We start from the raw sequence: 71,284 nt of genomic DNA, 5'->3' as shown, positions 1-71,284 counted from the left end.
TCTTCAGCCTCTCTAACCCAATCTCTCTCCCTTCCAACCCCTCCCTCTCTCCATCGCTCCAGCCTCTCTAACCCAATCTCTCCCCTTCCAACCCCTCCCTCTCTCCATCGCTCCAGCCTCTCTAACCCAATCTCTCTCCCTTCCAACCCCTCCCTCTCTCCATCGCTCCAGCCTCTCTAACCCAATCTCTCTCCCTTCCAACCCCTCCCTCTCTCCATCTCTTCAGCCTCTCTAACCCAATCTCTCTCCCTTCCAACCCCTCCCCCTCTCCATCGCTCCAGCCTCTCTAACCCAATCTCTCTCCCTTCCAACCCCTCCCTCTCTCCATCGCTCCAGCCTCTCTAACCCAATCTCTCTCCCTTCCAACCCCTCCCTCTCTCCATCTCTTCAGCCTCTCTAACCCAATCTCTCTCCCTTCCAACCCCTCCCTCTCTCCATCTCTTCAGCCTCTCTAGGAAGTGACAGGTAGTTTATTCCCTCCTGTTCTGACAGATGTCAGCTTTGACAACCCTGCCTCATCCTCCACAAGGATTACTCTCCTTCCAAGAGATATGGCTCTGTGTATCGCATCCTCTAACTCATTACAACACACACACACACACACACACACTAGTGTACTGTCGAATTCAAATCTCGACCTGGAAGCAAGTTCCCCTGCTTTTTCATTCTTCCTAATCAGGGACTGATTTCAACCTGCGACACCAGGTGGCTGCAATAATTATCAGGTAGAGCGGAAACCCAGTAGGGTCCGGACCTCGTAGGGTCAGAGTTCAATACCCCTGCTCTAGAGGTTGATGCCTTATTTGAGGAATATGTAACATTCTGTCTCTCATGTCCCAGAGGAGAGTAGGCATATACATTGACTGGACAAAACATTATGAACACCTGCTGAAAGCTAGAGGACAATAGGAATATACACTGACTGGACAAAAGATTATGAACACCTGCAGAAAGCTAGAGGACAGTAGGCATATACACTGACTTGACAAAACATTATGAACGCCTGCTGAAAGCTAGAGGAGAGTAGGAATATTCACTGACTGGACAAAACATTATGAACACCTGCTGAAAGCTAGAGGACAGTAGGAATATACACTGACTGGACAAAACATTATGAACACCTGCACAAGCTAGGAATCTCTTATTGATGTCAGTTGTTAAATCCACTTCAAATCAGTGTAGATGAAGGGGAGGAGACAGGTTAAATAAGGATTTTTAAGCCTTGAGACATGGATAGTGTATGTGTGCCATTCAGAGGGTGAATGGGCAAGACAAAAGGTTTAAGTGTCTTTGAACAGCGTATGGTAGTAGGTGGCAGTCAGACCAGTTTGAGTGTGTCTAGAACTGCAACACTGCTGGATTTTTCATGCTCTACAGTTTCCCATGTGTGTCAAGAATGGTCCACCACCTAAAGGACATCCAGACAACTTGACACAACATTGGGAAGCATTTGAGCCAACATGAGACAGCATCCCTGTGGAACGCTTTCAACACCTTGTAGAGTCCAAGTCCCGACGAATTGAGGGTGTTCTGAGGTTATTAATGCTAACACTTGCCAGGCACAATGCTCCCTTAATAATAAATCATCCAAATGTACCCTGTTGCTCCCTTAATGATAAATCATCCAAATGGACCCTGTTGCTCCCTTAATAATAAATCATCCAAATGTACCCTGTTGCTCCCTTAGTGATAAATCATCCAAATGTACCCTGTTGCTCCCTTAATAATAAATCATCCAAATGTACCCTGTTGCTCCCTTAGTGATAAATCATCCAAATGTACCCTGTTGCTCCCTTAGTGATAAATCATCCAAATGTACCCTGTTGCTCCCTTAATAATAAATCATTCAAATGTACCCTGTTGCTCCCTTAGTGATAAATCATCCAAATGTACCCTGTTGCTCCCTTAGTGATAAATCATCCAAATGTACCCTGTTGCTCCCTTAGTGATAAATCATCCAAATGTACCCTGTTGCTCCCTTAGTGATAAATCATCCAAATGTACCCTGTTGCTCCCTTAGTGATAAATCATCCAAATGTACCATGTTGCTCCCTTAATGATAAATCATCCAAATGTACCCTGTTGCCAAATACAAACCCCCCCATGGTTTCAGACCTAACCCCCACTCTCCCTTACACTATTACTCCTCACCAGTCTGACACACACACACACATCATCCTGTGTGAGGATAATAAGGCTAACCTGTCCAAACACATCTCTTGGCAACTTAGCAGTCAGGCTTGCATTTACAGCCAGATGTCCCAACTGTGTGTGTGTGTGTGTGTGTGTGTGTGTGTGTGTGTGTGTGTGTGTGTGTGTGTGTGTGTGTGTGTGTGTGTGTGTGTGTGTGTGTGTGTGTGTGTGTGTGTGTGTGTGTGTGTGTGTGTGTGTGTGTGTGTGTGTGTGTGTGTGTGTGTGTGTGTGTGTGTAAGCCGTAATGAACATGAGGTCAGTGGTATAATGTTAAGACAGTATGGAGAGTGGGCCGTCTGCATCTTGTCTGACAGAACCATGTCAGGTCAAATGGCTGCTGAGGAACACCCTGATTAGACATGAAGCATTCTTGGCCTATCGTGTCAAGCCTCTAAGGGCTTGTATTAAAAACACACACACAGCAAATTTAAAACACACACACACACAAACACACACACACACACAGCAAATAGCAGATAAAAGCATCCATATGGGTCCTGTCCAACTGGAGAGCCGTAAATAGCTTGGCTTGCATTTTGGGTAACAGGAAATGAATGCCGCTCGCAGTCTAAGGCGGATTGTTTTTCTATTAAAACTGAATTCTAAATGTTTTATCCATGTGAGGATTTCATATGGACACATAATCATTCATACATGTTTATGCAAACTAGTCTTATTAAATAATGTATGAGTCTACTACTCTACTATTGCTGTTCCAATTGGATATTTCTATTTGGACAGTGGAACCACTTTCAGACTACAGTACAAAGTAGCTATACAGTCCTGGGTCAAACAATGTGCAAAAACCTAATTTGTGATGTGTATGCCACAGGTGGCTGGTGGCACCTTAATTGGGGAGGATGGGCTCATTGGGGAGGAATGGAATCTATGGAATGATATCAAACGCATGGATTCCATATGTTTGAAAACACTCCATTCCAGCCATTATTATAAGCCGTCCTCCCCTCACCAGCCTCCTGTGTGCTTTACTTAGATGTGTGCATAACTTACTATAAGCATTAGTGGAGGCTGATGAGGGCAGGATGGCTCATAGTAATGGCTGGAATGTAGTGTAATGGAATGATAACATGTGTTTGGTACCATTCCATAGATCCTGTTCCAGACATTACTATGAGCCCGTCTTCCAATTTAAAGTGCCACCAGCCACCACTGGTATGCATTGATGTCAATAGATGTGTATAGAAACCTTGAGTTACGTGCAAGAACCTAAAGTTAGGATTTTGGCCCAAGTGTCTACAAAGTGTCCTTGTAAGGGTCTTTCTGAGCGTACTGCTAAATCAATGTGACAGATTATGACAACTAAGAAAGGACAGAGTGAAAGACAGAGAGAGAAAGAAAGAAAGAAAAAAGGCAGACATACAGACAGAGAGACATACAGACAGAGAGACATACAGACAGAGAGACAGAGAGACATACAGACAGAGACATACAGACAGAGAGACAGAGAGACATACAGACAGAGAGACATACAGACAGAGAGAGAGACAGAAAGAAAGAAAAAAGGCAGACATACAGACAGAGAGACATACAGACAGAGAGACATACAGACAGAGAGACATACAGACAGAGAGACATACAGACATACAGACAGAAAGACATACAGACAGAGAGAGAGAAAGAAAGAAAAAAGGCAGACACAGAGACATACAGACAGAGAGACATACAGACATAGAGACATACAGACAGAGAGACATACAGACCTACAGACAGAAAGACATACAGACCTACAAACAGGGAGAGAGAGAGAAAGAAAAAAGGCAGACACATACAGACAGAGAGACATACAAACAGAGAGAGACATACAGACAGAGAGAGACACATACAGACAGAGAGAGAGACACAAAGTAGGAATAGACACAGATACATACAGACAGAGAGAGAGAGAAAGAAAGAAAAAAGGCAGACACAGAGACATACAGACAGAGAGAGACACAAAGTAGGAATAGACACAGAGACATACAGACAGAGAGACATACAGACAGAGAGAGAGAAAGAAAAAAGGCAGATACAGAGACATACTGACAGAGAGATATACAGACAGTGAAATACAAACAGAGAGAGAGACATACAGACAGAGAGAGACACATACAGACAGAGAGAGATGAACAGACAGAGAGACACAGAGAGATCTGTCAGTGTCCACCTGTCTGCCAGGTCAGATTAGGGCTAGCCAAGTCAACACACACACGCACACACACAAACCAAAATAACCCCCAGCGGAGGAGGAGAAAGCAAGATGCTAAGCCAAGCCATGGAAACGCCTGGTATCAATTTACACCATGTTATCCACTTCTTGGACCGATCACTGTTTTATTTCATTAATTAAGTCCTTAGCCTCAGTCCCAAATGACACCCTAGTCCCTACATACTGCACTCCATTAGACTACATGCCAGGGGGAACTAGCTGCAAGGCTGGCAGGGTGAGACGGGACAACAACCACTCAGAACAACTTCACACCCCATTAAGGGCTTGATGGATAGGCCAAAACTACTGGAAGATACATCCTAAATGGCACCCTATTCCCTATTGGGCCCTGTTCAAAAGTAGTGCACTATGTAGGAAATAGGGTGCCATTTGGTTTCTGCTTGGCACCTTGTACAATATAATATGAAGAGCTGGTATTTTCCTGAAGAGGCAGAGAGCAACTCGCCAAGCCAGAAGGCTTGTACAGACACATGAGCGAGGGAAGGTGTGTGTGTGTGTTTGTGTTACTTTTCCCTCTGAAACTATGCTGGAGCCCTGATGGTTTCTTGGAGTAAATGGTGGCCTCTGGCAGCTCGCTCCCTCGTCCAAGATGGCAGTGTGTATTTGTGTGTGTGTGCTCCCCAGTGTTCCACAACATATGCGTGCCAAGAACTCCTGAATCTCTGTCTCAGAGAGTGACTCACCCACACAGTAGAAATAGACCTAGCAGAATGTATGTAGACATAGACCTAGCAGAATGTATGTAGAAATAGACCTAGCAGAATGTACATATAAAAACAAAACCAGCAGAATTGACATAGAAATAAGATCTAGCAGAATTAACATAGAAATAAGACCTAGCAGAATGGGCATAGAAAGAGACCTAGCAGAATGGGCATAGAAAGAGACCTAGCAGAATGGGCATAGAAAGAGACCTAGCAGAATGGGCATAGAAAGAGACCTAGCAGAATGGGCATAGAAAGAGACCTAGCAGAATGGGCATAGAAAGAGACCTAGCAGAATGGGCATAGAAAGAGACCTAGCAGAATGGGCATAGAAAGAGACCTAGCAGAATGGGCATAGAAAGAGACCTAGCAGAATGGGCATAGAAAGAGACCTAGCAGAATGGGCATAGAAAGAGACCTAGCAGAATGGGCATAGAAAGAGACCTAGCAGAATGGGCATAGAAAGAGACCTAGCAGAATGGGCATAGAAAGAGACCTAGCAGAATGGGCATAGAAAGAGACCTAGCAGAATGGGCATAGAAAGAGACCTAGCAGAATGGGCATAGAAAGAGACCTAGCAGAATGGGCATAGAAAGAGACCTAGCAGAATGGGCATAGAAAGAGACCTAGCAGAATGGGCATAGAAAGAGACCTAGCAGAATGGGCATAGAAAGAGACCTAGCAGAATGGGCATAGAAAGAGACCTAGCAGAATGGGCATAGAAAGAGACCTAGCAGAATGGGCATAGAAAGAGACCTAGCAGAATGGGCATAGAAAGAGACCTAGCAGAATGGGCATAGAAAGAGACCTAGCAGAATGGGCATAGAAAGAGACCTAGCAGAATGGGCATAGAAAGAGACCTAGCAGAATGGGCATAGAAAGAGACCTAGCAGAATGGGCATAGAAAGAGACCTAGCAGAATGGGCATAGAAAGAGACCTAGCAGAATGGGCATAGAAAGAGACCTAGCAGAATGGGCATAGAAAGAGACCTAGCAGAATGGGCATAGAAAGAGACCTAGCAGAATGGGCATAGAAAGAGACCTAGCAGAATGGGCATAGAAAGAGACCTAGCAGAATGGGCATAGAAAGAGACCTAGCAGAATGGGCATAGAAAGAGACCTAGCAGAATGGGCATAGAAAGAGACCTAGCAGAATGGGCATAGAAAGAGACCTAGCAGAAGGGACATAGAAAGAGACCTAGCAGAAGGGGACATAGAAAGAGACCTAGCAGAAGGGACATAAAAAGAGACCTAGCAGAAGGGGCATAGAAAGAGACCTAGCAGAAGGGACATAAAAAGAGACCTAGCAGAAGGGACATAAAAAGAGACCTAGCAGAAGGAACATAGAAATACACCTAGCGGAATTAACATAGAAATGGACTTGACAGACTGTACATATTTTTAAAAACGTGCAGAATGAACCTTGCAGACCTAGCAGAATAAACATTGAAATATACCCGGCATAGAAACAGAAATAGACCTAGCAGATTGAACACAGCTCAGAAAAAAACACAGCCGAGCTGCTAACAAGTTGGGAGGGAGGGATGTAACAAAACGGAATAGCACGCAAGTTGAAATGCACGAGCCTGAAATTCACTGGATTTGTCATGGTCCACTTCATAACATTGCAAGCACACGCACGCACTCACATTGCTGCATGCAAACAGCATTTAGAAAGGCAATGAGAGTCTGAGGGATGAGGATATGATATGAGTCAATGCACTGAGTGTTCTGATTGCTGCAGCCAATATGAGCCACAACAACATGAATGGAATGTCCTTTCTCGTCATTCTATATCTATACTAAGAAAACCACAGAACAAGCTCAAATAGATGGAGTGATACTAGTAGCTGTTAGAGTAATAATTCAACTGTAGGTCCCTCTCTCTACATCTCTCTGTATAGCTCTCCTCAATCTCTTTCTAGATCCCTCTCCACCTCTACTTTCTCTCTCTATATACTTCCCTCTCCAAACATCTCATCCACTCTTCCTCTGTATCCTTCTCTCTCCCTCCTCCCCTCATCGTAATATGTAGTCTATGTGTGTATCCACCACCACACCTACAGTATGTGTACATCCACCACCATACAGACATATGATAAACTGTAGTGCCTATTTTATACACTTCATGAGAAATGGGGTTGTCTGTGTTATTCTGGTCATTCTACAGATGCCTTCGAGAGTGACCCTGGTAAGAGGGTATCACACACACACCTGCCCCTTGGGCGATGTATGCACAGTAATATTTGCAAGTCAAAAGAAGGCAAGGAAAGGTTGCACTCACCTTCTGTATTCCTGACTTCTTCTCACGACTCTCTTCTCCTCTCCTATCTCCTCTTCATCCGTCCTTTCTCCTTCTCTCCTCTCATCGTCTGTCCTCTCATCATCTGTCCTTTCTTCTCTTCTCCTTTCATCTCCTCTCTTGTCCTCCTTTTCTCTTCTCCATTCTCCTTTCCTCTCCTTTTTCTCTCCTCTCCTTGGTTATGGGTGGTGTGGAAACCTAGAGTACATTCTGAATATACCAATTAGTTAGTGAACCTCTGGCTGTCAGTCAAACCCAGGTATCTGTTTCTCTGAGATGCTTTGACATTCCCAGGACTGATTCCATGGTTCCAATGGGTGTTCCTTCAATCCCTGTTCTGTGGCTCTAATGTGGACCTCTGTTGCTTCCAAACATCCCTCCCTCCCTCTCTGTCTCTCTCTCGTTCTCTCATGCAGGGATCTTGTCAATTATGGCCTTGAAATCCGGTCATGGTCATTCCTTTCCTGAGATTTGATATCATCATCATCGTCATCTCTGCTAGCTATGCATCTTTTACAAGAGAGACTGAAAGGAGGAGGGGAAGTACAGGGTTAACTTTTCCCCTTTCTTAAATCTGACACACACACACACACACACAGAAACATGCACACTGCGTATTCCCTAACCACTAAGCCCTCTAAAGACTTCAATTACAGCAGGAAATCCATTCACTTATTGAACAGCTCTGTCATATTCTGAGCAAGTCTTCTGTAGCTCAGTTCGTAGAGCATGGCGCTTGTAACGCCAGGGTAGTGGGTTTGATCCCGGGACCACCCATACGTAGAATGTATGCACACATGACTGTAAGTCGCTTTGGATAAAAGCGTCTGCTAAATGGCATATATTATTATTATTATTATATATCTTATATTCATCATCAATATGCCCTTACAGCCTCAGTCAAACCTTAACTGTCACGTGCTCATCACTCATTCCACATACATATCCTGATAATGAAGGAACCTGTTGGGTACATAGGCTAGTATAAACTAAACTAACGCTGCTCTTACCTCACCAATACTGACTGAGTTCGATATCATCACCGATTAGCTATAGGTTCGTATATGGGCGCATCAATCTGAAAAACACCCAACTATTATCAGCAATACAACTTGAATATATGGACATGTTGAAAATGACGGAATGTTGTTGGAAGAATATAACAAACACATACCTGATGACTGTGCACTTGATGCACCCAGGGCAGCGAAACCGGGCGCGCACGTTATGAGAAGCGAGCGCAAGATACAGTGGCACATGCGAACGGAGCGCTTGAAAATACACAACATAGGCTACCCTTGCTGCACAGTATCATATTATACAACATCATACACAAACCAGCCCTATAAATAGAATTTGTGGTTTTAACAATGCTACCACTTGCACGAGTTGTGCTTGCCTGCCGGGTGAAACGTGTTGGTACATGATACGGTTGTTAACGCACAGATACCGTACCATTGTTGCTGTCATGCACGGTCAAAGTCTATAAGGATGGCATTGTGTAAATTGCATTAATTACATGTAGGGATACATGTATATTTTGTAGCCCGATTTATTTTGACACTGATCAATGGCACTGGGAGGAGATGAGCTGGAACTAACCGCAAAAAGGCGCACCTTGAAAACAAACACCTCTGGTCCTTACAGCCACAGCTGGCACTGGCCGCTCCTTTCAGCAGCATGTACAGTCCACAGCGACCCAAAGCAGTCTGTTGTATTCCTATTAGCAGGCTAGACTACCGATACACCGGTAGCTTTGGCGTTGACACTAGAGTAAGAGCCGAGCGAAGAGAAAAAGAGAGGCGCGCAGCGAGCTGGAGTTGTTTTTAAATCCCCAAAAGGTTTAGTAGTTAGTTTATAAACTCCACGGAGATCGAGAGACGCACCAACCTGTAGAATAAACCAACCGTTTTCTAGTCGACTCCTTCGGGAAGTGCGGTCTTGGTGAGGACACACAGGAGATGTGACAGGGACAATTAGGTGATGTGTCAGGTCTGCTATAGCGGAGAGAAGAGGCACTCTGATATTTATACACGCATCTCCTCTCCGCTCCGCGCGAGCCTGGCGCTTCTGAACACGCTGTTTACACCAGCAGAGGCAGGAGGACACGCCCACCGCACACTCATTGGTCCGGTCCATTTCTAAGCCATTTCTATCATTCCATTGTCGGAGGCCTATTGTAGATACAATCTATAAAGACTACTTTAGCGCTATTCTAGGAGGACTGAAAAATGTATAAAATAATTTGATAATTGGAGGCAAATGTGTAGGCCTACGTTGTAAGTGCATTTTGATGCAGGGCCAGTAACCTGAAATCTATTTAAAATATGGATTAATTAGACTATGGAAACATAAAAGTGGGATTTCCGCAGAGAAGTATATTGTAGCCTACACTACTGGTGATGTGACTTGGTGCTCGGGAACATGAGCTGCCAGTAGAAATACTGTGTGAGTGTTTGGTGCACTGGAATTTCTTCTGTCTGCCTTGCCACCTATATCCTTGTCACCTATATCCTTGCCACCTATATCCGCATGACCTACACCTTTATCCCTTCTCTTCTTTCCTCTACTCCCCTCCCAATCCCCTCTGCACACACTCACCCCTCTTTCTCACTACCCACTCACCCCTCTTTCTCACTACCCACTCACCCCTCTTTCCCACTACCCACCCACCCCTCTTTCTCACTACCCACCCACCCTTCTTTCTCACTACCCGCCCACCCCTCTTTCTCACTACCCGCCCACCCCTCTTTCTCATTACCCACTCACCCCTCTTTCTCACTACCCACTCACCCCTCTTTCCCACTACCCACCCACCCACCCCTCTTTCTCACTACCCACCCACCCCTTTTTCTCACTACCCACTCACCCGTCTTTGTCACTACCCACTCACCCCTCTATTTCCCACTACCCACCCACCCCTCTTTCTCATTACCCACTCACCCCTCTTTCTCACTACCCATTCACCCCTCTCTCCCACGACCCACCCACCCCTCTTTCTCACTACCCACTCACCCCTCTTTCTCACTACCCGCCCACCCATCTTTCTCACTACCCACTCACCCCTCTTTCTACTACCCGCCCACCCCTCTTTCTCACTACCCGCCCACCCCTCTTTCTCACTACCCACTCACCCCTCTTTCCCACGACCCACCCACCCCTCTTTCTCACTACCCGCCCACCCCTCTTTCTCACTACCCGCCCACCCCTCTTTCTCACTACCCGCCCACCCCTCTTTCTCACTACCCGCTCACCCCTCTTTCTCACTACCCGCCCACCCCTCTTTCTCACTACCCGCCCACCCCTCTTTCTCACTACCCGCCTACCCCTCTTTCTCACTACCCGCCCACCCCTCTTTCTCACTACCCACTCACCCCTCTTTCTCACTACCCACCCACCCCTCTTTCTCACTACCCACCCACCCCTCTTTCTCACTACCCACTCACCCCTCTTTCCCACTACCCACTCACCCCTCTTTCTCACCACCCGCCCACCCCTCTTTCTCACTACCCGCCCACCCATCTTTCTCACTACCCACTCACCCCTCTTTCCCACTACCCACCCACCCCTCTTTCTCACTACCCGCCCACCCCTCTTTCTCACTACCCACCCACCCCTCTTTCTCACTCCCCACTCACCCCTATTTCTCACTACCCACCCACCCCTCTTTCTCACTCCCCACTCACCCCTCTTTATCACTACCCGCCCACCCCTCTTTCTCACTACCCACCCACCCATCTCTCTCTCTGTCTCTCTCTCTCTCTGGTCTTTATCCTATCCCTGTCCCTCACCATCGCTTTCTCTATGCCTTCCTTTCCATTCTTATTTCTCTACGCGTTCCTATCCATTCTTATTTCTCTATGCGTTCCTCTCCATTCTTATTTCTCTATGCCTTCCTTTCCATTCTTATTTCTCTACGCGTTCCTCTCCATTCTTATTTCTCTATGCCTTCCTTTCCATTCGTATTTCTCTACGCGTTCCTATCCATTCTTATTTCTCTATGCGTTCCTCTCCATTCTTATTTCTCTATGCCTTCCTTTCCATTCTTATTTCTCTACGCGTTCCTCTCCATTCTTATTTCTCTATGCGTTCCTCTCCATTCTTATTTCTCTATGCCTTCCTTTCCATTCTTATTTCTCTACGCGTTCCTCTCCATTCTTATTTCTCTATGCCTTCCTTTCCATTCTTATTTCTCTACGCGTTCCTCTCCATTCTTATTTCTCTATGCGTTCCTCTCCATTCTTATTTCTCTATGCCTTCCTTTCCATTCTTATTTCTCTATGCCTTCCTTTCCATTCTTATTTCTCTATGCCTTCCTTTCCATTCTTATTTCTCTATGCGTTCCTCTCCATGCTTATTTCTCTATGCCTTCCTTTCCATTCTTATTTCTCTATGCGTTCCTCTCCATTCTTATTTCTCTATGCCTTCCTTTCCATTCTTATTTCTCTACGCGTTCCTCTCCATTCTTATTTCTCTATGCGTTCCTCTCCATGCTTATTTCTCTATGCCTTCCTTTCCATTCTTATTTCTCTACGCGTTCCTCTCCATTCTTATTTCTCTACGCGTTCCTCTCCATTCTTATTTCTTTACACGTTCCTCTCCATTCTTATTTCTCTACGCGTTCCTCTCCATTCTTATTTCTCTATGCGTTCCTCTCCATTCTTATTTCTCTATGCGTTCCTCTCCATTCTTATTTCTCTATGCGTTCCTCTCCATTCTTATTTCTCTATGCGTTCCTCTCCATTCTTATTTCTCTATGCGTTCCTCTCCATTCTTATTTCTCTATGCGTTCCTCTCCATTCTTATTTCTCTATGCGTTCCTCTCCATTCTTATTTCTCTCCATACATCTCTTGTTCCTGTCTGTACATTAGCTTACAGGTCAAACATGGGAGTTTCGTAACGGTCCTGCTATGGTTGAGGAGGTTGAAACCATGAAATGTAGCTTTGAAACTCAAAAGTCTCTTGTCTAATAGTCTATATTGTTTACACTCTTAGAAAGAAGGTTCTGTATAGAACCAACAAGGGTTCTGCTTGCTTCATATATGGCACCTTTTGCAACCAGCTCTCAGAGCATTTCCTATTATTCTGCATGTCAATCCCAGATGCTCCATTTAGTCAAATATGTAAGATTTCGTATGGTATGTACTAATTTCTAGTTGTCCATCTCCCATTTTGTATGATATGTTGCAAAATACAATTCCTATGATATAAAAAACATACAATATGTTACGAATTTGCAAAATATACAATTTCTTACAAATGTGCGAAACTTAGATATGTTACAAATTCCCATTTGTTGTGGCTAGCATTTTATAGGTGGCAAATGCTAACATTAGCTAGGCTAAGGGTTAGGGTTAAGGTTAGGGTTAAGATTAGGAGTTAGGTTAAGGTAAGGTTAGGTGAAGGGTTAGCTAAAAGGGTTGAGGTTAAGATTAGGAGTTAGGTTAAGGTAAGGTGAGGGGAAGGGTTAGCTAAAAGGGTGAAGGTTAGGGGAAGGGTTAGCTAAAAGGGTTAAGGTTAGGGGAAGGGTTAGCTAAAAGGGTTAAGGTTAGGGGAAGGGTTAGCTAAAAGGGTTATGGTTAGTTGAAGGGTTAGCTAAAAGGGTTAAGGTTAGGGGAAGGGTTAGCTAAAAGGGTTAAGGTTAGGGGAAGGGTTAGCTAAAAGGGTTAAGGTTAGGGGAAGGGTTAGCTAAAGGGGTTAAGGTTAGGTGAAGGGTTAGCTAAAAGGGTTAAGGTTAGGTGAAGGGTTAGCTAAAAGGGTTAAGGTTAGGGGAAGGGTTAGCTAAAAGGGTTAAGGTTAGGTGAAGGGTTAGCTAAAAGGGTTAAGGTTAGGTGAAGGGTTAGCTAAAAGGGTTAAGGTTAGGTGAAGGGTTAGCTAAAAGGGTTAAGGTTATGGGAAGGGTTAGCTAAAAGGGTTAAGGTTAGGGGAAGGGTTAGCTAAAAGGGTAAAGGTTAGGTGAAGGGTTAGCTAAAAGGGTTAAGGTTAGGTGAAGGGTTAGCTAAAAGGGTTAGGGTTAGGGGAAGGGTTAGCTAAAAGGGTTAAGGTTAGGTGAAGGGTTAGCTAAAAGGGTTAAGGTTAGGGGAAGGGTTAGCTAAAAGGGTTAAGGTTATGGGAAGGGTTAGCTAAAAGGGTTAAGGTTAGGGGAAGGGTTAGCTAAAAGGGTTAAGGTTAGGGGAAGGGTTAGCTAAAAGGGTTAAGGTTAGGTGAAGGGTTAGCTAAAAGGGTTAAGGTTAGGGGAAGGGTTAGCTAAAAGGGTTAAGGTTGGGGAAGGGTTAGCTAAAAGGGTTAAGGTTGGGGAAGGGTTAGCTAAAGGGATAAGGTTAGGGGAAGGGTTAGCTACAAGGGTTAAGGTTAGGTGAATGGTTAGCTAAAAGGATTAAGGTTAGGGGAAGGGTTAGCTAAAAGGGTTAAGGTTGGGGAAGGGTTAGCTAAAGGGATAAGGTTAGGGGAAGGGTTAGCTAAAAGGGTTAAGGTTGGGGAAGGGTTAGCTAAAAGGGTTAAGGTTAGGGGAAGGGTTAGCTAAAAGGGTGAAGGTTAGGGGAAGGGTTAGCTAAAACGGTTAATGTTAGGGGAAGGGTTAGCTAAAAGGGTTAAGGTTAGGTGAAGGGTTAGCTAAAGGGTTAAGGTTAGGGGAAGGGTTAGCTAAAAGGGTTAAGGTTGGGGAAGGGTTAGCTAAAGGGATAAGGTTAGGGGAAGGGTTAGCTAAAAGGGTTAAGGTTAGGGGAAGGGTTAGCTAAAAGGATTAAGGTGAGGTGAAGGTTAGCTAAAGGGTTAAGGTTAGGGGAAGGATTAGCTAAAGGGTTAAAGTTAGGGGAAGGGTTAGCTAAAAGGGTTAAGGTTAGGGTAAGGGTTAGCTAAAAGGGTTAAGGTTAGGTGAAGGGTTAGCTAAAAGGGTTAAGGTTAGGTGAAGGGTTAGCTAAAAGGGTTAAGGTTAGGTGAAGGGTTAGCTAAAAGGGTTAAGGTTATGGGAAGGGTTAGCTAAAAGGGTTAAGGTTAGGGGAAGGGTTAGCTAAAAGGGTAAAGGTTAGGTGAAGGGTTAGCTAAAAGGGTTAAGGTTAGGTGAAGGGTTAGCTAAAAGGGTTAGGGTTAGGTGAAGGGTTAGCTAAAAGGGTTAAGGTTAGGGGAAGGGTTAGCTAAAAGGGTTAAGGTTATGGGAAGGGTTAGCTAAAAGGGTTAAGGTTAGGGGAAGGGTTAGCTAAAAGGGTTAAGGTTAGGGGAAGGGTTAGCTAAAAGGGTTAAGGTTAGGTGAAGGGTTAGCTAAAGGGTTAAGGTTAGGGGAAGGGTTAGCTAAAAGGGTTAAGGTTGGGGAAGGGTTAGCTAAAAGGGTTAAGGTTGGGGAAGGGTTAGCTAAAGGGATAAGGTTAGGGGAAGGGTTAGCTACAAGGGTTAAGGTTAGGTGAATGGTTAGCTAAAAGGATTAAGGTTAGGGGAAGGGTTAGCTAAAAGGGTTAAGGTTGGGGAAGGGTTAGCTAAAGGGATAAGGTTAGGGGAAGGGTTAGCTAAAAGGGTTAAGGTTGGGGAAGGGTTAGCTAAAAGGGTTAAGGTTAGGGGAAGGCTTAGCTAAAAGGGTGAAGGTTAGGGGAAGGGTTAGCTAAAAGGGTTAAGGTTAGGGGAAGGGTTAGCTAAAAGGGTTAAGGTTAGGTGAAGGGTTAGCTAAAGGGTTAAGGTTAGGGGAAGGGTTAGCTAAAAGGGTTAAGGTTGGGGAAGGGTTAGCTAAAGGGATAAGGTTAGGGGAAGGGTTAGCTAAAAGGGTTAAGGTTGGGGAAGGGTTAGCTAAAGGGTTAAGGTTAGGTGAAGGGTTAGCTAAAAGGGTTAAGGTTTGGGGAAGGGTTAGCTAAAGGGTTAAGGATCTGGGAAGGGTTAGCTAAAAGGGTTAAGGTTGGGGAAGGGTTAGCTAAAGGGATAAGGTTAGGGGAAGGGTTAGCTACAAGGGTTAAGGTTAGGTGAATGGTTAGCTAAAAGGATTAAGGTTAGGGGAAGGGTTAGCTAAAAGGGTTAAGGTTGGGGAAGGGTTAGCTAAAGGGATAAGGTTAGGGGAAGGGTTAGCTAAAAGGGTTAAGGTTGGGGAAGGGTTAGCTAAAAGGGTTAAGGTTAGGGGAAGGGTTAGCTAAAAGGGTGAAGGTTAGGGGAAGGGTTAGCTAAAAGGGTTAAGGTTAGGGGAAGGGTTAGCTAAAAGGGTTAAGGTTAGGTGAAGGGTTAGCTAAAGGGTTAAGGTTAGGGGAAGGGTTAGCTAAAAGGGTTAAGGTTGGGGAAGGGTTAGCTAAAGGGATAAGGTTAGGGGAAGGGTTAGCTAAAAGGGTTAAGGTTGGGGAAGGGTTAGCTAAAGGGTTAAGGTTAGGTGAAGGGTTAGCTAAAAGGGTCAAGGTTTGGGGAAGGGTTAGCTAAAGGGTTAAGGATCTGGGAAGGGTTAGCTAAAAGGATTAAGGTTTGGGGAAGGGTTAGCTAAAAGGGTTAAAGTTAGGGGAAGGGTTAGCTAAAGGGTTAAGGTTAGGGGAAGGGTTAGCTAAAAGGGTTAAGGTTGGGGAAGGGTTAGCTAAAGGGATAAGGTTAGGGGAAGGGTTAGCTAAAAGGGTTAAGGTTTGGGGAAGGGTTAGCTAAAAGGGTGAAGGTGAGGTGAAGGGTTAGCTAAAAGGGTTAAGGTTAGGGGAAGGGTTAGCTAAAAGGGTTAAGGTTAGGGGAAGGGTTAGCTAAAAGGATTAAGGTGAGGTGAAGGTTAGCTAAAGGGTTAAGGTTAGGGGAAGGATTAGCTAAAGGGTTAAAGTTAGGGGAAGGGTTAGCTAAAAGGGTTAAGGTTAGGGTAAGGGTTAGCTAAAAGGGTTAAGGTTAGGTGAAGGGTTAGCTAAAAGGGTTAAGGTTAGGTGAAGGGTTAGCTAAAAGGGTTAAGGTTAGGTGAAGGGTTAGCTAAAAGGGTTAAGGTTATGGGAAGGGTTAGCTAAAAGGGTTAAGGTTAGGGGAAGGGTTAGCTAAAAGGGTAAAGGTTAGGTGAAGGGTTAGCTAAAAGGGTTAAGGTTAGGTGAAGGGTTAGCTAAAAGGGTTAGGGTTAGGTGAAGGGTTAGCTAAAAGGGTTAAGGTTAGGGGAAGGGTTAGCTAAAAGGGTTAAGGTTATGGGAAGGGTTAGCTAAAAGGATTAAGGTTAGGGGAAGGGTTAGCTAAAAGGGTTAAGGTTGGGGAAGGGTTAGCTAAAGGGATAAGGTTAGGGGAAGGGTTAGCTAAAAGGGTTAAGGTTGGGGAAGGGTTAGCTAAAAGGGTTAAGGTTATGGGAAGGGTTAGCTAAAAGGGTTAAGGTTAGGGGAAGGGTTAGCTAAAAGGGTAAAGGTTAGGTTAAGGGTTAGCTAAAAGGGTTAAGGTTAGGTGAAGGGTTAGCTAAAAGGGTTAGGGTTAGGTGAAGGGTTAGCTAAAAGGGTTAAGGTTAGGGAAGGGTTAGCTAAAAGGGTTAAGGTTATGGGAAGGGTTAGCTAAAAGGATTAAGGTTAGGGAAGGGTTAGCTAAAAGGGTTAAGGTTAGGGAAGGGTTAGCTAAAAGGGTGAAGGTTAGGGAAGGGTTAGCTAAAAGGGTGAAGGTTAGGGAAGGGTTAGCTAAAAGGGTTCAGGTTAGGGGAAGGGTTAGCTAAAAGGGTTAAGGTTAGGTGAAGGGTTAGCTAAAGGGTTAAGGTTAGGGAAGGGTTAGCTAAAAGGGTTAAGGTTGGGGAAGGGTTAGCTAAAGGGATAAGGTTAGGGAAGGGTTAGCTAAAAGGGTTAAGGTTGGGGAAGGGGGTTAAGCTTAAAGGGTTAGCTAAAAGGGTTAAGGTTTGGGGAAGGGTTAGCTAAAGGGTTAAGTGAAGGGTTAGCTAAAAGGGTTAAGGTTTGGGAAGGGTTAGCTAAAGGGTTAAGGATCTGGGAAGGGTTAGCTAAAAGGATTAAGGTTTGGGGAAGGGTTAGCTAAAAGGGTTAAAGTTAGGGGAAGGGTTAGCTAAAGGGTTAAGGTTAGGGAAGGGTTAGCTAAAAGGGTTAAGGTTGGGGAAGGGTTAGCTAAAGGGATAAGGTTAGGGAAGGGTTAGCTAAAAGGGTTAAGGTTTGGGGAAGGGTTAGCTAAAAGGGTGAAGGTGAGGTGAAGGGTTAGCTAAAAGGGTTAAGGTTAGGGAAGGGTTAGCTAAAAGGGTTAAGGTTAGGGGAAGGGTTAGCTAAAAGGATTAAGGTGAGGTGAAGGTTAGCTAAAGGGTTAAGGTTAGGGGAAGGATTAGCTAAAGGGTTAAAGTTAGGGGAAGGGTTAGCTAAAAGGGTTAAGGTTAGGGTAAGGGTTAGCTAAAAGGGTTAAGGTTAGGTGAAGGGTTAGCTAAAAGGGTTAAGGTTAGGTGAAGGGTTAGCTAAAAGGGTTAAGGTTAGGTGAAGGGTTAGCTAAAAGGGTTAAGGTTATGGGAAGGGTTAGCTAAAAGGGTTAAGGTTAGGGGAAGGGTTAGCTAAAAGGGTTAAGGTTAGGTGAAGGGTTAGCTAAAAGGGTTAAGGTTAGGGGAAGGGTTAGCTAAAAGGGTTAGGGTTAGGTGAAGGGTTAGCTAAAAGGGTTAAGGTTAGGGAAGGGTTAGCTAAAAGGGTTAAGGTTATGGGAAGGGTTAGCTAAAAGGGTTAAGGTTAGGGGAAGGGTTAGCTAAAGGGTTAAGCTTAAAAGGGTTAAGGTTAGGTGAAGGGTTAGCTAAAAGGGTTAAGGTTAGGTGAAGGGTTAGCTAAAAGGGTTAGGGTTAGGTGAAGGGTTAGCTAAAAGGGTTAAGGTTAGGGGAAGGGTTAGCTAAAAGGGTTAAGGTTATGGGAAGGGTTAGCTAAAAGGATTAAGGTTAGGGGAAGGGTTAGCTAAAAGGGTTAAGGTTGGGGAAGGGTTAGCTAAAGGGATAAGGTTAGGGGAAGGGTTAGCTAAAAGGGTTAAGGTTGGGGAAGGGTTAGCTAAAAGGGTTAAGGTTATGGGAAGGGTTAGCTAAAAGGGTTAAGGTTAGGGGAAGGGTTAGCTAAAAGGGTAAAGGTTAGGTTAAGGGTTAGCTAAAAGGGTTAAGGTTAGGTGAAGGGTTAGCTAAAAGGGTTAGGGTTAGGTGAAGGGTTAGCTAAAAGGGTTAAGGTTAGGGGAAGGGTTAGCTAAAAGGGTTAAGGTTATGGGAAGGGTTAGCTAAAAGGATTAAGGTTAGGGAAGGGTTAGCTAAAAGGGTTAAGGTTAGGGAAGGGTTAGCTAAAAGGGTTAAGGTTAGGGAAGGGTTAGCTAAAAGGGTGAAGGTTAGGGGAAGGGTTAGCTAAAAGGGTTCAGGTTAGGGGAAGGGTTAGCTAAAAGGGTTAAGGTTAGGTGAAGGGTTAGCTAAAGGGTTAAGGTTAGGGGAAGGGTTAGCTAAAAGGGTTAAGGTTGGGGAAGGGTTAGCTAAAGGGATAAGGTTAGGGGAAGGGTTAGCTAAAAGGGTTAAGGTTGGGGAAGGGTTAGCTAAAGGGTTAAGGTTAGGTGAAGGGTTAGCTAAAAGGGTTAAGGTTTGGGGAAGGGTTAGCTAAAGGGTTAAGGATCTGGGAAGGGTTAGCTAAAAGGGTTAAGGTTGGGGAAGGGTTAGCTAAAGGGATAAGGTTAGGGGAAGGGTTAGCTACAAGGGTTAAGGTTAGGTGAATGGTTAGCTAAAAGGATTAAGGTTAGGGGAAGGGTTAGCTAAAAGGGTTAAGGTTGGGGAAGGGTTAGCTAAAAGGGTTAAGGTTAGGGGAAGGGTTAGCTAAAAGGGTGAAGGTTAGGGAAGGGTTAGCTAAAAGGGTTAAGGTTAGGGAAGGGTTAGCTAAAAGGGTTAAGGTTAGGTGAAGGGTTAGCTAAAGGGTTAAAAGGTTAGGGAAGGGTTAGCTAAAAGGGTTAGGTTGGGGAAGGGTTAGCTAAAGGGATAAGGTTAGGGGAAGGGTTAGCTAAAAGGGTTAAGGTTGGGGAAGGGTTAGCTAAAGGGTTAAGGTTAGGTGAAGGGTTAGCTAAAAGGGTCAAGGTTTGGGGAAGGGTTAGCTAAAGGGTTAAGGATCTGGGAAGGGTTAGCTAAAAGGATTAAGGTTTGGGGAAGGGTTAGCTAAAAGGGTTAAAGTTAGGGGAAGGGTTAGCTAAAGGGTTAAGGTTAGGGGAAGGGTTAGCTAAAAGGGTTAAGGTTGGGGAAGGGTTAGCTAAAGGGATAAGGTTAGGGGAAGGGTTAGCTAAAAGGGTTAAGGTTTGGGGAAGGGTTAGCTAAAAGGGTGAAGGTGAGGTGAAGGGTTAGCTAAAAGGGTTAAGGTTAGGGGAAGGGTTAGCTAAAAGGGTTAAGGTTAGGGGAAGGGTTAGCTAAAAGGATTAAGGTGAGGTGAAGGTTAGCTAAAGGGTTAAGGTTAGGGGAAGGATTAGCTAAAGGGTTAAAGTTAGGGGAAGGGTTAGCTAAAAGGGTTAAGGTTAGGGTAAGGGTTAGCTAAAAGGGTTAAGGTTAGGTGAAGGGTTAGCTAAAAGGGTTAAGGTTAGGTGAAGGGTTAGCTAAAAGGGTTAAGGTTAGGTGAAGGGTTAGCTAAAAGGGTTAAGGTTATGGGAAGGGTTAGCTAAAAGGGTTAAGGTTAGGGGAAGGGTTAGCTAAAAGGGTAAAGGTTAGGTGAAGGGTTAGCTAAAAGGGTTAAGGTTAGGTGAAGGGTTAGCTAAAAGGGTTAGGGTTAGGTGAAGGGTTAGCTAAAAGGGTTAAGGTTAGGGGAAGGGTTAGCTAAAAGGGTTAAGGTTATGGGAAGGGTTAGCTAAAAGGATTAAGGTTAGGGGAAGGGTTAGCTAAAAGGGTTAAGGTTGGGGAAGGGTTAGCTAAAGGGATAAGGTTAGGGGAAGGGTTAGCTAAAAGGGTTAAGGTTGGGGAAGGGTTAGCTAAAAGGGTTAAGGTTATGGGAAGGGTTAGCTAAAAGGGTTAAGGTTAGGGGAAGGGTTAGCTAAAAGGGTAAAGGTTAGGTTAAGGGTTAGCTAAAAGGGTTAAGGTTAGGTGAAGGGTTAGCTAAAAGGGTTAGGGTTAGGTGAAGGGTTAGCTAAAAGGGTTAAGGTTAGGGGAAGGGTTAGCTAAAAGGGTTAAGGTTATGGGAAGGGTTAGCTAAAAGGATTAAGGTTAGGGGAAGGGTTAGCTAAAAGGGTTAAGGTTAGGGGAAGGGTTAGCTAAAAGGGTGAAGGTTAGGGGAAGGGTTAGCTAAAAGGGTGAAGGTTAGGGGAAGGGTTAGCTAAAAGGGTTCAGGTTAGGGGAAGGGTTAGCTAAAAGGGTTAAGGTTAGGTGAAGGGTTAGCTAAAGGGTTAAGGTTAGGGGAAGGGTTAGCTAAAAGGGTTAAGGTTGGGGAAGGGTTAGCTAAAGGGATAAGGTTAGGGGAAGGGTTAGCTAAAAGGGTTAAGGTTGGGGAAGGGTTAGCTAAAGGGTTAAGGTTAGGTGAAGGGTTAGCTAAAAGGGTTAAGGTTTGGGGAAGGGTTAGCTAAAGGGTTAAGGATCTGGGAAGGGTTAGCTAAAAGGATTAAGGTTTGGGGAAGGGTTAGCTAAAAGGGTTAAAGTTAGGGGAAGGGTTAGCTAAAGGGTTAAGGTTAGGGGAAGGGTTAGCTAAAAGGGTTAAGGTTGGGGAAGGGTTAGCTAAAGGGATAAGGTTAGGGGAAGGGTTAGCTAAAAGGGTTAAGGTTTGGGGAAGGGTTAGCTAAAAGGGTGAAGGTGAGGTGAAGGGTTAGCTAAAAGGGTTAAGGTTAGGGGAAGAGTTAGCTAAAAGGGTTAAGGTTAGGGGAAGGGTTAGCTAAAAGGATTAAGGTGAGGTGAAGGTTAGCTAAAGGGTTAAGGTTAGGGGAAGGATTAGCTAAAGGGTTAAAGTTAGGGGAAGGGTTAGCTAAAAGGGTTAAGGTTAGGGTAAGGGTTAGCTAAAAGGGTGAAGGTTAGGGGAAGGGTTAGCTAAAAGGGTGAAGGTTTGGGGAAGGGTTAGCTAAAGGGTTAAGGTTAGGTGAAGGGTTAGCTAAAAGGGTTAAGGTTTGGGGAAGGGTTAGCTAAAGGGTTAAGGATTGGGGAAGGGTTAGCTAAAATAATTAAGGTTTGGGGAAGGGTTAGCTAAAAGGGTTAAGGTTAGGGGAAGGGTTAGCTAAAAGGGTGAAGGTTAGGGGAAGGTTTAGCTAAAAGGGTGAAGGTTAGGGGAAGGGTTAGCTAAAGGGTTAAGGTTAGGGGAAGGGTTAGCTAAAAGGGTTAAGGTTGGGGAAGGGTTAGCTAAAGGGATAAGGTTAGGGGAAGGGTTAGCTAAAGGGTTAAGATTAGGGGAAGGGTTAGCTAAAAGGGTGAAGGTTAGGGGAAGGGTTAGCTAAAGGGTTAAGGTTAGGGGAAGGGTTAGCTAAAAGGGTTAAGGTTGGGGAAGGGTTAGCTAAAGGGATAAGGTTAGGAGAAGGGTTAGCTAAAAGGGTGAAGGTGAGGTGAAGGGTTAGCTAAAAGGGTTAAGGTTAGGGGAAGGGTTAGCTAAAAGGGTTAAGGTTAGGTGAAGGGTTAGCTAAAAGGATTAAGGTTGGGGAAGGGTTAGCTAAAGGGATAAGGTTAGGGGAAGGGTTAGCTAAAAGGGTTAAGGTTTGGGGAAGGGTTAGCTAAAAGGGTGAAGGTGAGGTGAAGGGTTAGCTAAAAGGGTTAAGGTTTGGGGAAGGGTTAGCTAAAGGGTTAAAGATTGGGGAAGGGTTAGCTAAAATAATTAAGGTTTGGGGAAGGGTTAGCTAAAAGGGTTAAAGTTAGGGGAAGGGTTAGCTAAAAGGGTTAAGGTTAGCTAAAAGGGTTAGCTAAAAGGGTGAAGGTTAGGGGAAGGGTTAGCTAAAAGGGTGAAGGTTAGGGGAAGGGTTAGCTAAAGGGTTAAGGTTAGGGGAAGGGTTAGCTAAAAGTGTTAAGGTTGGGGAAGGGTTAGCTAAAGGGATAAGGTTAAGGGAAGGGTTAGCTAAAAGGGTTAAGGTTTGGGGAAGGGTTAGCTAAAAGGGTGAAGGTGAGGTGAAGGGTTAGCTAAAAGGGTTAAGGTTAGGGGAAGGGTTAGCTAAAAGGGTTAAGGTTAGGGGAAGGGTTAGCTAAAAGGATTAAGGTGAGGTGAAGGGTTAGCTAAAGGGTTAAGGTTAGGGGAAGGGTTAGCTAAAGGGTTAAGGTTAGGGGAAGGGTTGGCTAAAGTGTTAAGGTGAGGGGAAGGGTTAGCTAAAAGGGTTAAGGTTAGGGGAAGGGTTAGCTAACATGCTAAGTAGTTGCAACGTAGCTAAAAAGTAGTAAGTCATTGAAAAGTTGCTAAATAGCTAACATTCAAAAGTTTTCTGTGATGAGATTCGAGCACACAACCTTTTTGGGGGTTGCTAAACGTTTGCGAAAGTCTAGCAACCCAAAGGTTGTGAGTTCAAATCTCATCACGGAAAACTTTAACATTTTAGCTAATTAGCAACTTTTCAACTACTCACTACTTTTTAGCTACATTGCAACTATACTGAACAAAAATATAAACGCAACATGCAACAATTTCAACGATTTTATAGAGTTACAATTCATATAAGGAAATCATCCATTTAAATAAATGAATTGGGTCCTAATCTATGGATTTCACATGACTGGGAATACAGATACTCATGTGATAGTCACAGATAACTTAAAGAAAAGGGTGTGGATCAGAAAACCAGTCAGTGTGACCATTTGCTTCATGCAGCCCGGCACATATCCTTCGCAAAAAGTTGATAAGGCTGTTGATTGTGGCCTGTGGAATGTTGTCCCACTCCTCTTCAATGGCTGTGTGAAGTTGCTGGATATTGGCGAGAAATGGTACACGCTGTCGATCCAGAGCACCAAACACATGCTCAATGGGTGACATGTCTGGTGAGTATGCAGGCTATGGAAGAACTGGGATATTTTCAGCTTCCTTACAATTATCATGCTGAAACATGAGGTGATGTTGGCAGATTAATGTCACGACAATGGGCCTCGGGATCTCGTCACAGTATCTCTTCAAATTGCCATTGATAAAATGCCATTGTCTTCATTGTCCATAGTTTATGCCTACCCAAACCATAACCCCAACGCGGGTCACTCTGTTCACAACTTTGACAGGAGCAAACTGCTCACCCACACATTTTACATTTACATTTGAGTAATTTAGCAGAGACTCTCATCCAGAGCGACTTACAGCAGTGAGTGCATACATTTTCATACTTTTTTCCCATACTGGTCCCACATGGGAATCGAACCAACAACCCTGGCATTGCAAGCGCCATTGCTCGAGCAACTGAGCCACACGGGTCTGCAGTTGTGAGGCCAGTAGGACATACTGGCAAATTCTCTAAAATAACATTGGAGGTGGATTATGGTTGAGAAATGAACATTCAATTATCTGGCAAAAGCTCTGGTGGACATTCCCGTAGTCAGCATACCAATTTCATGCTCCCTCAAATCTTGAGACATCTGTGGCATTGGGTTGTGTGACAAAACTGCACATTTTATAGTGGCCTTTTATTGTCCCCAGCACAAGGTGCAACTGTGTAATGATGCTGTTTAACCAGCTTCTTGATATGCCACACCTGTCAGGTGGATGGACTGTCTTGGCAAAGGATACATGCTCACTAACAGGGATGTAAACCAATTTTTGTGCACAAAATTTGAGAGAAATAAGCTTTTTGTAGCATCTGAAACATTTCTGGGATCTTTCACTTCAGCTCAGGAAACATGGGACCAACACTTAACGTTTTGTGTTTATATAGTTGTTCAGTATACTTAGCATGTTAGCTAACCCTACCCCTAACTTTAACCCTTTTAGCTAAACCTAACCCTAACCACCCTCCTTTTCCCTAAGATACCTTCTGTTTCATGTAACCATACCAAAAGTAACATATCATTCTAATTTGAGTTTTCAGGATTTACATTTACTGTTTTGTCTACCCTATGAACCCATGGACTCTATATAGAACCAATTTTGGTTCAGTGAAAAATTAAACCTGGGGTTCTGATCAAGGAACCCTACAAAAAGGTTCCGTATAAAACCTTTAGGGATGTCATATATGAAGCAAGCAATAACAATTTGGGGGGGGTTCTATAGACCAGTTATTCCCAAACTGGACAATACCATTGGTGGTACACCAAATAAAAATGTGATTCACCTTTTTTATTTATTAAAAAACAGTCCATTTATATTTTCAAATGGGGCTATATATTTGAGTGAGTTTTTTGTCTCGCCTGATTAGCCTTGTTTCACTGCCGAAAATACAATTAAACCATCTAGTGTTTTGGCCACTACAGTGAAACTGGTTAACTTTGTCAAAGCAAGGCCCCTGAACTCTCGTGTATTTTCTGCACTATGCAATGATATGAGCAGCGACCATGTAACGCTTTTCCAACATATGCTGGTTATCAAGGGGCAAAGCATTGACACGTTTTTTAAAATGGAGAGACGAGTTTAAAGTTCTTTACTGACCATCATTTTAACTTGTCTGACCGCTTGAATGATGACGAGTTTCTCATAGACTGGGTGATGTTTTTTCTCGCCTGAATGATCTGAATCTAGGATTACAGGGACTTTCCACAAATAAATTCAATGTGCGGGACACACTTGAGGCTATGATTAAGAGGTTGGAGCTCTTCTCTGTCTGCGTTAACAAGGACAACACACAGGTCTTTCTATCATTGTAGGATTTTTGTGTGCAAATTAACTCAAGTTTACGGACAATGTTAAATGTGATATAGCGAAGCACCCGAGTGAGTTGGGTGAGCAATAACGCAGGTTCTTTCCTGAAACAGAAGACACAAACAACTGGATTTGTTATCCCTTTCATGCCCTGCCTCCAGTCCACTTACCGATATCTGAACATGGGAGCCTCGTCGAAATTGCAACAAACGGTTCTGTGAAAATGTAATTTAATCAGAAGCTACTGCCAGATTTCTGGATTGGGCTGTTCTCAGAGTATCCTGCCTTGGCAAAACGTGCTGTTAAAACACTGATGCCCTTTGCAACCACGTACCTACAGTATGTGAGAGTGGATTCTCGGCCCACACGAGCATGAAAAAGAAATACAGACACAGACTGTGTGGAAAATGATTTAAGTCTGAGACTCTCCAATACAACCCAACATTGCAGAGTTATGTGCATCCTTTCAAGCACAACCTTTTCATTAACCTGTGGTGAGTTATTCACAATTTTCAATGAACAAATAAGGTTTTATATGTAAGATGGTTAAATAAAGAGCAGCGGGTTTGTGACAAAACGTCACACTCATTCTGATGTTTAATAAATGTATGGTATAGTGTGTGTGTGGCAGGCTTACAATGATGGCACCAACAAACAAAAACATTTAAGAGTGTACTGACCCTGCTGCTAGAGGGGGTACACGGCTGGAGGTTGGACGTTTGAATGGGGTACACGGCTGGAGGTTGGACGTTTGAAGGGGTACACGGCTGGAGGTTGGACGTTTGAAGGGGTACACAGCTGGAGGTTGGACGTTTGAATGGGGTACACAGCTGGAGGTTGGACGTTTGAAGGGGTACACAGCTGGAGGTTGGACGTTTGAATGGGGTACACAGCTGGAGGTTGGACGTTTGAAGGGGTACGCAGCTGGAGGTTGGACGTTTGAAGGGGTACGCAGCTGGAGGTTGGACGTTTGAAGGGGTACGCAGCTGGAGGTTGGACGTTTGAAGGGGTACGCAGCTGGAGGTTGGACGTTTGAAGGGGTACGCAGCTGGAGGTTGGACGTTTGAAGGGGTACGCAGCTGGAGGTTGGACGTTTGAAGGGGTACGCAGCTGGAGGTTGGACGTTTGAAGGGGTACGCAGCTGGAGGTTGGACGTTTGAAGGGGTACGCAGCTGGAGGTTGGACGTTTGAAGGGGTACGCAGCTGGAGGTTGGACGTTTGAAGGGGTACGGGACTATAAAACGTTTGGGAACCACTGCTACAGACAATACCAACGTTAACATACTTCTTTCTGGTTAGACACGGTTTAAGTCAAACCCACCTGTCAACCAAAAGCTTAGTGTGGATCAGGTCTGCATAGCCGACCAGTCCGCCTTCAGGAATCCCCGCTGAGTACTGCCATAGCCTTAGGCAACATAAAGACCACCTCATTGGAACTGTCTCATCCCTGTAGGCAGCTGCTATCAGGATGAATCGGGATACTGGGAAATACTGTCAAATATGTCCCAATATTCATCCGTAGGGGCCGCTGTTAAATGGGATTTGAGCAATGAAACTGAATACAGGCTGTGTATATATATTTCGAGACAGGACGGCTGAGGTGAAGTCTCCGTAGATGAGTCGGCTAAACACGGTTCAATGAATAGACTATGAACTATATAATTACTTTTAATCAGTTGATTATGAAACGTTGCCTGATCAATACCGATTGATAACTGAATAAAGTGAGACCCGCCAGAGCTAAAGAGCGCTGCGTCTGTCAGACGTTAACACTCTAACTTCAGAGCAGGAACAAGGGACAGTGCTGGGGAAATTATCACCGGCGTTTGGCAGCCGGGCCCGTCATGTTTACCTAATACCGAGACACTGCGGCACCGAGGCATGCTCCAAGTTAATTAAGTGTAAAATGCCAAAAAGTCGCGTTTGCATAAAATCTAGCTCCTCATTGCTATACAGCTCCCATCTCCGCTTGAATATACTGTATCACAGTATAGACAACAATGCGTGTTCAAAAATGCGTGACAGGCCTACTATCGCAATCAAAAAGTATACTATAGTAATGTAATTTCCACACAGTCAGAGGTCCTCATTAAATACGGCGCACATATTTGGCCGAGCCTCCTTGTTGTTGCTGGAGACAGATTATCCTCACTGAAATGTTGGCTTTCAGTCGCACCGGCTAATAGGAGAACGTTACAGATCTCCCTCTCCTTTCGCTCTCTCCCTGTGTCGTTGCACCCAGCATTTACGGTGTTAGAACGTTATCTAAACAGGTGTTCAACCAGACCAGCGTTTCTAGTTACTAGACTATGCCGCTCTCCCGCTGTTACTTGCATAACGTACAGCATGGGTGCCCTAAATGTTAAAAGAGTCAAAAATAAACAAATAGGCTAAAAAAATAAAGCTGCAAACAAAAATAATTTAAAACCTACTGGCAATGTATGTCCAATTATAACTCTTCATGCAAGATTGTGTTGAAAATGGCCAATCCAAAGGAAAGATACATAACAGGAAAAACACAATGTGTCATCTCTCAATTTGCACAACTCTGACCACCTCCTGTCCATATGTGTTTGTGTCCCTCCTCCCTCACCTTCTCCCCCCCTCTTTCCCTCCTCCCTCACCTTCTCCCCCTCTTTCCCTCCTCCCTCACCTTCTCCCCCTCTTTCCCTCCTCCCTCACCTCCCCTCCTCCCTCACCTTCTCCCCCTCTTTCCCTCCTCCCTCACCTTCTCCCCCTTTTTCCCTCCTCCCTCACCTCCCCTCCTCCCTCACCTTCTCCCCCTCTTTCCCTCCTCTCCCCTCCTCCCTCACCTTCTCTCCCCTCTTTCCCTCCTCTCCCCTCCTCCCTCACCTTCTCCCCCTCTCTCACCTTCTCCCCCCCTCTTTCCCTCCTCCCTCACCTTCTCCCCCTCTTTCCTTCCTCCCTCACCTTCTCCCCCTCTTTCCTTCCTCCCTCACCTTCTCCCCCTCTTTCCTTCCTCCCTCACCTTCTCCCCCCTCTTTCCTTCCTCCCTCACCTTCTCCCCCTCTTTCCTTCCTCCCTCACCTTCTCCCCCTCTTTCCTTCCTCCCTCACCTCCTCCCCCCTCTTTCCCTCCTCCCCTCCTCCCTCACCTTCTCCCCCTCTTTCCTTCCTCCCTCACCTTCCCTCCTCCCTCACCTTCTCCCCCCCCTCTTTCCCTCCCTCACCTTCTCCCCCCCTCTCTCACCTTCTCCCCCCTCTTTCCCTCCTCCCTCACCTTCCCTCCTCCCTCACCTTCTCCCCCTCTTTCCTTCCTCCCTCACCTTCTCCCCCCTCTTTCCTTCCTCCCTCACCTTCTCCCCCCTCTTTCCTTCCTCCCTCACCTCCTCCCCCTCTTTCCTTCCTCCCTCACCTCCTCCCCCCTCTTTCCTTCCTCCCTCACCTTCTCCCCCCTCTTTCCTTCCTCCCACCTTCTCCCCCTCTTTCCTTCCTCCCTCACCTTCTCCCCTCCTCCCTCACCTTCTCCCCTCCTCCCTCACCTTCTCCCCCCTCTTTCCTTCCTCCCTCACCTTCCCTCCTCCCTCACCTTCTCCCCCTCTTTCCTTCCTCCCTCACCTTCTCCCCCTCTTTCCTTCCTCCCTCACCTCCTCCCCCTCTTTCCCTCCTCCCCTCCTCCCTCACCTTCTCCCCCCTTTCCTTCCTCCCTCACCTTCCCTCCTCCCTCACCTTCTCCCCCTCTTTCCCTCCCTCACCTTCTCCCCCTCTCTCACCTTCTCCCCCCTCTTTCCCTCCTCCCTCACCTTCCCTCCTCCCTCACCTTCTCCCCCTCCTCCCTCACCTTCTCCCCCTCTTTCCTTCCTCCCTCACCTTCTCCCCCCAGTTTCCTTCCTCCCTCACCTTCTCCCCCCTCTTTCCTTCCTCCCTCACCTTCTCCCCCTCTTTCCTTCCTCCCTCACCTCCTCCCCCTCTTTCCTTCCTCCCTCACCTCCTCCCCCCTCTTTCCTTCCTCCCTCACCTTCTCCCCCCCCCTCTTTCCTTCCTCCCTCACCTTCTCCCCCCTCTTTCCTTCCTCCCTCACCTCCTCCCCTCCTCCCTCACCTTCTCCCCTCCTCCCTCACCTTCTCCCCCCTCTTTCCTTCCTCCCTCACCTTCTCCCCCCCTCTTTCCCTCCTCCCTCACCTTCCCTCCTCCCTCGCCTTCCCTCATTCCAATCTCCTCCTTCCACCTGAAGTCCTGATAGATGAGCACGATAAACACTGCTAAATAATTAAGCTATTTTCCGTTTAAATGATCAAGGCTATAAACAGAGTTATGAATAGACTATGAACTATATAATTACTTTTAATCAGTTGATTATGAAATGTTGCCTGAAACCCCTCCTTCCATCCACCTCCTCCCTATCCTTCCCCCCTACCAACCCTTCTCTGGCAGTATGTGTGTTGCTACAGAGAACAACTGAGTCAGTAATGCATTCTCCATTTTTGGAAAACATGTCAGACTCCCTCTGTGAGGCCTGATAAACAGTTGTCAGGAACTCCCTCAGTGTGAGGCAAGGTCCACAGTTGTCAGGAACTCCCTCAGTGTGAGGCCAGTTCCACAGTTGTCAGGAACTCCCTCGGTGTGAGGCCAGTTTCACAGTTGTCAGGAACTCCCTCAGTGTGAGGCCTGTTCCACAGTTGTCAGGAACTCCCTCAGTGTGAGGCCAGTTCCACAGTTGTCAGGAACTCCCTCAGTGTGAGGCCAGTTCCAGGAGAGGGTTTCCATTTCTTCTCAAATGACCTCCATCCGCTGAGACACGGGGTGAGTGTGTGCCAGTAGCTGTCCATCTTCAGGATTGTAAGGAATTGGGATAATGAAGGCTGAGAACGTTATCAATGCTGCAACAAAGAGGAGGGGTGAGACAGGGAGAGAGAGGGAGGGGTGAGACAGAGAGAGAGACAGGGAGAGAGAGGGAGGGTTGAGACTGGGAGAGAGAGGGAGGAGTGAGACAGGAAAAGAGAAGGAGGAGTGAGACAGGGAGAGAGGAGAGAGAGCGGGTGAGATAGAAAGGCAAGATGGAGTGAAAGAGAGCAGAGAATGGCTTAGCAGTGAGACATGAATGCTTTGAATATACCTTAGTGTCAATGACACCAATGGAACAACTACTTCAATGTGGAAGAACCACTCACTGAGTTTTCCAACTTGTTTCTCGGTAGGTACGCTAGAGCACATGCTCGTGTGTAGAGTAATACCTAAATACATTAGGAAAGACTGTCCACATCAACAATATGTTATTGGATTTATATCCACAAGCTAAAGGAAGTTTATTGGGAAAAATCTGATGACTACACATACAACAAAGTGGAAGAACATTGAAATGACTTTACAGGCTCATCACTCCTGTAGGGAGCATAGGTCATCGATGACTCCTCTCCATCCCATGCAGGGTTGCATAATGTCTGCAATTTTCACAAATTCCTAGGTTTTCCAGAAATCCTGGTTGGAGGATTCTGGATTTCCTGCTGATCTTCCAACTGGTATTTCTGGAACATCTGACAACTTTGGGAAAGGTACTGATTTTTCAAATTTGTCAACCCTAATCCCACTCTGGGGTGGCAGCGTAGCCTAGTGGTTAGCGCGTTGGACTAGTAACCGAAAGGTTGCAAGTTCTAATCCCCGAGCTGACAAGGTACAAATCTGTCGTTCTGCCCCTGAACAAGGCAGTTAACCCACTGTTCCTAGGCTGTCATTGAAAATAAGAATTTGTTCTTAACTGACTAACCTAGTTAAATAAAGGTAATAAAACTCTTCTTCAGTACTTTTCTCCAGACTAAAAGAAAACCTGGAGAATAACAGTGGAAAAGGAGATGAAGCGCTGTGGTCTGTGATGGAACACCATCTCCATAACGGCTGAAGATCGTCCGCAGTAGTTCTGTCTTGTGGAAGCTCCACATTGTACCTAATCCTGTTAGTTCCTAAGTAAGTACCTCTCCAGGATTCTCTCTCGCCTCAAGTTCCCACCTACAGTGTTGCGTGGCCATGCTTTATTCCGTTTCCCTTGTGGTCTCCAGGATAGAGCATGCCTATGCCCGGTGGGGATGGAGGGGCCTTGTGGTCTCCAGGATGCCTATGCCTGGTGGGGATGGAGGGGCTTTGTGGTCTCCAGGATAGAGCATGCCTATGCCCGGTGGGGATGGAGGGGCCTTGTGGTCTCCAGGATGCCTATGCCCGGTGGGGATGGAGGGGCTTTGTGGTCTCCAGGATGCCTATGCCCGGTGGGGATGGAGGGGCTTTGTGGTCTCCAGGATAGAGCATGCCTATGCCCGGTGGGGATGGAGGGGCCTTGTGGTCTCCAGGATGCCTATGCCCGGTGGGGATGGAGGGGCTTTGTGGGCTCCAGGATAGAGCATGCCTATGTACGGTGGGGATGGAGGGGCCTTGTGGGCTCCAGGATAGAGCATGCCTATGTAGGGTGGGGATGGAGGGGCCTTGTGGGCTCCAGGATAGAGCATGCCTTGTGGGCTCCAGGATGTGCCTATGTACGGTGGGGATGGAGGGGCTTTGTGGGCTCCAGGATAGAGCATGCCTATGCCCGGTGGGGATGGAGGGGCCTTGTGGGGATAGAGCTCCAGGATTGTGGGCTCCAGAGCATGCCTATGTACGGTGGGGATGGAGGGGCCTTGTGGGCTCCAGGATAGAGCATGCCTATGTAGGGTGGGGATGGAGGGGCCTTGTGGACTCCAGGATAGAGCATGCCTATGTAGGGTGGGGATGGAGGGGCCTTGTGGGCTCCAGGATAGAGCATGCCTATGTAGGGTGGGGATGGAGGGGCCTTGTGGACTCCAGGATAGAGCATGCCTATGTACGGTGGGGATGGAGGGGCCTTGTGGACTCCAGGATGCCTATGCCTGGTGGGGATGGAGGGTGTAGACGATCCAACCCCATCTTCTCCTCAAGATCTCATCAGGAACCTGGCTGGTGAACTCTCTTAGGTTCATGTTGCTTCAGAAGTTTCAGGGTAAATCGCCAAAAGAAAACATAAATCAATAGGATGTCTAAAAATATGTTACTAGAACAAAAGGAAAGCCACTAATCATTAGACTCACTCTTCTATGAAGGTTAGTAACCTGCTCAGGCTGAAAGCCTATTACATTTCCCCTGAAGATAGAACTTGACTTGAGGGTAGTGGACAACTCACTGCTCAGGCTTGACATTACATTATTAGTTGAGGATGCCCATGGGATTTGGTGGACTGTCTGTTTCAAGACGTGTGTGGGTATCTGGGAGTGTGTGTGGGTATCTGGGAGTGTGTGTGGGTATCTGGGAGTGTGTGTGAGTATCTGGGAGTGTGTGTGGGTATCTGGGAGTGTGTGTGAGTATCTGGGAGTGTGTGTGGGTATCTGGGAGTGTGTGTGGGTATCTGGGAGTGTGTGTGGGTATCTGGGAGTGTGTGTGGGTATCTGGGAGTGTGTGTGAGTATCTGGGAGTGTGTGTGGGTATCTGGGAGTGTGTGTGGGTATCTGGGAGTGTGTGTGAGTGCGTATGTGGAAAGTGTGTGTCTGTAAATCTTTCAGGAGGTGAGTGTGTATGTCTTTGTGTCTATGGGGAAGTGTGTGTAATCTGTGTTCATTCCAGCTGAGTGTGGGAATGACAGAATTCCCCGTGAGGAAGATGGTTTGAGGAAACAGCCAGCCAGGGTCATTGTCTTGCGGCAGGGAAAAAGGTTGACAGGAACCACACATCCAGACCTTTTCCACGTCCCACAAGTCATGTACAGTATGGATGTGACCAGCCCATGACCTCTAAGAGAAATTAACTTAAAGTTCAAATGTGGGGATGATCAACTGATCCTAAACCTGTGGTTAAAGGATCACTTAAATCTATCAAGAGCCAGAAATGGATTAGCTGGTTAATCAGTAATTTCCTACTAAATAATCCTTGTAGATTTCTGGCGTTATCTGAGGAATGCTGGAATTAGACAAAATATTTAATTAGCCTACATTAATTAGCATACATTACTGAAGGACTTGCACAGTAAAATCTGCATGGGATGATTCCATTTAACTTGATGTTTGTGCTGCTACTTTAGTTTGGGGGTGGTATAGCGAGTGAGGGAGGGAGTGAGAGGAGGAGAGAGTAGTAAGGACATTTCAATAGATCACTGCAGCTACAGAGCTTGTTTTTAGATATGGGTCATTCCACAAAAACAGAGTGACATTGAGACTCAGATTCTTCACTTTAAGATGTATGCCAAACAAACCCCAATGATTGCAAACTTAGACATTCAACTTACACTGAACATTTTACAAAAACACATTTAACAGTGCAAATGCAAAGTTTGGAAACAGAATGACAGTTTGTGCTGCTGGTTCAGTCATTCTGTTACCAACCAAATCATTGTTTTTTGTTTGTTATACATTTGTTTGTTATCCAGTCTCAACATCCCTGTGTAACCGTGGAATTACCCATATGTGTATTAAGATAAATAAACTAAACTACAGATGTCCTTGTTCAAACGTAGTTGTTGCAGTGCTTGGGTCCACTAGATGGCTAGTGTTTTCTCAGTGTCAACGCGCTTGATCATGATCCCCAATGGAAATGTAAAACATTCCTGAAGTTCTGCAGTTAATTCTCACATCATGGAACTTTGATATGAAAACTCACTTGTCCTTTTTTCAATTGTGCTTGTTGCCACCACATCACACAAATGAGACAGTTTTGATCAAGCTGCTCTGTACAGTATGTAGCCGCAACATAGTCACACCAATCCAGCTCCCTCTTCAATTAGAAGAAAACACTGCTATTCGGCTCCGAGGACCAATCCTTCGTATGCACTTTATAGTAGCTACTATGTAAGGCTTCAGACCCCAGATGGCAACAGTCATATCAGGTAAACACCTCAATAACACATATCTTTGTTTGTACACACGGCCCAGAGCTCAGCTCCCGGGCCTCCAGGCAGGCACCCAGACATGTAAAACAGGTTGCTGGCTCACCTCCCCTTCCTCGCCTGGAGCCCCTAAGCCTGGCAGCTGGCCAGTGTACACTCTCACACGGCTCACGCTGCTACTATACTCTCACACAACTCACGCTGCTACTATACTCTCACAAGAGGCTTCAAGTTTCCCCTCACCATCCCTGGACTACAGAGATTTCTGAACACTGAAAGAGTATTGCCTAGAACCTACAGTACCCTGTATTTTATGTAATCTTAACCAGTTGACTTACAGGAGCAATTAGCGTTAAGTGCCTTGCTCATGGACACAGACCGATTTTTCACCTAGTCAGCTCTGGGATTCGAAACAGCGACCTTTCAGTTACTGGCCCAACACTTAACCGACCGCTAGGCTACCTGCCCCCCGATATACTGGAACTATAATAAAGCTAGTAACTGGCTATAAATCTTACTATCCCAGGCTACTATGGAGGCGATTATTCAACAAGAGTTTAGTAAACTGAGCTTGTCGCCTCTAAAAACACCTTACTAATATAGAGTTGCGCCCATAAGTCTCTAATTGAGTTGAGATCTGGTGACAGACACACACAGCCTTCAAAGCACCTCTGCTCCTTAAAGACCCCCTCTTTCAAAGGCACAGATCTCTTCTAGCCATGGTAGCTAAATAATAATCAACTGGGCATTATTATACATGACCCTAAGCATGATAGGATGTTAATCGCTTAATTAACTCAGGAACCACACCTGTGTAGAAGCAACTTCCTTCAAAATACTTTGTACCCCTCATTTACTCAGGTGTAAAATAAAGGTACAAATAAATGCTCCTTCATGGATGCAAGAACATTGACAGGAACATCAGCACAGTAGAAGACTGAGATAATAGGTTTAAAAACAATAGAACAGACAGTTTAATATGTAATTCCATGCATTCTTTATTCCATTAAGCATTAAAACATCCACCGTGTTGCCTGAAAGCAACACAGCCAACATGAATGACAATCTGTAGCACGGCACATTTAAGGCTTTTTCTCTGTCAGTTTAACACTAAGAAACCTCTGTACCCAATAGTTTTTTTATGCATTATATTTGCATACTGTGACTCCAGTGTTAAACTCAAGTAGGCTAGAATAGCCCTTAAATCAATGTTTTATATTATGTATAGAGGATATATAGATACATTACATATGGTTCTGACAAACCAGCATTAGAGTGTAAATCTATCAACATTTACTGGAAAAGAACATTGTAAAAATGTCAGTATCAAAACAATAAATTGGACTAAAGCAGTTTTTCGTTCTTTAAAAAGACAAGCAGAAAAAACTAGATGTTAAGTTAAAGGGCTCGTTGTGTCAAAACATAGGCCCCTTAGTAAGTTATGACGAGAAAACACTAGAATCTTTTATTCATCACACGAAAACCCAACCACGACCGCAATACAGCCATCACCTCACAGCAATACACCGTCAGTCAAAACATTAATCACAAGTTGCTACGCACATATCCTTCACTTATACCTCCTCCTTCCAAAAGGACAGCACATATCCTTCACTTATACCTCCTCCTTCCAAAAGGACAGCACATATCCTTCACTTATACCTCCTCCTTCCAAAAGGACAGCACATATCCTTCACTTATACCTCCTCCTTCCAAAAGGACAGCACATATCCTTCACTTATACCTCCTCCTTCCAAAAGGACAGCACATATCCTTCACGTATACCTCCTCCTTCCAAAAGGACAGCACATATCCTTCACGTATACCTCCTCCTTCCAAAAGGACAGCACATATCCTTCACGTATACCTCCTCCTTCCAAAAGGACACTCCTTGGGCAGTGTAGTGTTTCCATGTTGATTATTTTTATTATTTTACAGCTGAGAACATTAGCAGAAGACTTCCAACCCAGTCATTCCTCTGGCTTCTTCTCTCTGCACTCAAATGTCCTTTATGAAAAGTTGTTTGCATGCAGTGTTTCTTCCAAAACGTAGTCTTGGTGACACTTGCAGAGTTCTTTGGAGTGAATCGAGATGGGGAGCAGGGAAGGGGTCTGTTGGGGGGAATGCTCCCTTTACCCCCAGACAAAATGGATACAGCCAGAATCTGCAAATGGTGGTGAGATGGCTCAAAAATCTCTCATCTACATGTGAAGACTCATTGAGATTGCATTAGGTGAAGTACCTTTTTGACCAGTATTACCCCAAAACATCTTTTCACAGTGATTGAGAAGATTCCTCCAATCGAACCCATAGCAGCAGTCAGTCCCCCTGCAGACCATGAGACTCCCCAACTCAAGTCGACAGGAATGTTAGGGTGAAATGTCCACAGACTTAAGGCTTTATTTGAAGTGTTGAAATGAAAGGAACAGGTACATACTTCCAAACAGCAACCCAAAGCATTTACGTTAAACACAATCTGAATTCTGAACAGACAAACAAAATGGCTTCGCGGAAAACTTCTGAACAAAAACATCGACACTGGTGCTGAATCCCAAATCAACTCCTACGCCCAAGACATACCTCTAGATCTGAAATGAATGGATAGGTCTTAGCAATATGGTAAAAATCCCCCGAACAGCAAGGCAGAAAAACATGAATACTGCTTAAAATCGGCTCCTTTCAGATCTACACGGGTGTCTAGAGACAGTACTGGCTAGGGGCTGATCAGGTGTGTCTAGAGACAGTACTGGCTAGGGGCTGATCAGGTGTGTCTAGAGACAGTACTGGCTAGGAGCTGATCAGGTGTGTCTAGAGACAGTACTGGCTAGGAGCTGATCAGGTGTGTGTAGAGACAGTACTGGCTAGGGGCTGATCAGGTGTGTGTAGAGACAGTACTGGCTAGGAGCTGATCAGGTGTGTCTAGAGACAGTACTGGCTAGGGGCTGATCAGGTGTGTGTAGAGACAGTACTGGCTAGGGGCTGATCAGGTGTGTGTAGAGACAGTACTGGCTAGGGGCTGATCAGGTGTGTGTAGAGACAGTACTGGCTAGGGGCTGATCAGGTGTGTGTAGAGACAGTACTGGCTAGGGGTTGATCAGGTGTGTGTAGAGACAGTACTGGCTAGGGGCTGATCAGGTGTGTGTAGAGACAGTACTGGCTAGGGGCTGATCAGGTGTGTGTAGAGACAGTACTGGCTAGGGGCTGATCAGGTGTGTGTAGAGACAGTACTGGCTAGGGGCTGATCAGGTGTGTGTAGAGACAGTACTGGCTAGGGGCTGATCAGGTGTGTGTAGAGACAGTACTGGCTAGGGGCTGATCAGGTGTGTGTAGAGACAGTACTGGCTAGGGGCTGATCAGGTGTGTGTAGAGACAGTACTGGCTAGGGGCTGATCAGGTGTGTGTAGAGACTGTACTGGCTAGGGGCTGATCAGGTGTGTGTAGAGACAGTACTGGCTAGGGGCTGATCAGGTGTGTGTAGAGACAGTACTGGCTAGGGGCTGATCAGGTGTGTGTAGAGACAGTACTGGCTAGGGGCTGATCAGGTGTGTGTAGAGACAGTACTGGCTAGGGGCTGATCAGGTGTGTGTAGAGACAGTACTGGCTAGGGGCTGATCAGGTGTGTAGAGACAGTACTGGCTAGGGGCTGATCAGGTGTGTGTAGAGACAGTACTGGCTAGGGGCTGATCAGGTGTGTGTAGAGACAGTACTGGCTAGGGGCTGACCAGGTGTGTGTAGAGACAGTACTGGCTAGGGGCTGATCAGGTGTGTGTAGAGACAGTACTGGCTAGGGGCTGATCAGGTGTGTGTAGAGACAGTACTGGCTAGGGGTTGATCAGGTGTGTGTAGAGACAGTACTGGCTAGGGGCTGATCAGGTGTGTGTAGAGACAGTACTGGCTAGGGGCTGATCAGGTGTGTGTAGAGACAGTACTGGCTAGGGGCTGATCAGGTGTGTGTAGAGACAGTACTGGCTAGGGGCTGACCAGGTGTGTGTAGAGACAGTACTGGCTAGGGGTTGACCAGGTGTGTGTAGAGACAGTACTGGCTAGGGGTTGACCAGGTGTGTGTAGAGACAGTACTGGCTAGGGGCTGATCAGGTGTGTGTAGAGACAGTACTGGCTAGGGGCTGATCAGGTGTGTGTAGAGACAGTACTGGCTAGGGGTTGATCAGGTGTGTGTAGAGACAGTACTGGCTAGGGGCTGATCAGGTGTGTGTAGAGACAGTACTGGCTAGGGGCTGATCAGGTGTGTGTAGAGACAGTACTGGCTAGGGGCTGATCAGGTGTGTGTAGAGACAGTACTGGCTAGGGGTTGACCAGGTGTGTGTAGAGACAGAACTGGCTAGGGGCTGATTTGGTTCATTACAGTACATTGTAGGTATGTTTTTATTTGATACATGGTCAAGTGTCATCATTAGGGTCAGGTGGTGTCCCTCACTGGAAAACCCCAGTTGAGGAAAAACACCTGGCCCTACTTACCACATGACCTCCAGTTAACAAGAGCATTGTTACAGGAGGTGAGACACCCAGGGGTGAGCTGGGTAATGATGTTTTTCAACCACACGCATCTCTCACACGGTCACACACTGGCCTTGAAAACAAGATGGGAATGAGATTCTGTGTAGTGAAACATGGAATGTCAATAAGATAAGAACATACAGTATGATTACCTGAACATATCTGCACAATAAAAGTGCATTCGTTTCAATTCACCCTGAATGGAAAAAAAGACAAAACAATATTTAACAAACACAAACAAGCAAGAACATCAATCGTGTATCTGAGGTGCAAAACAGATTGTTCTTCATCAGGTAGAAAAGAATACAAAGTCAATCAATCATGAGCATAAAAGAGAGCGAAACAGATGAAATAGGGAGAACAAGATCGCAGAGGGAATTTATCACATCCCCACCGGCAGAGAGGGAGAGCAAGAAGGAGAATCAAATCGAGATCCAGATTGAAGAGCAAGTGCAAATACTGAGCGGGCCCTAGCTCTTTGGCAAAGAGACCTGGGACCTGTCCACATATGAGCGCCGGGATGCCTTGGCCTGGCTCAGCTCAGCCTGACCTGGTTAAGCCCTGGGGGAAGCATCTCAACACTTCCTCCCCTCCTCTCCAACATCTGCACCGATAAACAATACAAACCAACATGGTGGATTTCAGGTATCAAATTTCCACCAATCCACTTCTCTCTGCACAGATCAAGGAAAGAAAAAAGGAAGCCATTTTAGACTTGCTACGCAGCCCCCCTCTAGGTTTTAGTGGAGGAGGCCAAGGGAGATCAGGATGTGGGCAGCTCGATGGAGATGAACTGCTTGAGTCGCTCCAAGTACTGGGCGTAGAGCTCGATGTCGTTGTGCCCGGCGCCCTCCACCCACAGGGGCTCCACGGCACGCGGGCAGCGCTCGTACATTGCCAGGCCGTGCGAGAAGTCGATCACCTCATCCTCCGTGCCGTGGATCACCAGCACCGGCGACGCCACCTTGGACACCTTGTCGATGCTGGGGAGAGAGAAGGGGTTACAGTTTATCAATGCTTTAACAAAGCCAGAGCCCGCGCAGCAGAGAGAAAGACAGAAAAGGGAGAGAAAGGGAGAGAAAGAGGAAGGGGAGAGAAATAGAGGAAAGTGAGAGAAATAGAGGAAAGTGAGAGAAATAGAGGAAAGTGAGAGAAATAGAGGAAAGTGAGAGAAATAGAGGAAAGTGAGAGAAATAGAGGAAAGTGAGAGAAATAGAGGAAAGGGAGTGAAATAGAGGAAAGGGAGAGAAAGGGAGTGAAATGGAGAGAAAGGGAGAGAAATAGAGAGAAAGAAAAGGGAGAGAAAGAAAAGTGAGAGAAAGGGAGAGAAATAGAGGAAAGGGTGAGAAATAGAGGAAAGGGTGAGAAATAGAGGAAAGGGTGAGAAATAGAGGAAAGGGTGAGAAATAGAGGAAAGCGAGAGAAATAGAGGAAAGGGAGAGAGGGTGAGAAATAGAGGAAAGGGTGAGAAATAGAGGAAAGGGAGAGAGGGAGAGAAATAGAGGAAAGGGAGAGAAATAGAGGAAAGGGAGAGAAATAGAGGAAAGGGAGAGAAATAGAGGAAAGGGAGAGAAATAGAGGAAAGGGAGAGAAATAGAGGAAAGGGAGAGAAATAGAGGAAAGGGTGAGAAATAGAGGAAAGGGTGAGAAATAGAGGAAAGGGTGAGAAATAGAGGAAAGGGTGAGAAATAGAGGAAAGGGTGAGAAATAGAGGAAAGGGAGAGAGGGAGAGAAATAGAGGAAAGGGAGAGGGTGAGAAATAGAGGAAAGGGTGAGAAATAGAGGAAAGGGTGAGAAATAGAGGAAAGGGAGAGAGGGAGAGAAATAGAGGAAAGGGAGAGAGGGAGAGAAATAGAGGAAAGGGTGAGAAATAGAGGAAAGGGTGAGAAATAGAGGAAAGGGTGAGAAATAGAGGAAAGGGAGAGAGGGAGAGAAATAGAGGAAAGGGAGAGAAATAGAGGAAAGGGAGAGAAAGAAAAGGGAGAGAACGGGAGGAAAGGGAGAGAGAGAAAAGGGAGAGAAAGAGAGAAAAGGGAGAGAAAGAGAAAAGGGAGAGAGTGGGGAAGACAAAACACATTAAGACAAATGGACCTCCTTGGGGGCATTAGTAGTGTATCCATCGGTCTTGTTTGTAGCAGTGCAGTAACAGCAGGGGTGGAGAGACCGACTCCACACAGCACGCTGCCAAACCATTAACTACACATCATACAGAGGGGGTGTGCGCACCTTATGTGCACTACATATGATATATATACATATGATATATATAGAGATATACAATGTCAAATTGATCAGAAATACAGTGTAGACAAAGCACTTTCTTCTGAAACTCGTCAGTCTATTTGTGTTCTGAGAAATGAAGGCTATTCCATGCAAGAAACTTCCAAGAAACTGAACATCTCGTACAACGCTGTGTACTACCCCCTTCACGAAACAGTGCAAATTGGCCCAAACCAGAATAGAAAGAGGAGTAGGAGGCCCAGGTGCACAACTGAGCAAGAGGACAAGTACATTAGTGTGTAGTTTGAGAAAGAGATGCCTCAAGTCCTCAACTGGCAGCTTCATTAAATAGTACCTGCAAAACAAAGAAAAAGCCAAAACTCTGTCCAGTGTTTGTTTGCCCATCTTAATCTTTTCTTTGTATTGGCCAGTCTGAGATATGGCTTTTTCTTTGCAACTCTGACTAGAAGGGCAGCATCCCAGAGTTGTTTCTTCAACGTTGACTTTGAGACTGGTGTTTGCGGGTACTATTTATTGAAGCTGCCAGTGAATCACACTTCACCATCTGGCAGTCTGATGGACAAATCCGGGTTTGCGCAAACTGTAATGTTTGGTGGAGGATAAATATTGGTCTAGGGCTGTTTTTCATGGTTCGGGCTAGGCCCCTTAGTTCCAGTGCCGGGAAATCTTAACACTACAGCATACAATGACATTCTAGAAGATTCTGTGCTTACAGCTTTGTGGCAAAAGTTTGGGAAGGCTCTTTCCTGTTTCAGCATGACTGCGAGCCAGGCCTAATCGCCCAACATCAGCGCCTGACCTCACTAATGCTCGTGTCTGAATGGCAGCATGTCCCTGCAGCAATGTTCCAATATCTAGTGAACAGCCTTCCTAGAAGAGTGGTGTTAGAGCAGAAAAGGGGAGACAAACTCCATATTAATACCCATGATTTTAGAATGAGATGTTTGACAAGCAGCTGTCCACATACTTTTTGGTATTAATGTATGCATGTACACGCACACACACAAAATGAGGTTGGAATGATAGCAACATTGCGGACAATGCTCTTTTAGTGTAAGAGCTGGAGTTCTGACCTGACTGGTGACATCACCAGGCGGTAAATTTGTTTAAATACCAATAGGAGACTTCCAAACCTCTTTCCCCAATTACAGGTACTTTTCCACTCCCTTAAACACACTGACTGTGCTAGCAGAATTCTTCCTTCAGAAATTGTAGCTTTAAAGCAAGGTCCTCACATTCCAGGTGGAATAAGACTATAATCTCAAAGGGTTCAGAGACTAAACGACAAAAGCACACTCACAGTCATGCATATATTGGCATTTACCTGTCCCTTTAAGGGGGTAGAGGACCTAAACCATGCCAGGATACTGCAGCCCACACCATACAGTGGCTTGTGAACGTTTTCACCCCCTTTTGGCATTTTTCCTATCTTGTTGCTTTACAACCAGGAATTAAAATAGATTTTCAGGAGTTTGTATCATTTGATTTACACAACATGCCTACCATTTTGAAGATGCTAAATATTTTATATTGTGAAACAAGAAATAAGCGTGCATACCTATTCACCACTCCAAAGTCAATACTTTATAGAGCCACCTTGTGCAGTAATTACAGCTGCAAGACTTTTGGGGTATGTCTCTATTAGCTTGGCACATCTAGCCACTGGGATTTTCGCTCATTTTTCAAGGAAAAACTGCTCCAGCTCCTTCAAGTTGGATGGGTTCCGCAATCTTTAAGTCATATCACAGATTCTCAATTGGATTGAGGTCTGGGCTTTGACTACCATTTGGCGAACACCAAAAGTGTTTGCTTATTTTTTTCTGGCCACTCTTCCGTAAAGTCCAGCTCTGTGGAGTATACGGCTTAAAGTGGTCCTATGGACAAATACTCCAGTCTCTGCTGTGGAGCTTTGCAGCTCCTTCAGGGTTATCTTTGGTCTCTCTGTTGCCTCTCTGATTAATGCCCTCCTTGCCTTGTCTGTGAGTTTGTTGTGGCAGGTTTGTTGTGGTGCCATATTATTTCCATTTTTTAATAATGGATTTAATGGTGCTTCGTGGATGTTCAAAGTTTCTGATATTTTTTTATAACCTAACCCTGAACTTTGTCCCTGACCTGTTTGGAGAGCTCCTTGGTCTTCATGGTGCCACTTGCTTGGTGGTGCCCATTGCTTAGTGGTGTTGCAGACTCAGGGGCCTTTCAGAACAGGTGTGTATATACATATATATACACACACTGAGATCATGTGACACTTAAAGTCCACCTGTGTGCAATTTCTCTGAAGCCAGGGGGCTTCAGAGAAAAGGAGGTGAATACATATGCACGCACCACTTTTCTAGTTATCATTTTTTTGAAACATCCTATTTTTTCATTTCACTACACCGATTTGGATGATTTTGTGTAGGTCCATTACGTGAAATCCAAATAGAAATCAATTTCAATTAGTGTAGAAAAAGCCCATAGAGTTGGTGGAAGAATCTTTTAATTCAAGGCCACTTGCTCACCTGGACCAGGAGTGCTTTAATTAGGTCAGGTGGAAATATCCCACAGATCTCAACTCCATAAAAGGAGGAAATCGCCATCGCCCATCTTGCTGCTTTCTCTTCCTTAACTCAGTCTAATCCGACTCTGTTACCTTTCATCTGAACTATCTGTTGCGATCAGGAGAGTGGGCCATCAGTTATTGTTTATAGTTATTAACGCGGAGTGCGGCTTGGAGCGCATGCTTCAAACCTATTGTGTAATGTGAATGGTCAATGATCACGGCCCTACGGATCATCACAGGCCAATTATGCCATCGATATATGCTTAATATGTAATGAAATTACATGTACACATGAAGACACTTGGAAGGGTGTTATATTAAACGTCATTGTTTGCTGAACTGATCGATTCTGATATCAAACTAATGGGGATTATAGATTGAATAACCGATCACTCTTTGTATTCTTCTAATGATTATGATAAATAGATACGAGCATAAATGACTCAAGGATGATTCCCATTGACTTCTTAATGAACTGGATTGTTGAATTCCCTAATTATGTTAATAATGAATGATTGTTATGACTTGATCTTTGCGATTATGAGTTTGATTGGATACATGTTATTCTGTTTCCTTTGTGATGCAGCACAGACTACTCAGTAAATATACCACTTTATGGTTAAAGGAATTCCTGCCTCAGTCTCATCCATTCCTCTGTCACCTGACACGCGATCACCTGTTCACCTTCACTGTCAGTCATCCTACTTGTCCAGCTACCCACACAGATTCCACAAAGCTTTCATACAGGTTGTAATGCTTTTGCAAGGCACTCTAACAGAGGGGATGAGAGGTCCTAAACCATGCCAGGATAATGCACTGCACACCATAACAGAGACCCTGTAAGGCACATATGTCAGAGTCAAGGCCCGCGGGCCACATCCGGCCCGTGAGAAGGTTTTTTACGGCCCCTGGGATGATCTTGATTTGTTATTAGAACCGGCCCGCAGACCGCAGCAAGCCGGCAGCCCGCAGATCTTTTACACGCACCAATACTACATTTCCCACAATGCAACGGTGACGCACCGAGCAGTAGGCTGCTTCATTTCAATATTTATTGGCACAGCAGTTGTCAGCATCACAGTAAAATTAACTTTCAGATACCCATCAAAAATGGCAAAACGGAAGGTGGACACTGAGAACCGGGGTTTCAAACAAGGTGGGAGTCGGAGTATTTGTTCACGGAGGTAGCTGGAAAACCTGTGTGTCTTCTGTGTGGAGAAAGTGTGGCGGTACTGAAAGAGTATAATCTGAGACGACATTATGAAACGAAACACGCGGACAAAAACAAGAATATGGACATGGAACAAAGGCTACAAAAGGCAGAGGAATTAAAACGAGGCCTCAAATCTCGACAGGCTCTGTTCAAAAAGCCAAATCACAAGGCCAGGCTGCTGTCAAGGCCAGTTTTATTTTGGCAGAAGAGATCGCTAAATCAGCCCGGCCATTTACGGAGGGGGATTTCATCAAAAACTGCATGATTAAAGTTTGTGACGAAGTTTGCCCAGAAAAAAGGCAACTCTTTTTAAATGTGAGTCTGAGCAGAAACACCATTGCCGAGAGAGTAGACCAGTTGTCCATCAATCTAAAAGAGCAGCTTGTGAAAAAGGGAAAAGATTTCATTGCATATTCCTTGGCTGTGGATGAGAGCACCGACATTTCTGACATTGCCCAGTTGTCAATTTTCATCCGCGGAGTGGACTCCAGCCTAAGCGTGACAGAGGAGTTTTTGGCTTTACGTCCTATGCATGGCACAACTACGGGGCATGATTTGTATGAAGAGGTGTCAAGATGTGTAAATGAGATGGAGCTGCCTTGGGAAAAACTCGTGGGTTTGACAACCGACGGAGCACCTGCGATGTGTGGACACAGGAGCGGACTGGTGAAGAAGATACGGGAAAAGATGCAAGAGGAAAACGCGACAGGTGAGCTGACAGCTTATCATTGTATCATACACCAGGAAGCGTTGTGCGGTAAAGCCTTGAAAATGGAGCATGTAATGAGCATCATCACGCGCACAGTTAACTTTATCAGAGCCAAAGGTTTGAATCACCGCCAGTTCAAGGCATTTCTGACGGAGTTAGAAACGGAGCATGGTGATTTGCCTTATCACACAGAGGTGCGATGGCTAAGCCAGGGAAAGGTGCTTCAAAGATGTTTCGAGCTTCGTGAGGAGATTTGTCTGTTCTTGGACAGCAAAGGGAAAGACACAACACAACTCCGAGACGAAATGTTTCTGTGTGAAATGGCTTTTCTGTGTGACATTACGAGTCATCTGAATGCAATGAACTTGCAGCTGCAGGGTCGGGATCGTGTCATCTCTGATATGTACAGTACAGTGAAGGCATTTAAAACCAAACTGACTCTGTGGGAGACGCAGATGCGGAAAGAAAATTTGAGCCACTTTCCCAGCTGCCAGACCATGAAAGAGAAGCTCTCTACCAGTGCGTTCCCGAGCGCACAGTTGGCTGATAAAATAGGTATGCTTGCCGCTGACTTTCGACGCCGATTTGCTGACTTTGAAGCACAAAAAGCAGGTTGGAACTGCTCGGTAACCCATTTGCTGTTGACGTGGAAAGCTCACCACCAAACCTCCAAATGGAGTTGATTGACCTCCAATGCAATGATGCACTGAGGGCAAAATATGCGGCAGTGGGTGCTGCGGAGTTCGCCCGTTTCCTCCCCGACACAATGCCCCAGCTGCGCATCCAGGCTGCTCAAACGTTGTCTATGTTTGGCAGCACATACCTGTGTGAACAACTGTTTTCTTTGATGAACTTGAACAAAACATCACACAGAAGTCGACTTACTGCTGAACACCTCCACTCAATTCTGAGGATTTCCTCAGCTCAGAGCCTTACCCCGAACATTGATGAACTTGTGGAAAAGATGGGACACCACCAAGTATCACCCTCAACCTCAAACAAGTGAACATTACTGTGCAATCACATATTTAGAGTTTTTACTCAGTTCAAGTTTAAAAGTTAAAGTTTAATATTTGTTTTCACTGCATGTTACTTCTCCTTAAACAAAGTGTTGTTTTTGATTAATAGATTTTTGCACTTTATTTTATTGTATTTCAATCCAATTATATTTTTAAAATATTTCAGTTGAGTGGATGATAGAAAATTGCTATTATTGTTTTTTTCTTTGAAGTAAATTTAGCCCACTTTTGCTAAAATAGAAAATATAGGCTACTGATGGTGCCTTGAATACCGGTTTCTTTCATTTAATGTTCATGTTATGGGGATTTTTATATAAAGGAAATTTGTCTTTTGTGTCTGTTGAAAATTAAAGATTACTGACAGAGCCATAAGAAAATATTGCTTTATTTATCTGATCATATTGGAATATATTTGTTAGGTTTTCAGTAGGTTCAATTAGGTTCACTAGACTATATGCGTCATTTAAAAATTTTTCAATGAACATTCGAACAGTCCGGCCCTCGGCTTGTAGCTAAATTTTTTATTTGGCCCTCCGTCCATTTGACTTTGACACCCCTGCTGTAAGGGGATGATGAGAGGTCCTAAACCATGCCAGGATAATGCACTGCACATCATAACAGAGACCCTATAAGGGGATGAGAGGTCCTAAACCATGCCAGGATAATGCACTGCACACCATAACAGACCCTATAAGGGGATGAGAGGTCCTAAACCATGCCAGGATAATGCACTGCACACCATAACAGAGACCCTATAAGGGGATGATGAGAGGTCCTAAACGATGCCAGGATAATGCACTGCACACCATAACAGATCCTATAAGGGGATGATGAGAGGTCCTAAACGATGCCAGGATAATGCACTGCACACCATAACAGACCCTATAAGGGGATGATGAGAGGTCCTAAACGATGCCAGGATAATGCACTGCACACCATAACAGATCCTATAAGGGGATGATGAGAGGTCCTAAACGATGCCAGGATAATGCACTGCACACCATAACAGATCCTATAAGGGGATGATGAGAGGTCCTAAACGATGCCAGGATAATGCACTGCACACCATAACAGAGAACCCTCATTTACTCAAGTGTTTCCATTATTTTGGCAGTTACCTGTAGGCCTCTATAGCAGTCCTCTACAGCAGTACCAGCTTAGGAGAGCCACTTGCAGACCCCCCTATTAGGATTATTAGGATAATAATAATAATTAGGATTTCTCATCCTAATAGCTTGTTCTCCATCTGATAACCAAGACTTATTTTCTAGTTTTCCGACCCTTTACAATAAAGCAGCACAGGAAGTAGCTGCTTATGGAATATGACTAGGGGACATAATACAAACCCTATGGATAATACAGGCATCTGATAGAGGCCAGCCAGAGACCGAGACCTGGGAGCCCTATTTCTCACTAGGTCTGTGAGCCCAGCCACCAACCTTTCATAGCTAGCTAGCATGGCAAGTTACTACCTACCTACGTACTTACCGCTGCACCTTAACATTCCCTCAGCACCCTGCAGGAGAGAGATAACACTACCTACCCAAAATCCAAATCAGGGCTTGGATGTATATCAACTGTCATTCAGTCAAAGACAACAGGCCAGGAAAGCTAACACATCCAACATCCCATCCCTCTGTCCCTAGACTCCATCTACTTCCGCCGACCCACTATCTCACCATCTCACCACATAATAACCCACCTTGGGAAGGCGTCGAAGCAGTAAGTCTTGCGCGTGTCAGGGAAGGCCACTCGCAGGCCGGACATAAGAGGTGAGTGCAGGATGACGGCGGCACACTCGTAGCGCGCTGCCAGATCCACCGTGGGTACCGTGCCGATGCTCTGACCGTACAGGATGATGTTCTCTGGGGTCACTCCATACCTGGATAGGAAGGAGGTTAGGACACAGAGAGAGAGAGAAGATGGGGGGATAGACAGACCGATAGTAGTGGACAAGGAGATGGAAGTGGGTGAAAAAAAGGAAAGAAACAAAATAAGGTTAATAGATCAGACCCAGACTACCACAGTCGTCATCCTTCTAGGAGATATCTGACCCAGACTACCACAGTCGTCATCCTCCTAGGAGATATCTGACCCAGATTACCACCGTCGTCATCCTCCTAGGAGATATCTGACCCAGACTACCACCGTCGTCATCCTCCTAGGAGATATCTGACCCAGACTACCACCGTCGTCATCCTCCTAGGAGATATCTGACCCAGACTACCACCGTCGTCATCCTCCTAGGAGATATCTGACCCAGACTACCACCGTCGTCATCCTCTAGGAGATATCTGACCCAGACTACCACCATCGTCATCCTCCTAGGAGATATCTGACCCAGAATACCACCTTCGTCATCCTCCTAGGAGATATCTGACCCAGATTACCACCGTCGTCATCCTCCTAGGAGATATCTGACCCAGACTACCACCGTCGTCATCCTCCTAGGACACATATGTCAGAGTCAAGGCCCGCGGGCCACATCCGGCCCGCGAGAAGGTTTTTTACGGCCCCTGGGATGATCTTGATTTATTATTAGAACCGGCCCGCAGACCGCAGCAAGCCGGCAGCCCGCAGATCTTTTACACGCACCAATACTACATTTCCCACAATGCAACGGTGAGGCACCGAGCAGTAGGCTGCTTCATTTCAATATTTATTGGCACAGCAGTTGTCAGCATCACAGTAAAATTAACTTTCAGATACCCATCAAAAATGGCAAAACGGAAGGTGGACACTGAGAACCGGGGGTTTCAAACAAGGTGGGAGTCGGAGTATTTGTTCACGGAGGTAGCTGGAAAACCTGTGTGTATCTTCTGTGTGGAGAAAGTGTGGCGGTACTGAAAGAGTATAATCTGAGACGACATTATGAAACGAAACACGCGGACAAAAACAAGAATATGGACATGGAACAAAGGCTACAAAAGGCAGAGGAATTAAAACGAGGCCTCAAATCTCGACAGGCTCTGTTCAAAAAAGCCAAATCACAAGGCCAGGCTGCTGTCAAGGCCAGTTTTATTTTGGCAGAAGAGATCGCTAAATCAGCCCGGCCATTTACGGAGGGGGATTTCATCAAAAACTGCATGATTAAAGTTTGTGACGAAGTTTGCCCAGAAAAAAGGCAACTCTTTTTAAATGTGAGTCTGAGCAGAAACACCATTGCCGAGAGAGTAGACCAGTTGTCCATCAATCTAAAAGAGCAGCTTGTGAAAAAGGGAAAAGATTTCATTGTTTATTCCTTGGCTGTGGATGAGAGCACCGACATTTCTGACATTGCCCAGTTGTCAATTTTCATCCGCGGAGTGGACTCCAGCCTAAGCGTGACAGAGGAGTTTTTGGCTTTACGTCCTATGCATGGCACAACTACGGGGCATGATTTGTATGAAGAGGTGTCAAGATGTGTAAATGAGATGGAGCTGCCTTGGGAAAAACTCGTGGGTTTGACAACCGACGGAGCACCTGCGATGTGTGGACACAGGAGCGGACTGGTTGAGAAGATACGGGAAAAGATGCAAGAGGAAAACGCGACAGGTGAGCTGACAGCTTATCATTGTATCATACACCAGGAAGCGTTGTGCGGTAAAGCCTTGAAAATGGAGCATGTAATGAGCATCATCACGCGCACAGTTAACTTTATCAGAGCCAAAGGTTTGAATCACCGCCAGCTCAAGGCATTTCTGACGGAGTTAGAAACGGAGCATGGTGATTTGCCTTATCACACAGAGGTGCGATGGCTAAGCCAGGGAAAGGTGCTTCAAAGATGTTTCGAGCTTCGTGAGATTTGTCTGTTCTTGGACAGCAAAGGGAAAGACACAACACAACTCCGAGACGAAATGTTTCTGTGTGAAATGGCTTTTCTGTGTGACATTACGAGTCATCTGAATGCAATGAACTTGCAGCTGCAGGGTCGGGATCGTGTCATCTCTGATATGTACAGTACAGTGAAGGCATTTAAAACCAAACTGACTCTGTGGGAGACGCAGATGCGGAAAGAAAATTTGAGCCACTTTCCCAGCTGCCAGACCATGAAAGAGAAGCTCTCTACCAGTGCGTTCCCGAGCGCACAGTTGGCTGATAAAATAGGTATGCTTGCCGCTGACTTTCGACGCCGATTTGCTGACTTTGAAGCACAAAAAAGCAGGTTGGAACTGCTCGGTAACCCATTTGCTGTTGACGTGGAAAGCTCACCACCAAACCTCCAAATGGAGTTGATTGACCTCCAATGCAATGATCGCACTGAGGGCAAAATATGCGGCAGTGGGTGCTGCGGAGTTCGCCCGTTTCCTCCCCGACACAATGCCCCAGCTGCGCATCCAGGCTGCTCAAACGTTGTCTATGTTTGGCAGCACATACCTGTGTGAACAACTGTTTTCTTTGATGAACTTGAACAAAACATCACACAGAAGTCGACTTACTGCTGAACACCTCCACTCAATTCTGAGGATTTCCTCAGCTCAGAGCCTTACCCCGAACATTGATGAACTTGTGGAAAAGATGGGACACCACCAAGTATCACCCTCAACCTCAAACAAGTGAACATTACTGTGCAATCACATATTTAGAGTTTTTACTCAGTTCAAGTTTAAAAGTTAAAGTTTAATATTTGTTTTCACTGCATGTTACTTCTCCTTAAACAAAGTGTTGTTTTTGATTAATAGATTTTTGCACTTTATTTTATTGTATTTCAATCCAATTATATTTTTAAAATATTTCAGTTGAGTGGATGATAGAAAATTGCTATTATTGTTTTTTTCTTTGAAGTAAATTTAGCCCACTTTTGCTAAAATAGAAAATATAGGCTACTGATGGTGCCTTGAATACCGGTTTCTTTCATTTAATGTTCATGTTATGGGGATTTTTATATAAAGGAAATTTGTCTTTTGTGTCTGTTGAAAATTAAAGATTACTGACAGAGCCATAAGAAAATATTGCTTTATTTATCTGATCATATTGGAATATATTTGTTAGGTTTTCAGTAGGTTCAATTAGGTTCACTAGACTATATGCGTCATTTAAAAAAATTTCAATGAACATTCGAACAGTCCGGCCCTCGGCTTGTAGCTAAATTTTTTATTTGGCCCTCCGTCCATTTGACTTTGACACCCCTGTCCTAGGAGATATCTGACCCAGACTACCACCGTCGTCATCCTCCTAGGAGATATCTGACCCAGACTACCACCGTCGTCATCCTCCTAGGAGATATCTGACCCAGATTACCACCGTCGTCATCCTCCTAGGATATATCTGACCCAGACTACCACCACCGTCATCCTCCTCTGAGATATCTGACCCAGACTACATCACTGTACAACAAGGAGACAATACCTCCTAACTAACATCACTGCACAACAAGGAGACGATACCTCCTCCTATCTAACATCACTGCACAACAAGGAGACGATACCTCCTAACTAACATCACTGTACAACAAGGAGACGATACCTCCTAACTAACATCACTGTACAACAAGGAGACGATACCTCCTAACTAACATCACTGTACAACAAGGAGACGATACCTCCTAACTAACATCACTGTACAACAAGGAGACGATACCTCCTAACTAACATCACTGCACAACAAGGAGACGATACCTTCTCCTATCTAACATCACTGCACAACAAGGAGACGATACCTCCTAACTAACATCACTGCACAACAAGGAGACGATACCTCCTCCTATCTAACATCACTGCACAACAAGGAGACGATACACCTATCTAACATCACTGTACAACAAGGAGACGATACCTCCTAACTAACATCACTGTACAACAAGGAGACGATACCTCCTAACTAACATCACTGCACAACAAGGAGACGATACCTCCTCCTATCTAACATCACTGCACAACAAGGAGACGATACACCTATCTAACATCACTACAACAAGGAGACGATCAACTGTACAACAAGGAGACGATACCTCCTAACTAACATCACTGGAGACGATACCTCCTAACTAACATCACTGCACAACAAGGAGACGATACCTCCTAACTAACATCACTGCACAACAAGGAGACGATACCTTCTCCTATCTAACATCACTGCACAACAAGGAGACGATACCTCCTAACTAACATCACTGTACAACAAGGAGACGATACCTCCTAACTAACATCACTGTACAAGAAGCAGACAATATATCCTATCTAACTCAACATGACATCACGTTACAACAACACACCATAACAGAAAGTTTACAATGTAATACGTAAACAATGCAATATAATAATACATGCCATTTAGCAGAGGCTTTTAGCCCGACGCGACTTAGTCATGCTGGCATACATTTTATGGATGGATGGTCTCAGGAATTGAACCCACTATCTTGCAGTAACAAGCACCAGGCTCTGCCAATTGAGCTACAGAGGATGTCATGAATAAGCTTCTAGAGACTAATTCTTATTTACCAAACACTGATATACTTGACCCTTATCAAATCCGACTGACATTAAACATCTACTCTTATCAGCACATCAGTTAGAGTTGAGATGAGTTTACACAGTGAAAGGAGAGCTGTGTAGTTAAATTCAGACTTGTGTACAGAGCTATACTTATATATACACTGTATGTAGCTAAGCTACGTTGCTATATAGCTTAGTCTCTAGGCTCGTAGTGGGAGGCAGCAGGCCGAATAGGGGAGGATCATTTGTCACTTTAAAGCCTGGCTGCCAGTGCTGCGGCCGGGGCAGCTGTCTGCCTGGCACACTGACACACACACTTCAGGCATCAGTTCTGCCCTATAAAAACTCAAGCTAGAGCATTGAGATAAAAATAAGGGATGGATGGGTGGAGGACAGAGGTAGCGAGAGGACAGCCCTACATTTCATTCTCCCACTCCTCCTCCTCCACTCTTGGCAGGCTTTCCCATGGCGAGAGCAAACCTCAGGGAACCCGATCTTCGGGGCGCTGTGTGTCAGGTATGCGGTGAAGTCTGCCGACAAAATGGAAACGCATTTGATACGTGACCTAAAGGCTGGGCCTCACAAAGGTTTCGAAAGGCTAGTCCCCTTTGATGGCGAAAGTTGCCGAGGAGACAAAACAGCTGCGAACCCCGTGTGTGTGTGTGTGTGTGTGTGTGTGTGTGTGTGTGTGTGTGTGTGTGTGTGTGTGTGTGTGTGTGTGTGTGTGTGTGTGTGTGTGTGTGTGTGTGTGTGTGTGTGTGTGTGTGTGTGTGTGTGTGTGTGTGTGTGTGTGTGTGTGTGTACAAAGGCAGGCAAGGCAGAGAGGAAGGGAGTGCTGTACATCGTGTTCCCTGAGACTGCCCTCAACGTCACGTTCTGCTTTGTTGGGCCTTTTAGAATGAACTCTGAGAACTCCAAGAAAGTGTGGAATGCATGAGGGTGAATCAAAGGCTTACACAACTCACCACAAGCTAAGATGTAACACGCAACACGCCGTACAGTTAGGCATGGCTAAATATGTGGAAGGTGAGCAGGGGCATGTAAATTTACCCATGAAATTACACTGTAGACGTAGGCCCAGCTAAGGAGGCAGAGGGTTGAAGGAGGTGTGCGATTGGGTGCGTTTGTGTTTGAGGGTGTGTGCCAGGGTTTCCGTTAGCCAGTAAATGCTGGCTTTTGGACCCAACAAAATTAATGAAAAGCCGATAAAGTCAGCCAAAATGTTGCCTGCCCAATGCCTAATGCTTTTTATTAATTGATAGAAATGCCAGTCGACGTGCTCCAACTTCAAAGGCAAATAAACTGCATGGGTTAATGAATCCTCAGGCTGCTGGGAAATTCATGTTTGTTTCTATTTTCACTCACGCAAAAGATGTGAGGTTCCCATAAGGGACTAGCTAAGTACACCCAGACTGGGCAACATTTGCCCAGATCAGAGGATGACCGATTAATCGGAATGGACGATTATTGAGGGACGATTTCAAGTTTTCATAACAATCGGAAATCTGTATTTTGGACACTTTTTTTTTACACCTTTATTTCATCTTTATTTTATTAGGCAAGTCAGTTAAGAACACATTCTTATTTTCAATGACGGCCTAGGAACAGTGGGTTAACTGCCTCGTTCAGGGGCAGAACGACACATTTTCACCTTGTCAGCCCGCGGGATCCAATCTTGCAACCCTACAGTTAACTAGTCCAACGCTATAACCACCTGCCTCTCATTGCACTCCACGAGGAGACTGCCTATTACGCGAACGCAGTAAGCCAAGGTATGTTGCTAGCTAGCATTAAACGGATCTTATAAAAAACTATCAATCATAATCACTAGTTAACTACACATGGTTGATGATATTACTAGATATTATCTAGCGTGTCCTGCATTGCATATAATCTGACTGAGCGGTGGTAGGCAGCGGCAGGCTCGTAAGCATTCATTCAAACAGCACTTTCGTGCGTTTTGCCAGCAGCTCTTTGTTGTGCGCCAAGCATTGCATTGTTTATGACTTCAAGCCTATCAACTCCCGAGAAGAGGCTGGTGTAACCGAAGTGAAGTGGCTAGCTAGTTAGCGGGGTGCACGATAATAGCGTTTCAAACGTCACTTGCTCTGACACTTGGAGTGGTTGTTTGCATGGGTAACGCTGCTTCGAGGGTGGCTGTTGTCGTTGTGTTCCTGGTTCGAGCCCAGGGAGGAGCGAGGAGAGGGACAGAAGCTATACTGTTACACTGGCAATACTAAAGTGCCTATAAGAACATCCAATAGTCAAAGGTATATGAAATACAAATGGTATAGAGGGAAATAGTCCTATAATTCCTCTAATAACGACAACCTAAAACTTCTTACCTGGGAATATTGAAGACTCGTGTTAAAAGTAACCACCAGCTTTCATGTTCTCATGTTTCTTCTCCAACACTTTGTTTTTGCATTATTTAAACCAAATTGAACATGTATCATTTATTTGATGCTAAATTGATTTTATTGATGTATTATATGAAGTTAAAATAAGTATTAATTCAGTATTGTTGTAATTGTCATTATAACAAATAAAAAAGTAATTAATTTGTTTTTTTTAAAGTAAAAGGCAGATTAATCGGTATCAGCTTTTTTGGTCCTCCAATAATCGGTATCGGCGTTGAAAAATCATAATCGGTCGACCTCTAGCCCAGATTCTGTTGATTATGCCCGTTTCACTGAGCCCGAGTGGGGATTCTTTCTCCAAAACAGAGTAAAGATGGCTTCCAGATCGCTCCTTCTCGAAGACACAGTAGCGAGGCCGATGGCTTCCAGATCGCTCCTTCTCAAAGACACAGTAACGAGGCCGATGGCTTCCAAATCGCTCCTTCTCGAAGACACAGTAGCGAGGCCGATGGCTTCCAGATCGCTCCTTCTCAAAGACACAGTAACGAGGCCGATGGCTTCCAGATCGCTCCTTCTCGAAGACACAGTAACGAGGCTGATGGCTTCCAGATCGCTCCTTCTCGAAGACACAGTAACGAGGCCGATGGCTTCCAGATCGCTCCTTCTCGAAGACACAGTAACGAGGCCGATGGCTTCCAGATCGCTCCTTCTCGAAGACACAGTAACGAGGCTGATGGCTTCCAGATCGCTCCTTCTCGAAGACACAGTAACGAGGCTGATGCACATTAAGCTGCTCCAAGGAGTTGGACAGTTTGGACTTCCAACAGCAGCGGCTCACTTTGAGCAGGAAAAAGTCCGCTACAAATGCAAGTAAATTAGAGGCAAATTGTGTTATTCAGGCCTGGTCCCAGCAGTTCTGATGCTGCCCTAGACCAGACCAACATTTGCCGGCCGTGTCATGTATAGTATAAAGATTTAGAATGGATTGATATAGTAGAGTCATGTGGATCATGTGGAATTGGTGCATTTCAGATGAGCTTATTCAGTAGCACTTGGAAACTAAACATCGTTGCCATCTATTCACGTCGGATAATTCCAATGTTGCAATCACTAGGCAGCCAACTGCCTACAGTAGGAAACTGAGCCGGTATCAATAAGATACCTATATTACAGGACACGAGTCACGGCCCCACAATAGTTCAAATTACCATGTGTGTGTATATGAGAGAGGCAGCTAGAGAGAGCAAGAAGGTGAGTGAGGAAAATAGTGTAACCAAGAAATAAACACAGAAACAGAGGAGTGAGTGAACAACATGCTCCTCGCTTTTCAGCCGGTCAGCCAAGAGAGCTTTAATAACAAGATCCCGAGCCAAATCTAACGGTTCCATCCAGGAGGAACAGCTGATGGTTTTGGCCTTAGAGGCAAGCTGCAGTAGCTACAAAAAATGTGACTTATAAATTAATAATATGGACCCACTGATTCTTAAAGAATATAATGTAGAAACTGTCCTACCCAATCAGAACCCAAAATAAGCTTTACTCCAATGTTTGTAAACAAAGTAAATGTAAAAACAAAAAAACTGTATAACCTTAAAACATGGTTAAAACTATTATTTTAATATCATGGATGGTCAGTCCTTGCATCCATAGTGCCGTCTATGAATTTGAGTGTGGTTCCATTTCCCTCAGCTTTTTAGCAAACGCTTTGTTATCGTTTCAACTGCTGATTGACGCTTTAAGTTTGATGCAGGCATTTACTAACCAGGGATGTTAAAAGGATGAGAAGTCCACTTCCCTTTTAATTTCCCCTGCTAAGGCATCACAGGCTGGACATCTTTGTTTGCAGACACAGCTGTTATTGTAGTCCCAAAGGCTCAATTCTCCCAGTTCTGGAGAAAGCAACAAGGTGTACAGGATTTTAGTTCCAGCCCAGTATTAACATACCATATCAGACGCCATTCTAACACCAATGTAGTGAATATTCAAGCCTAGTTGAATGAGGTATATTAGAACCGGGTTAGAAGAAAATAAAAAATGCCTGGAAACAAACCATGTGGGTCTCCAACATGAGGAATAACGACCCCTGACCTGAGTAAAGGTCAGGCATTGAGATAAACAGGTCAAAAAGTCACTGAGACACCAAGTTGTGATTTCAGATGTGGAATTTAAAAAGACATCCACTGCCAAAGTATCACTGGAAAAAGGGCTGTTCGCTCGAGAGAGAAAAATAGACAGGAAATGGAATTGCGTTTAAACTGGACAAAAACAAGAACATTCGCTTATTCCAAGCTAATCAGGGAATTGATCATAACCCACCGCTTGGAGAAGCAGTGACATGTGGAGTGAGGGAAAATAAAGTGTTCAGTGAAAACACTTGTCCAAACATCAGAGGCACTGAATGGAAGGAAAGCTACAGAGAGAGAACTACTAGAGAGGAAGAGAGATATTCAAAAGAGGAGTCAAGCCCAGTGCAGATAGCATGTTTCCATAAACAAATATCCATTGGTGAGATTCAATGGAAAAATGGGGCTAGAACCAACAGGGCAACCTTGACATCCAGGCCAGCACCGAATTGACCTCAAGAAAGTCCACTACATAACAAACCAACAAACTGTAGCCCCAATATATAGGCTAGGTCTGCATTCCCCCGTACAAGTCATACTTTTTACCATAAATGGTGAGAGAGAAAGAGTTAGGCTGAGAGAGAGCAGAGCAAGAATGAAAGCAGTTGTCCTGGGAAACCTTGTCAAGTCAATAAATTGCAAAGTGCTCGCTCAAAAAGTCCTTACACTTGTGGGCTGCTGAATCCTTATAACAGTAGACTAATCATCATAGCATGCCAAATACACAGACTTCAAATCAACCTTAACCTTGAAGTCAAAAAGCCAGCACCGAGTTGAACTCGAGCATTCACTTGAACCAGAAGAAGAGTGAGTTAACAGGTAGCAGAAATAATGAAAGCAAGCCCTAAGTGCCTTGGACATGAACTAAAAGAGTGTTTTGTGTCGCGAGAGAAGGGTGTTCACGAGATAAAGCGCCTTACATACAGTAGTCTTAGTTTTGCGAAACGGCTCATGGGAGCCAAAACAAACATTTCCAGATGTTTTCAGGCAGAAACTTGACCCTCCGGTTGCCAGTCTTTACAGTTTACCCTGAAAACACCCCAGCTCTGAGGTGAATTAAATCCTCAGACTGGACTTGAAACATCACAAAACCAAACTTGTTGTGCAAATACGACTGCAAATACCAGCTCACCCGTACTAGTGAATTTCTATGGTGTTTTCTATCACAATACATCATATGTTTAATTGGAAGAATCGTTTGTTAGAAGAAGTTGGAGTTGAGCACTTTTGTTTGAAGAGAGGATCTTATTGGTTGTTATTCAGAGCATCCTGCCTAAGAATTTAGCAAATTCCAGGCGTGCATCTCAAGTAGTTTCCTCCCGTTTTCTCGTCTCCTTGCCTTCATTTGTACTCATGCGAATTCCAAGTAGACACTACCAACAATACTTTCAACCTTCAAATTGTCAGATGAAGACGAGGAGAGGAAGCCACTTTAAACCATGATGCAGCCTACAGTATGTGCAAATGTGTTCAGAGAACATTTCCAAGGATGTAAGCTCCGTGGAGAGGACAAAGGGGCAAGGGCCTCGGGTATTCGTCGGTACAGACAATTTAATTTGAACTTCTGATGACATTTAGCGAGACCAAGCCTTGGCATTCTACAAGCCCATTCGCCGCTCTCAATGCATTAATAATGTCAGATTTTACTTTTTTAATTTCCTACCATTTTGTCCTTTCCTGTATATTGGCTGTTTTTGTTTTCTTTGTGTTGTCGTAATTGAGTTATTTGATTCTTTACAATAGTTATTCTCTGTATCTGAGTTTTAGCCACGTTTCAGCCCATTGCCCTGTGTTCCCATCTAGCTATTCATCTTATGCACCAATTGTCATTCATTGTCCCCATGCTGGGTTAAAGATGCTCATTAACAACTTGTTAAACAGCATGAGTAGTATTCTCTTAGGAGGACAGAAGAGGTTCACAACTGGTCAGGTCATATGTCCATGGATGCCTGAGGCACTGGGATGGGACTCTACTGTCCAGACTAGAATCTGCTTCTCCCACAGAGAACCAGCCATAGCTATGAGGCTAGCCAGACCACGCCACAGTAGGAAGGGAACAGGGAAGAGACAGGATGAGCATCCTAAAGGGAGCATCCTGGTGCTTCACCCACATTGTAACCATTTGGCCTGTTGACAGTATTTGCCTGAAAACAAAAAGGGGCATGGTGTTAAGCCTTAACGCTTGTAGAAAAGGAGCATTAAAAAGCACATCCCCTCTGGAGGATGGAACAACTGGTGTAGGGCTATGCTGTGTCTAGTCCTTAGTCCCTGGAGCACTAAGAGACCATGATGCACCACTGAGGGCTTCTGAAAAGACACTGCCAACATGACAGTGAGTGTTTGATTTTGTCCCAAATCCCCATAACATGTCGACAGCTGTGGAGGATTAGAAACTGGGCACAATTTATATTCCAGACCCCTTTTCTAAATAGTTTTCAATTATTTTGCCGTAATGACTTAATCCCATCGTGGACATGGTTCAATGTTCACATGCTTTATGGGTGGGGAAAAGGGTCAAATTAATTCAGCGGGATTGATAAAGCTAAGCCTCCCACCAGTGAATAATTTAGTGCAATGTTATTAGCTGCACATAAACAGACGTGCAGCATGGGGCTAAGCCTAAATGATGGGGATGTGTGAGAACTAATGAGCGACATTAGCATACACTAGCTTGTTTATTAATGTGCATGTTAAGAAAGAAGGAGGGTTCCTCCACAAAACCAGTTGTGACTCTGGAGCTGGTGTAGAGAAGATGTGCATGGCCAGGTGAAGTTGTGACTAGAGCTGGTGTAGAGAAGATGTGCATGGCCAGGTGAAGTTGTGACTCTAGAGCTGGTGTAGAGAAGATGTGCATGGCCAGGTGAAGTTGTGACTCTAGAGCTGGTGTAGAGAAGATGTGCTTGGCCAGGTGAAGTTGTGACTCTAGAGCTGGTGTAGAGAAGATGTGCATGGCCAGGTGAAGTTGTGACTCTAGAGCTGGTGTAGAGAAGATGTGCATGGCCAAGTGAAGTTGTGACTAGAGCTGGTGTAGAGAAGATGTGCATGGCCAGGTGAAGTTGTGACTAGAGCTGGTGTAGAGAAGATGTGCATGGCCAGGTGAAGTTGTGACTAGAGCTGGTGTAGAGATGTGCATGGCCAGGTGAAGTTGTGACTAGAGCTGGTGTAGAGAAGATGTGCATGGCAACAATAACATGGCACGACCATCTTGGAAACATTGAGCAGGCAAGGAGCCAAACCTATCTGGAATGAAATGGAGCCGGTGTGTTACTAGGCAGGGTATGGCATCCACAGGACTTTATATTACTGTACCCGAGGGCAGATTAATGCAGAGGGTGACCTCATTTATAAAGCAGCTCCTGTGATAATCCGGAGAAACATATCACACCTGCCTGCAGAGCATTACCAAGGCCAGGGAGGTTGAGGTAGCCCATCTTGTGCTAGCTAGGTAGACCAGTCTAAATCAGAAGGCGTAAATTAGTTTACAAGTCTGAAATGGCACCTCATTTCCTATAGTGCACTCCTTTGGGCAGAGTGCCAAGTGACTCAGGCCAACACAGAACTAGTGTACTTGCCCCCCCGGGGGCACGTTTTGAGTTTTGCCCTACCACTATTCAGCTGAATCAAATAATCAAAGCTTGATGAGTTGGTACTTTCTTATCAGTACTTTTAATGCACCGAGTAACCTGCATGTTCAGCTGCATGTTCAGAAGGCCTACATAAGGTTGGATTTGAATTGATTCTACAGGTAGGGTATTATAACAGACCAACTCATTTCTGGAAGCTTGGGGATATTGTGCCTGGCCCTTCCCTAGCATTCAACCATCTCCTCTAAAAGGGGAGGTAATCTTGTCTCAGGGCATGGGGGAAACAACACTTCATCTATGCCGGGGCACGCCTCCACTCCCGCCAGCGTTACCCCGGCAACAGTGAGGTATGGCAGAGAAAGACAAGTAGTAATAAAAGAATGAAACCAATAAAGGAGGGTTTTCTGCTTTCTTTTCATTGTCCTCTGATAGCAATGACATTCGAGGAATCTGTCCCTTAACGTTGTGACTGCCCTTACCGGTGTTGAAAATAACCGTATAATGCACGAGGACGGAGGCCTGCACATGCCTATTCAAACAACTGACATGAAATTAATATGAATGTAGCTTGGAGAGAATATCCCGGTGAGCGATGCAAGGTGAGCAGCATCAGGCTCGTCTCACAACACAATGGCGACCTGTCATTCAGGGCAGGTTGTGCAGAAAATACATTTGCCGGTTATTTTGGCAATACGCGTCACATACAGTGGGGCAAAAAAGTATTTATTTAGCCACCAATTGTGCAAGTTCTCCCACTTAAAAAGATGAGGCCTGTAATTTTCATCATAGGTACACTTCAACTATGACAGACAAAATTAGATTTTTTTTCTCTCCAGAAAATCACATTGTAGGATTTTTAATGAATTTATTTGCAAATTATGGTGGAAATAAGTATTTGGTCAGCTACAAACAAGCAAGATTTATGGCTCTCACAGACCTGTAACTTCTTCTTTAAGAGGCTCCTCAGTCCTCCACTCGTTACCTTTATTAATGGCGCCTGTTTGAACTTGTTATCAGTATTAAAGACACCTGTCCACAACCTCCACTATGAATGAATAATAGTGTTGTTTGACGTGACAAGGAATGAAAAAGACATGGAGGCGTTCATAGAATTAGGAATTACAATACTAATAGATTCTCAATGGAGGCATTCATAGAATTAAGAATTACAATACTAATAGATTCTCAATGGAGGCTTTCATAGAATTAGGAATTACAATACTAATAGATTCTCAATGGAGGCGTTCATAGAATTAGGAATTACAATACTAATAGATTCTCAATGGAGGCATTCATAGAATTAGGAATTACAATACTAATTGATTCTCAATGGAGGCGTTCATAGAATTAGGAATTACAATACTAATAGATTCTCAATGGAGGCATTCATAGAATTAGGAATTACAATACTAATAGATTCTCAATGGAGGCTTTCATAGAATTAGGAATTACAATACTAATAGATTCTCAATGGATTCTCAATGGAGCGTTCATAGAATTAGGAATTACAATACTAACAATTGCAGTCCTTGAGTGACAGGGGCGGGGTTGGTGAGAGGGAGCGAGACAACTCAAGTAGTGGAGTAAACTATAAAAACTAAGTGGCGTATAACATTTAACAAACCAAACACTGAAATACCGTTATAGAAAATAAAGTAAAGACCCAAACCCGGTCCGTGCATCAATAGCGGTATACCTAGTATATTGGTCCTAACCTAGGCCTAGCCTATATAATAGTGCCAACTAACTGCATGGCATACTTCAAGGCAGGGTTTCTGAACTACACCTTTTGGTTTTTCCACCTAACACGACACAGCTGACTCAAATAGTCAAAGCTTGATGAGTTGGTTATTTGAATCAGCTGTGTAGTGCAGGGGCAAAAACCAAAACGTACACCCAGCTTCAAGGGATAGGCCTACTTCACCACCCACCCTTGTATAAAAGAATGAGATACCTTCACGTATACCTAAAAAACAGTCTCAAGTCAAACAGTGGAAAAGATGGGCACCATTTAATGAAATGGAATAATATGGTGCCACTGACAATCTTTCCAATTCAAATGGGACTGAGGCCTGCGGTTTTCTCTGAACGCATATAGTGGGATCGACACAACAGCCCCTTTAAGTCTAAAACCTGCAGACACTGATATTTTGGGTTAACAATCCCTTTAAATCAACGGCATCCGAGGGATGTGAAGTCAGTGAGTTACAGGCAGGGTGGTTGGGAGATATGGGCTCCCAACCACCCTGCCTGTATATACCACTCAACAGGAATGAGACACCACATCAAGTGAGCCGTTAATGAGCAGTATTGATGAAGCCATCTCAATAGCTGAACACTAGTCAACTTTGTCCAATTCAAGAGAGTAGCCCGAGGTAGAGGTCTGTTTAATTTCTAAGAAATCTAATTGGTTGTGTGCGTGCGCACGTGTTTGTTTCCAGGCACAATTTTAATGGTTTCCCACCAAATGTGATTAAAACGATATTGAATAAACATACATCTTTTCCGCAGGTACGCCGGCCACCCCAAAGAGAGGAATGATTAACAGTGTTTTCATGCATGGGCAGGCAGCTCAGGAGGGTCAGGGCATAATGAAATGTTTTCATGTTTAATGCACAAAAGGAGGACTTGTTAAAGGCTCTCCCTTCAATGGCATTCAGACAATCTGTCAAATCCAGTTTTAATTAGAGACATGTTTTGAATGGGAGATGAGATGGCCTGGCTGGAGTACGGGTTATTCTTCTGTGAGACTGTTTTTAATTCATGTTCATGTGAGGGAAGAGGTTCAGCGTGAGGATTATTGATCAGTGTGTGACAGCGACCAAACAAAATGAATTACAGTGTGGAAGTCATTTGTTCTTCTGTAATCATAGCTGTATTACAAACGGCCAAAGAAAGCTCACAGAGCATTGAATGACGTGAAGCTGGCTGCAACACTGGTAAAGATGCCACACAGTTGGTTGCACTGAACTGATAAGTACAATAAACACAATATAACAGATATGGTGGCAGACCCCCAAGACATGTTGGCTGTGAGGATTATGATGGAGCAGCTCCTGCCTTTACCCATCGAAGGCAGCGGAATAGAATGCAAATTAAACTAGTTGAAATGGTGGTGGGAAGTTGATAATGACACAGTCCTGCCTACAGGCAGGCAAACATGTATCCCTCAAACTGCTGTTTAAGAGAGGAATGATGAAAGGCTTACACAATTGAAAACACACGTGCATTCCTACACTAGGGGACATTATCACCAGACCATTGTGACTGAAGGGGGCTTTATCACCAGGCACTGAAGGCAGGCTCTCAATGTGTCACACTGGCTTCTCCTGAAGCACGTCAGGGCAGCAACAGCCCACTTTATAGAGCCATTCATTTGCTCACTAAATTACATCTGAAATTCTCCTGAAAAGGCTGATTGTGTCAAACAAGTCCAGGGAAACTAGTTTGACACCACTTTGCTTGACAACTGCTGCCAAGCGACAATAGCCCAATAAGAAAAGGTAGCTTGAAAACGGTTGGAAATAACAAAAGGAGCTAATCCAAGGCCCCTAGTCCTTTGTTGAACACTGGTGGTGTGCAGGACCGTACACAGACCTTTCAGGGGACAGGTGATAAAAAGAAAAAGCACCATATAAAAAATGTGTTCTTTCAGAATTCATATGTAGAAATGTATAACATACTGTACAAACTGCTTCTGTAGCTAGTTATATTTTAGCATAGGCCTATTTATTAAGGCATCACACTCACTCATCACAAATTGCAAGCTCGTTCGTTACATTTGAATCATTTAGCAGACTTACAGGAGCAATTGGGGTTAAGGGGGTTGATCAAGGGCACAGACTGATTTTTCACCAAGTCTGCTCAGTGATTAGAACCAATGACCTCTCTGTTACTGTTACTGACCCAATGTTCTTAACCACTACCTGCCACCCAGTGTGGCCCAAAGACATGATGGACATGGGGAAAAGAGGGTAGGCTATCAGCTGAACATGGATGTTGATGACGATGAATGTAAATCTGCTAGTTAGCTAGACCTATCATTTTTTTTTACTGGTTATGATTTATCTTCAATGCTTTTAAATAATATCTTCATAATATAGCCATGATATTTGGTTGGCTGGCTAGTGGCTAGTGTGGATATTTTAGTATATGGTGGCTAGCTAGCGTCTAGACCCGTGGTTGGCAAAATGTGTGTGTGTGTGTGTGTGTGTGTGTGTGTGTGTGTGTGTGTGTGTGTGTGTGTGTGTGTGTGTGTGTGTGTGTGTGTGTGGGGTGGGGGATTCAACTTACTCTTGAAAGTTGTAATAGTAGAATGCAAAATGGTTATTCCTCGACCTAATAAGAATCACAGTTTGAATTGAAAGGCTTTTCTACTTGGCTTTGAACTGATCAAGCCTGGAGTCAATGTTAAATGTAGCCTATAGAATGAATCGATTTCATTAACACAGCTTATATTTCACAATTTTTAGGGACACTAATGGTTCCAAGAAAATGCAGAGTAATGTATTAAAATATTCCTAAGAGCTTAGGGCGGCAAGGTAGCCTATTGGTTAGAGCGTTGGACAAGTAACTGGAAGGTTTCAAGTTCAAACCCCCGAGCTGACACGGTACAAATCTGTCGTTCTGCCCCTGAACAAGCAGTTAACCCACTGTTCCTGTTTGAATGATGCCTGAGTATAACAGAACTCATATGGCAGGCAGGCAAAAACCTGAGAAGAAATCCAAACAGGAAGTGAGAAATCTGAGGTTGGTCCTATTGAATTCACAGTGGGATATGAATGAAGTTGCACTTCCTATGACTTCCACTAGATGTCAACCATCTTTAGAAAGTTGAATGAGGCTTCTACTGTGTGGGGGCCTGGAATAAGAGCTGAATGAGTCAGGTTACTGGCAGAGCCGACCTGTAATATAATAACACACATTGTGAGATTGGTAAGCTAGTGAAATGAGGGATGCACGATATATCGGTGAACATATCGGAATCGGACGATATTAGCTAAAAATGCCACAATCAGCATCGGCACGATGTCTAGTTTAATGGCGATATGCAAAACCGATGTCAAAGCTGATGTGCATACCTAGCTAACGTAATGACGCCACAAAAAACACAGTGCTACACAGAACAAAATCTGAAAAATACTAAGCACAGACTTCCAACAACTAAACAAGTTCAAGTCGAGCAGTCATTTGAAAGAGTAAGGAAATTTCAGCGAGACAAGTCAAAGGCAAAATCCATTAACGCCAAGATAACGGAATTCATTTTCCTTGTTGCCCTACCAGAGTTACACAGTATTGTTGAAACTCACATCTATGAGTTACTTGCTATGTTACTGCCATTAGCTTCACGGCTGACATTTGGACCAGCGATGTCAGCCCCATGAGCATGCTGAGTCTGACAGCAACAGTGGGACGACAAGGATTTCATACTGAGGAAAGCCGTATTGCATGCTCAAGAATGTGCTGTTTCTCATACCACTGCTGCCATTTCAATGGCTTTTGGGAACATGTTTGAAACATGAACACACTCCTAGCGCCATTCGAACAGACTCAAGAAATAAGCTAATCAACTGCGTATGTAGCAGACGGGATACCCTTTGTCATGGCATTGAAAGGCCTGCTCAACAAAACCCCACAGTCTGTATCGGCAGTTAAAACTTGCAAAAGTACTCGAGGCTGTGAACAAGCGATTCGGTGGCATTCTCTCTGAGCCTCTATACTGTGTCGCCATGTTTGGCAGCATGAGTGAAGGATGCTTTGTTGCGAAATAGGAAGCCGATTCTAGATTTAATTTTGGATTGGAGATGCTTAATGTGAGTCAGGAAGGAGTTTACAGTCTAGTCAGACACCTAGGTATTTGTAGTTGTTCACATATTCTAAGTCAGAACCGTCCAGAGTAGTGATGCTGGACGGGTGGTCAGGTGCGGGCAGCGATCGGTTGAAGAGCATGGAGGCCACGGAAGGAGAGTTGTATGGCATTGAAGCTTGTCTGGAGGTTTGTTAACACAGTGTCCAAAGGCCAGAGGTATACAGAATGGTGTTGTCTGCGTAGAGGTGGATCAGAGAATCACCAACAGCAAGAGCGACATCATTGATGTATACAGAGAAGAGAGTCGGCTCGAGAATTGAACCCTGTGGCACCCCCATAGAGACTGCAAGAAGTCCGGACAACAGGCCCTCCGATTTGACACACTGAACTCTATCAGATAAGTCGTTGGTGAACCAGGCGAGGCAGTCATTTGAGAAACCAAGGCTGTTGAGTCAGTTGATAAGAATGTGGTGATTGACAGAGTCGAAAGTCTTGGCCAGGTCGATGAATACGGCTGCAAAGTATAGTCTCTTATCGATGGTGGTTATGCTATCGTTTAGGACCTTGAGCATGGCTGAGGTGCATCCCATGAGCAGCTCTGAAACCAGATTGCATAGCGGAGAAGGTACGGTGGGATTCGAAATGGTCGGTAATCTTTTTTTAAACTTGGCTTTCGAAGACCTTAGAAAGGCAGGGTAGGATGGATATAGGTCTGTAGCAATGTGGGTCTAGAGTGTCTCCTTCGAATATGACCGGCAACTTTCCTATCTTTGGGAATCTCAGACGATACAAACAAGAGGTTGAACAAGCTAGTAATAGGGGTTGCAACAATTTCGGCAGATCATTTTAGAAAGAGAGGGTGCAGATTGTCTTGCCCAGCTGATTTGTAGGTGTCCAGATGTTGCAGCTCTTTCAGAACATCAGCTATCTGGATTTGGGTGAAGGAGAAATGGGGGTGGTTTGGGCGAGTTGCTGTGGGGGGTGCAGGGCTGTTGACCGGGGTAGGGGTAGCCAGGTGGAACGCATGGCCTTAGCTTTCCTAACTGCCTGTGTATATTGGTTCCTAACTTCCCTGAAAAGTTGCATATCAAGGGGGTTATTCGACACAAAAGCCTAATGTGAAAGGACCCAGCCAAACTGATCCCTGGCCTTGACCCTATCCCAATGTGAAAGGAGCCAGTAATGAAACCTTAAGATCTGAGAAAAGTTTATGACACTGCTTCACTGCTCAACCTTTCACACCATCTCCTGGTGTTGTTGTTTCCTTCATAAATAACCCCTGGTGTGAGTGGTCCAGTTATGGTGGGAGAGGTTCCCAGTTTCCAACATACTATTCATTAGACTATTTATTTTCTCACTTGCTCCTTCTACCTGAAGTGTGGACTCGTTCTATCCCCCTCTCTAGCTAGGTTTCCATGCGAATATTCAAAACTCCACATGAAAAAAATATGCACATCTTCCCCGCCAGTGGTGAGCCACCAAACTGACTTTTTGCTGATGACAGTGCACACAAAATGTACTTTTTTTTTGCTTTACTTTTCATGTACCAAATAATAGTTGTCAGGAAAACTGTTGAGTTAAATAGTAAATGTGTCTACTCTGGTCTTGGCACATGCGCTCTAGCCAACCGCTCTCTAGCCAACTGCTCACAGTGCAGGTAGGCCGTGCGGGTGGGCCGTGCGGGTAGGCTAACCTACATGATGAGATTATGGACAAGACTAAGAGCGAGAATATTTTTTGTAGAACGGCAGTTAAGCGTCGACCATGTTCCTAGAAGACTCTGGCACTTTCACCAGCCTGTGAAGTTCATCTGCAGACTAATACACTGCATGGTTTCCCCGAGTTGTAGCGGGAGGACCACACACACCATATAATCACGGCACTTTGATATGGTCATTATAACAATATATCAGCACTTCTACTGCCATTTCTCACATAACTAATTTTACGGACAAAAAGATCAAACCATGTCGAGCGAACAAATTTGGAATTTAGCAAAATTGTACCAAAACTTCCTGTGTCCATAACAGCTGTCCTGATTTTGTTTTATACGGTAGGACTTTACAGGCAAAAACTGTGGCTAGAAACGTGGTAAATGACAAAGCATTTGGCTGGAGGGAGTTTCCATCATAGCCCTTACACCAGTACATTACTTCCATTCATCCATGCACACTTTTGGGGAATCTGGCGGATATTCATTAAGACTAGAAACATGGCTGCCTATAAGTTTCTGCTTTATCCAACCACTGTCGTTGTCTTGAATACTGAATGTGGAACTGAAAAGGAGCCGGCAGCAGAGTTGCACCAGGCCTCCTTTACTTCCTACTTAATTTGGGAGTTAAGTCCCATGGGCATCACCTAAACATTTGTGGAGGCTGCTGAGGGGAGGATGGCTTATAATATTGGAAACCATGTGTTTGTTTCCATTCCACTGCTTCCACTCCAGCCTTTACCACAAGCCTGTCCTCCCCAATTAAGGTGCCACCAGCCTCCTGTGCTAGGCATAGGCCTGCATTGAAGTGTTATGTGACAGACAGTCACACTATCTGAAACTGAAGGAACCAACAGCCTGTCAGAATAAAGAGCAAGTAAACAAGGAAAGGAAGCTGGGAGTTGGCGGTTGTCTCTCTGTAATCTAGCTACTAAAATGACACAGCCCGCCAGGCAGTCCGCCCTGCCCTGACCCTGCCATAAGCATCTCATAGCTGGGCTAGTAAGCTAGTGTCATCTGCTATGGCTAGTTTATAACTAAAGTTCTCCGTCCTCGGCATAAAGAGGAGACAAGTCAAACCTGTTTTTATGATTTCTGGAAGATCAATGTTTTTGGACTCATTCAGAAGGTTTTACCTGATTAAGTAGAAGATGCAAACTATTGTAAATTAATGTTTAAAGTTCCAGTGTGGGCTTTTTTTTATTTCACCTTTATTTAACCAGGTAGGCAAGTTGAGAACAAGTTCTCATTTACAATTGCGACCTGGCCAAGATAAAGCAAAACAGTTTGCCACATAAAACGACACAGTTACACATGGAGTAAAACAAACATTACAGTCAATAATAGAGTATAAACAAGTCTATATACGATGTGAGCAAATGAGGTGAGATAAGGGAGGTACAGGCAAAAAAAGGCCATGGTGGCAAAGTAAATACAATATAACAAGTAAAACACAGGAATGGTAGATTTGCAGTGGAAGAATGTGCAAAGTAGAAATAAAAATAATGGGGTGCAAAGGAGCTAAATAAAGAAAGAAATACAATAAATACAGTAGGGAAAGAGGTAGTTGTTTGGGCTAAATTATAGGTGGGCTATGTACAGGTGCAGTAATCTGTGAGCTGCTCTGACAGTTGGTGTTTCAAGAGAAGTTGTCTGGCCTACACAGATCATCAAAGTTTAAACATGGAAGCTTCTGGACATGTTTAGAGTAGCATGCCACACAATCAATTGAATATGTGCTAAGTATCAAATCACTATGCAACTAACTACCACCTAAACGTGTGCACGGAACCTAATGTTAACAGTCCTCTCAGCCATATAAATGAATAGCTAATGCTCTGCTCTCAGCTGTGTAGGCAAATAAATAAAAAAGCTGTGTTGGCATGTTATAGTGGTTGTCATAGCAACCAAATATGGGGGGGAGGCGGCCATAGAAATTGAGTACAGTAGCTAGCAAACGTTAGCTAACTAACAAAGCCCAATACAATAAACCCAACTAGCTATGTAGCTTGCATGTTAGCTTGTTGACACTGGCTGTATAGGCTAGTGCTATACTCACTTGTTCCTTAGCACCTGCCAGGCAGCCTCGATGTCCGCATACAGGTTCTTTTCTGACGGTTTCCCGCTGCTGACACCGTAGCCCGAATAATCATACGAGAAGACGTTGCAGTTTATCCTCGAACCGAGGCCGATGTAAAAACTGCACATTTGGCCTAAGTCCACTGCGTTACCGTGGGAAAAGAGCAACGTGTACCGGCTGTTGGGTGCGCATCGTACAAACATGCAACCCAGTCGGTTTCCCCGACTGGTTCTGGTGTTGAACACCTCGACAGCGTCCAGTTCACGTTGGGAGTACTGCCAGTCTGCTCGCTCGGTTAGATGCAGGCTACTCGTCCCGTTAGCATCGGTGTGTACGGAGTACGTGGGTTCGGGAGGGAGAAAGGCTAGTTTGGATGCGATGCGACTGGGACAGGGCGGGCAACAGAATAGCCAGCATAGTTCGCCGAGGGAAAAACCATTCATCCTTGGGCCTTGTTCGGGCATTGAGGCTCGATAGACGCTTTTTCTTTGTAACACCAGCAAATGTATCCAGCTATGTTTTTTTTATCTATCTGGTAACAAAATAACAATAAAATATTTCGTAAGGAGCCAAACTAGCTGGCCACCTAGTACTAGCTAGGCTAGTAGCTGGCTAACTGGTTTCTCCTTTGTATAGCTTGGTAGCTAACGTGATTTACAAAACTCAGAAAGTCGTTAACATGGTTAACGATTTTTTTTGTGTCTACAGAAGCGATATAACTTGCTTGTTATCATACAATTTCAAAACGTTGGTCGAATAATTAAGCTTATGTCAAACGTAAACGTCGAGTTAGCAGGCTAATACAATGTATGCAGCCATATCTTTCAGCAGTAACGACAAATATACGATTTCCGGTCGAACCGGATATCCTTTCGCACTTTTTCGTCAAAATCATGTTGATGACAGAACCGTAGTAGCAATAATATGCATATTATATAGTCACTTACTTGATAGTAGGCTATTATTGAAATATGAGTGTTTTCTCTAATGCATATGAAATCATGCAACAGCTTTGTTCATGCTAGCTACATCAATAGTTTGCCTGAAACCACAGTTTGAATGGAAAGAGTGTTGCTTTTCCTGTAATTGCATCTGAATAAATGCACATTCGTTGT

General features: G+C 44.7%; 1 protein-coding gene and 2 long non-coding RNA genes across 6 annotated transcripts in view; all 3 read right to left on the bottom strand.

Annotated features, from left to right (window-relative positions):
• Positions 1 to 9,487, bottom strand: part of LOC124020793 — a 37,219-nt gene extending 27,732 nt beyond the window's left edge. For 2 of the 3 annotated variants that reach the window (XR_006836144.1, XR_006836143.1), the window contains exons 1-2: positions 8,437 to 9,487; positions 7,409 to 7,951 (exon numbers count right to left, since the gene is read on the bottom strand). This is a non-coding gene — a long non-coding RNA (uncharacterized LOC124020793). The remainder of the gene's footprint in view (positions 1 to 7,408; positions 7,952 to 8,436) is intronic. The other variant, XR_006836145.1, reaches the window with a different exon arrangement.
• Positions 9,488 to 34,830: 25,343 nt separating this feature from the next.
• Positions 34,831 to 36,941, bottom strand: LOC124020794. Of its 2 annotated transcripts, none has more exons than XR_006836146.1 (2): positions 35,718 to 36,941; positions 34,831 to 35,676 (listed from the first exon to the last, which is right to left on the bottom strand). It is a non-coding gene; the product is annotated as an uncharacterized LOC124020794 (long non-coding RNA). The 2 variants fall into 2 exon arrangements; XR_006836147.1 differs by having other exon boundaries at positions 34,831 to 35,635.
• A 1,115-nt stretch (positions 36,942 to 38,056) lies between these two features.
• Positions 38,057 to 71,041, bottom strand: LOC124020797 (alpha/beta hydrolase domain-containing protein 17C). The gene is made up of 3 exons (XM_046336069.1): positions 70,149 to 71,041; positions 47,792 to 47,971; positions 38,057 to 39,348 (listed from the first exon to the last, which is right to left on the bottom strand). Exons 1-3 carry the CDS (start codon positions 70,631 to 70,633, stop codon positions 39,129 to 39,131), a joined length of 885 nt encoding a protein of 294 aa, XP_046192025.1. The 5' UTR covers positions 70,634 to 71,041; the 3' UTR covers positions 38,057 to 39,128.
• Positions 71,042 to 71,284: the final 243 nt, after the last annotated feature.

This window comes from Oncorhynchus gorbuscha, unplaced genomic scaffold (assembly GCF_021184085.1).
Source record: "Oncorhynchus gorbuscha isolate QuinsamMale2020 ecotype Even-year unplaced genomic scaffold, OgorEven_v1.0 Un_scaffold_912, whole genome shotgun sequence".
Lineage (NCBI taxonomy): Eukaryota > Metazoa > Chordata > Actinopteri > Salmoniformes > Salmonidae > Oncorhynchus > Oncorhynchus gorbuscha.
Note: the sequence above shows the minus strand (reverse complement) of the source record. Positions and strands in the feature narration are given on the sequence as shown.

Bases quoted from the DNA above. Each gene is read 5' to 3' on its own strand.
- LOC124020797 (XM_046336069.1), bottom strand. From the start codon at position 70,633: ATGCCCGAACAAGGCCCAAGGATGAATGGTTTTTCCCTCGGCGAACTA. The intron at 47,972-70,148 runs GTGAGTATAGCA...CTTCCTATCCAG, and splicing joins TGGCAGGTGCTAAGGAACAA to GTATGGAGTGACCCCAGAGA. The intron at 39,349-47,791 runs GTGGGTTATTAT...CTCTCTCCCCAG, and splicing joins TGCTTCGACGCCTTCCCAAG to CATCGACAAGGTGTCCAAGG.